Source organism: Cryptomeria japonica, chromosome 4, assembly GCF_030272615.1.
Source record: "Cryptomeria japonica chromosome 4, Sugi_1.0, whole genome shotgun sequence".
NCBI classification, from domain to species: domain Eukaryota; kingdom Viridiplantae; phylum Streptophyta; class Pinopsida; order Cupressales; family Cupressaceae; genus Cryptomeria; species Cryptomeria japonica.
The window spans coordinates 141,100,112-141,172,200 of record NC_081408.1 but is presented as its reverse complement, the minus strand read 5'-3'; the positions used below and the strand labels follow the sequence as shown (position 1 = coordinate 141,172,200).

The following is a 72,089-nucleotide window of genomic DNA, read 5'->3' as shown; positions in this document are numbered from 1 at the left end:
AGTAGAGAAGGAAATAGATTTTTGGAAAGAATCTAGAATAATGATCCTTAAGAGATGGATTTGTTCTTGACAATTTATTTAGATGATTACTTACTTCAAATTTGTTAGATCCCATCACACTTTTAGGTTCCATTTTTTCTCATTCCCAAGCTATCCAGCTATAAATTTTGTTAGTTTCCTTGGAAATACTCAATCTCTTCTTTCATACTGACTGATGAGTATTCTTTTTTTATTTTGTTGGGTTCTATTTACTCCCAACACCCTTTCTATTTTTCATCCATATTAGAGCTTAGTAACTCATCTATGAACTTCTTTTATCCTTCTTCTACCTTCTTCTCTCTTTTTCTTCCTTATGGTTGAAGTTAAATCAATAAAACCACAATGTCCCGCATCTCACCTTCATCTTCTGCATCTCCTGTAATGTCCTCATCACAAGAAACCCTATCTCCCTTGCTTCTCCCACTCGCACTCATCATTTACATTGCTTTACGTCAGCATCCTGGAAAAATGTAGTGTTTACTTAATTTAACTTCTTAAGTTTTTGCTCACACTATATAAAGAAATATATTCTTACAAGATCAATAAATCCCTATTTAAAGTCATCCAAAAAATATCCTAGGTCCACATACATGGATTCTTATGTTTGTTAATATCATTTACTTGAGGCATGCATTGGCCTAGGTCTAAAAATTTCCTTATTTTATCTTAGCATAGGGTGACATTCGAGAGTTGGGCCTTACAAAAATATTTAATATGGGTTGAGCCATCAAATTTGGTATGGGAATACATGGCCAAATCTCATCTGTACATTCTCACATTCATGAAATCCCAAGAAAATCTAACATACACAATTTTTAATTTAAATATTTGACATATGTTTCCTTAGGGTTAAGTTTAATACAAAAAATTGGCCTATACCAATTGGTAGGTTTCTTCATCCTAGTTACAAACACATTATCAATCCTAACTTATTTGAAAGATTGGATTCAAAATTTAAAGGATTTATCTTTAGAGATCCACATACCTAAGAAGCCTACTAACTTTCACTAATGTATGTACTCAAGTTTAAACTTGATAAAAATTAGCTTCCAACCCTCATTGATACAAGAACACACATAAGTGGAGATTCACTTTGGCACATCTATGGATATAGATTCAATTAGAGCATCAAGAGTTAGAAAATCCAATAGTACTTGCCACAAATGTTGGAATTTCATAAATTTAAACATACATAGGCTCTTAGTTCCAAAAATGCTATGACATTATGAATAATAGCATGGCATGGACATATGCATCCTTTAAAATTTTACTTATTAAATATCTCAATTTTAATTTTGAAATATGATGATATTTAAAAGTTCCTATAGTTAACAAAGTTAACTCACATGGATATTTTTGTCACTCAAATTGCACCCATAATGCACAAGCTAAAAGCTCAAGCAACTTGGTGACACATGGGATGGGATAATTCTCAGGCCAGTGGGTTGCCTATAGTGATAATTAACCTCCAGATGAAGGGCCAGTTCCCTATGAATAAATCTAAATTCTTTACCAAGAAAAGGGATAGGAAAGCTAAAAATGAAAATAGAATGAAAATAGAAAAGGGATAATTAACCTCCAGATGAAGGGCCAGTTCCCTATGAATAAATCTAAATTCTTTACCAAGAAAAGGGATAGGAAAGCTAAAAATGAAAATAGAATGACTTTGCAAATGCTAAACTAAGATGAAGCATCAATATGATATCTCAAAATGACAGAAATACACTCCTAAAAATGCCAATCTGTACAAATAGACTTCTGGTTCATAGCACATAAATATTTCATGCAAAGGATTTGAACTTCAAGAAATTGAAAGGAAAGGAAACTTTCACAATCAACCAAATGAACCAATTTATCACAATGCACAACCTGTGACTTACAAATGAGACAGAAAATTTAAAGGTTATCTAGACAATAACAAATAAACTAGCTCTCAACCATGAATAAGAAAATGAACTCCAAAGATATAAGGCATAAGCTGATAATTTTATTCAATATCCTATCATAAAACTGCACATGAGCTACAAGAATTTATTCTCTGCTAAGACTAGCAAGAGAATGATCAAGAACTAGTGAAGAAAGATAAAACTTTTTCACTTTATACAAAAATCTTCCAAAAGGTAGAGGAAAGATGACTCCAGAATGACTGAAGATGAACTCCCACGGAAAATATATTTTCTGAAAACTGATCCTCAAGTGGAAATAAAAATCCACCAAAATAGGCTCAAAATCATGAGAAGAACTCATGCAAACTTGCTCTCAAGCTTAAATCGGACCCCAAACTACCTGATAACTTCTCCTCATTTCGCACTGAGTCCACCTAGATGCTACCGGTTACTTGACCATTTGACTTAATTTCCTGCATTAACCATCAGCACATAATAGATTAACATTCAACCACCAGGACTACTAACGGCTTGTCACTATGTCACGAGCATTAACATTCAGGCACCTTTTCATTGCGCTATAGCGACAACCGCTAGATCTTCCTTGACATGCCCACCTATTAATTTTCCCGGGCTACTCTCTCTTCTGGCGGGCCCGCCACGTGTCACTTCCTATTCGCCTTTGGATCCAACTGGGTGCCACCTTAACTACCACGTCATCAGTCACTGATCCATGATGACTAATGGGTGATCATCTTTTCATTGAGGAATAGTGATGATCATTGGATTGGCTCAAACTTGCTCAACCCTTAACACCTGAGTCGCTCACCTTTTATGCATGTGCTTTGTCACCAAGTCATGGTGAGTATTCGACGATCATCTTCCTATCGTGACATAGTGATAGCCATCGGATCTTTCTTGATCACCATTGATCTTCCTTGATCAGTTCGACCTTTAGCATCTCTGAGTGACTCTCTCTTATGCTATGGTGTCACAACATGTCAGCCACTGGTTCTCTCATGAGATCCGCTTGTCTCGCCACTTGGACCTGCCACTGGACTTGGGCTTGCCTTGGTTTGTTCGATATTATTCTTTCAGCCAAACTTCCTCCCTCAGTGAACTGCTCACATGTCTCATCGATACCTTAGTTTCATCGATACCTTTTTATTTTATTGGCGAGATCGGTTCTGATTTCTTCGATGTACCTTATGTCGATGGAACTGATGGTTTCAGTGAATCATTTTAGAGATCCATCGATGCCAAGGCCTGTTTGATAAATCACTCTCTGGTTTGTTTGTGCATCCAACTGGCCACCATCTAGGTGCCATCTAGGCACCACCTATCTGCCACCTTGCCATTCACTAGGGTATTCATTCTAGGCACTTCACAACTATGGTACAATGATAGTCATGGATATCCCTAGAATTTCACTCCATCGTCTGATCTTTCTTGATCTACATGTCGTTTAACCACCTCTTTTTAGCACGTGCTTTGTCGCCAAGTCATGGGGAGTATTCGGCGGGCATCTTTCTATCATGGTATAGTGACAGCCGTCAGATCTTTCTTGATGACCGTTGATCTTTCCGACTTGCTTGCTAGTTAATTTGCCCTCTTCCTGAAAAATTCAAATGCCTTCAGAAGCGCGTGTACGTGGGGGACCCACCAATGCTGAGCTGCTCCTTGTCAAAAGCCCGTAAGCTTTGGTACTAAGGATATATGCGACTTTGCCTTTAAATGAGATGAATTTCTTTTGTAAACCCAACTTGGTGCCCAGGTAAAAAATTCCTTACACAGGCCAATTGCATTTATTTTGAAGTTTATTTTACCTTCCATCAGCCATGCAACGGATTTGGCGATACACTTGCCAAATGAATTTACCTAAAGGTTTTAAGCCACACCATTCTTGAAAGTGTAATGGAGCATGAATATCTCTATGATCTATTTATCTTTGTAACACCCATCTCCATCAGCATGTTGGGCTCAACCCTCTTGAGAGCCACATTTTAAGCCACATGCTGTATTTTACTTTTCCTGTATCTGCACATGAAGCAAACAAGTTAGAAAAAAAGTGCATATCTGATTTCTTGCTGATGATTTGACCTAATATTTGCTGATTTGCTTGGCACTTTTCAATATGAATGAAAGAAAGGCCTCATTAGGCCACCAAATTTAGCATGTGCAAAAATTTCGTAACAGATATACAAAACTTCGTTACAACAAAAGGAAAGTAATATAATGAAATCATACAAAACATTTTCACTTATCTTCTTATACACAAAGATTTGATAGCCATGTCAAATAATTTATATTAGATATACCTCAATATTTAGTGTTCACAATGAGAACAAAATAATACATACAAGAGTTATGTTCAAATGGCTTGGTTTGAATCAAACATTGATTTTTGGATGAGAAAATAAAGATGCAAAATGAGTGGAGAGATCAAAGGCTATTGTGGCTAGAGAAGATAAGGAGCATAAGAAGAAAACAAATTTCATTCTTGGAATTGAGAAACTATGGGAGTATCCAAGATTGAAGGGGAATCAAGGATGAGGAACATGTGTCTTGGATAGAGTAGATGGTAAGGATCTAAGAAGCAAATTTTTGGAGGGTTGTCAAAAGCTCAACAAGATTAGGGAACTTGATTAATTTGTCTTATATAGTTAATAAAAAGTGCATAAAATGAGAAAATTAAATAAACATTATTGTTTATTCAATTTTTATATGGGTTGAGATGGACTTATTTAAATAGGCATTTATATTTATTTACCTAAGGTAGACTATAGAAAAAGCATGATTAGTTGGATTAACTACTATAAATAAGATCAAATAATAATATAATTAATAAAAAACAAATGATCAATTATAAATGAAATGACAAGTGATGAGATAAAATACTGATATGTCAAACTTATTGTCTAAATATACTTTTCTAAATTTTAAAGTGAATATTTAATTTCTTAAAAAAATATTCTTAAGATCCAAAATATGAGACACACTTGAAACAATGGATGCCAATTGATGGTGCAAAAAAAAAATCAAGTCATAAATTCAATCTAATTATCTCAAATATTTTTAAGTACCACATACTAATTACAATAAAATGTTATAAAAATATGAAAAAACTAACTAAGAGTCTATTAGAATTATAAGAACATCCTCATGTGTTCATTTGGTCCAATGCTTAATATTTTCTTCTCCTTGAAAAATATTTAAAGAGAATTCAAATATTTCCTTGTCCTTGACTTGTTTAGGTGGTTTTAATAAATTTTGGTATTCTTCTATACCTTATTCTTTCCCTTATTCTCTCAATATCTCTTGAATTATAACCTTCTTTCTTTACTAGGAGTACCTCCTATGAGCTGAAGGAAATTCCTTCTTGTTCATTTATATGTACACTATTGGTAAATTATTGTATTTGTGTTACATTAATTTTGAGTTTATATGGTATTCAAAGTCAAAGAAAGCACGTGAATCACTTATTCATTAGATATAGTTCTATATTTGCATTTAGTGATTTCAATGAAAATAAAATAAAATACAAAGAATAAATTGAGTTTGATAGATTATAATTTTGTTGTCTAATATTACTAGAGCACAACTAAATCTACAAATGATTAATTGTTGGAATAAATTTTAGGAGTACATCTAAATTGGGTTTTGTATATAGATACTACTAAAATTCCTATATTAAATTCTTGTTTCTCCATAGGAATGACCATATTCTTATTTTGACTATATTGACTATCAAAAAGAACAAATATTAAAGGTGGGCACTTTTGACCATATTGAGTATGTACATATAAAAGAATTTAAGAAATAGATAAATATGAGATTTCAATTGAAAACCTTGTAATTAACTAATCAAATGCATAATTTACTGTTATATTCATAAGAGATGGTTAATAGATGATTAACTAGGAATACGTATATTAATTTTGTTATGCAAAAAAAGAAAAATATTGAATCAATTGAAATTTTGAACAATTTTATGGTCATGGGTAAAATAAATTTTAAATTCCTAATAAAAAAGATTAGATAAAAATTATGGATTTGTTTTATATTTTAAAAATATTTGCACCTATTCAAAAGTCCTTCAATTTGTAATATTAATTTAAATCACAATTTTTTTATGTTTGAATAAATTTATTTCCCAAAATAAATTGCTTGGTGAGAGTCTTCTCAAAATTCTCCTTTTTGTCTGTATTTTTCTCTCATATGAGATTTATCTTCATTCAGCTATTTTGATCTTTGATCATCTATTGCCCTGGAGTTGGATGTGATCTATGGCGGACATTAGATCCTAGCTCGGTTTGTGTTTCTTGTAGAATATAACAAACATACATGTCTTAATCTTGTGCAATCCTATGGCTCACTTGGCCAATATAACTAAGCAATCCCCTTTGTAATCAAACATACACATACCATATAATTATGTTGTATCATTTAGATCTTTGATAGAATATTGTTATTCTCTCATTATTGATCTCTTGTGTTCTTTCATGAAGTGCCTAGATCTTGAGTGGCTATAATCATAAAGCAATCATGTAATTGTATCAAGCACTCTATACCAACCCATACATGGTGTGTATGCTAAAATAGAACCTATTTGTAAATCATAGCAAGGCCAACCACTAACCCTAGATATATAAATGAATTCAACACACCATCAATAGATAAACTATAAATACAATGCAAATAACATAAAATCAATACAAATATACCTTCACATGTATAAGAGTCTTCTCTCCAATTTTCTCCTATCTTTCATGATTATGTATTTGATAGTGTTGCTTTAAGATTTGTGTTGCACTTGCACAAGAGCCTAACGAAGAATGGATGTGGTTGTGGTGATGCATGCTAACAATTTTTTGGCGTAGTGTAGGTATGCTCAATCTATGTGTTGATGTAGCATGAGAAGAGAAAGCGTCTTTTACAAGGATTATCCTAAAAATAGAGATTTTCGATTATCCTAAAAATAGAGATGTTAGATTATCCTAAAAATGGAGATTTTAGATTAAGAGTGTGAATATCCACATTGAGTAATTTGCATTGGTTGACATTTTTGGGTTGAATGGTTAATGTACTTAATTTTTTTATGTACACATTACATTTGATGCCAACATTCGAGGGTGTGTTAGTGTGTGTAGTTCATTGTAAGAAACCTTGGAAGAATTATTGTGATGTATTTAGGTCCCCTTTATCTTCTAGAGTGGACCATATTTGGTGTAGTTGTTATTTGTGGCTAATTTTGTATAATTCATGTGTACTATATCTATGGTTGACCTAGTTGAGGGTTTCAATGAATAAACTAGTATATATAGTTAAGAAGATGTGTGGATTGCGATATGGATTGATTGTGAATCATGTGCAAGTATTTGTGAAGAATAGAATTTATAAATTTCATTTTGTGTTGAGCTTTCATGATCATATCTTTTAATATGATAGAGTTTTGAGATAGTGATTGTGTGAGTTGTGTTTGCCATGATATTGTTCACTTGAGAGAGTTGTTCAAGGGTAAATTTAATGAATTAAACAAATAAAGAGGTGACATTAAATAAATAATAAGTATTTATTTAATTTAGACAATAAAAGGTTAATGAATTAATTAAATAAATAGAAATATTTATTTAATTAAGAGTAGAATATGGGAAAATAATTAAATAAATAATAAATATTTACTCAATTGGTTTAGAACAATTTGGTTGGCTACACATGATATCAAATCTTGTGGGATTTCTTCTTGTTAGTTTTATTTGAGAGATTTTGGTAAAAAATTTGGTATATTTTTGGGGATTTCACTTCATGGATTTATTTTTTAAGTAAAAATTGATGCTTGTTACTACAAAATGATTTTACAATTGGATTCAAATGTTGAAAAAATTCAATTTTCCCTTTTGTTTCATCCAAATAAGACATCAAAAGGGAGATCTATGAGGTAGTCACCAAATCAGAAAGGTACAAACCATTTCTGAGCATTTTGGGCCAAAATCAACCCTACCATCATCCTCAAAAGGCTCCAAAACCCAAAGATTGATTATCAAGTCATTGAAATTTGAATACCTGATGTCAAGGCCCCAGAGGAAAATCTCCCCCATTTATGTTATGATTGCATTTATTGTAGGTCACATCATAATTCTATGATAAAAATATTCAATCGCTAGTAAATTCAGAAAACATTCAAATAGAAAATTAGTTTTTTAATATAAATTATTTTTATTCAAAATATACGCAAAAAATTATTAGAAAAATATGAATAAATAAAATTCTTGTACCTTGTATATGTAGGGTAGTAAACATACAACACATATCAAAGCCCCTTAGAGAAGGTCATATAATATGTGATGAATGGCCTATGTGGCCCCCACTTGCTAGCCCAATTAGCACAATGATCTCCAAAATCAATGATAAGATAGAATATTTTGGTTATTATAAAAGAATATTCCATTGACTATAGCATATTTGTTTAGGTGGAGATAAAGAATATTAAAGGTGACAAGAATATGCCAATGAATATTTTCTATCGATATAAAAATTGTATTTGCAATAGTTTACAAAAAATAATCACTCCTCTATATTTGTATTTTGGTTTTTTAGGAAAAAATCAAATAGCTAAACTTAGGCTTACAACCTCATTTTCCATTTGATTTTTTATTTGGGGCATAATTTCATGCTCTTGACAATGCTGCAATTTTTTTATTTGAATTTTTGTATTATCCATAAATTTTAGATTAACATATGTGATGCTAAGTAGTCCATATTTTGAGAACTTCAGGGGCAGTTATATTTCTCCTACTATAATATTTTTGGCTTCCATATTTTTCAAATGGCATGATTTTTCTTGAAGTTCATAGTGGTATTGATCAAATTGATCCCATTCTATGGAAAACTTGTACTTTGATATTATGGCCAAATTTGGAATATGTACGTACCAAGATCAAGTCTAGTTGCTAATTTTTTGCATCTAAATACAATGAGCATAAAGTGCCAAATAATTTTTTGTTGGTGAGAATCTTGATTGAGTAATTTTGGTTGGGGATAGTCTTGTAATGGTTGATTTAATTATTTTTCATTTTTCTATGTTCAAATAATGGGGAAACATCAAATTAAAATCCTAAATCCATATAATTATGCATTATGGAAGAAATCAATATGAAATTATCGCATGGGAAATAGCTATCCTAGCTATCTAAAGGAAACAATTTATCAAGAAAATGACCCTAATACATTAACGAGATGATAGATTGAATGTGAGATGGCACTTGGATTTATAAGCTCATTAACCACTATTAATTCTCCATTTTATAATAAACCTAGGAGACTCTTGAAAAAATTATGGTAAAACTAATAAGATTATGGGATAGTAGATTGACAATAATTTGACTAACATTTATCCAAATGGTTTTTACCCCATCAAATACTTAATATCCAAAATAAAGAAGTTGAGAATGTAGCTAAAGGATTGCAATATTGAAAAAGAGGATTTATAAGTGATCCTTAATGTGTTGACGGGGTTTAGTCCTATGTATTTAGTATTTATTTATAGATTCCATATCCATCATTTTTTTGTGGAAGCATTGTATGTTGATCCTAAGTTTGATGATTTATAAATTCTCCTAATCCAAGTGAAAGCAATGTTAATTCATGTGTATTTAATAAAGTATTCTAAATACCAAGAATTAGAGCCAAGTGAGCCAAAGATACAAAAACAAACAACAAATGATAATAATAAGAAAAAGTAGGAAAAAAATCAAGCTAAACAAAGAATATAAATCATATCCCTCTCAAGGGGAATTATCTAAGAAGAAGAACCCTCAATGTGCATAATGAAAGAAAGTTGGGCATGACAAACACCCATTTTATTTAAAACAAATTTATGAGTTGAAGCATCTTCTTAACATGAATCAAATCAAACTGTCATCAATTATGTCAAGGAGTTCATATTTTTATTCAATGTCAAAGTTAGAGTGACAAATACAGAACACACTTGTTGGGTAAAAGCACAAAACTAAGTCATGTTTTAGGCTAACTTATCAGCACAAATGAATTTAAATAATTCTTACTAAAAAGTAATTTTAGTTAAATATATGGTCTACATAGAATCATTATAGCTAAGTTATATATTGGCTACAACTTTTCCAATTGGAAGTGTCTACTAAATGTATATTTAATACTACTTTTGGTCTAATTACAAAAACAAAAAACTCGATGTTTCAACAACTCCTTCTCTTATAAATAACATTTTTATTGAAATGTAAAAATACCCTTTACTAGATCTATATGTGAATTTACAAAACATATATCTTTTAATATTTTAATTAGTTTTTTATATTTTATATTTTATTTTTATTGAAAGTAAGTTATCAGCACTAAAATATAAGGTTGATTATCTTATCATGGAAAATTACTAAAATTTATTAAAAAATTCAAAAAAATATGATGGAGAAGAGAAAAGAATCTATGTCAAGATGATATAATTCTTTTCTAATTTGGATAAATAATTAAGAAAAAAGGTGGTGGGAATTGGAAAGAGTTATATTTTAGCGCACACAACTTTTCAAATTTATTAAAAAATAGTAAAAAATATATCCATGCACTAAAGTTTCAAGTTATCAATATACAAAAAAAAAAAATTCAAGAAAAAAAGGTAAAATTTACTAAATAAATTGTGGTGGCTTCTGTAACTTCAATTTCAGCATTTTTTCAACAACTAAATTATAGTGTTTACTTTATAAAAAAATACATAAAAATAATTTTTAAAATTTTTGTTAAAATTACAAACATAAAATAGACATAAGAATATAAATTTTATTAGTTTACATAATTTCAAAATTCTAAACATATATTTCACTTTGTATTGATTTAATTTAAAAAGTTGAATCAGCATTGGCCATTTCCTTTGTAAAAGTGTGACACAATTTTGTACTTCTACCTTGTTGCATTTACATATTCTAATTCAAATAGGTGAATAATTGATTCTAGAGCTTCACATAAAATATATTCATCACATAGTATGTTCTCTTCATTTAAATTTTATTCATAATCACATATGACAAAGATATTCTTTATGGGCCTTAATTTTCAACCAATATCCTTTCTATCTATCAAATTAATGATGGTTAAGTAGGAAAGAGTGTTGAGTGTACACCAAATTCTATCATCATTTGGGATTAACATAAAAAATATATTATTGTACTTGGAGAGGTTGATCACTAATCTAAGTTGTGTACCTTCTCACATTTTTCTCCTATAGCTCATTTGATTGATGTACATGTGCTATGACATCTAGTGTGGACATATTTAAGGATATTTGTTATGGTTATTTGAATATTGTGGTTCTTTCATCTTCTCAGGATCTAGATATATGTGTTGATAATTCATATCCTTCACCAACTATTCATTCTAATGATGCTTGCATTGTTGATGTTTTGGCTCCTTGTCATTCAATGCAATAGGACTCACGTTGTCTCTAAGAGATTGTTTCATGGGATGATTAGTTGATAGATATTGTAGGTTTTTTGTGTACTCCTACATTTTAGATTTAGGAGACACCTTTGATCACAATAATATTCACTTTGATGGAGATGATCCTTCTTTATTTTTTGTGATGGAACACATTGACCATCTTGATAACTATCTACATGATAATTCTTCACAGTTTGACATCAATGTAGATAATTAGGAACAACATTTAGAGGAGTGAGATGCCTTGTTGTTGTACTTTACTATCTAGTAGCTCCTAGATTTTCATCTTATAGTAGTCTACATTAGAACACTTTATTGGACTGTGTCATCTTCGAACATCAACATGGATCTATCCTTGAACATACTTTAGATACATCACACTCTATCCTTGTTCTATCATTTTCCTATTAGGAATGGGAATACATTCTAAATGAGACATTTTTTTTTTTTTACCACAGGGGAAGAACATTGTTTAACAATATTATATTATCTTCAACATTTAATCTCAAGCATCTACCATCATTGTAGGATAGCCTAATTTGAGAGGGTTTTCATAGTCTCTCTCACTCTACTCTCTTGTGGGGGTGATTTTTTCCTCACATGGTGTTTTGTCTATATAATTCATCACTAAGAGAATATTTTTTCATTTATCTTTTGGAGAAGATTTTTTCACACTTGATTTTATCCTTTTCTCTATTTGTGAGATATTTTAGTATATTTTTACAGGGGTTCTTGATACAACTTTGTAGCCAAGATCATCTTGAAATTTTTGCATTTGTGTACATTCTCCCTAAGTTGCACTTAAGTGGGGTGTTGGTGTGGAAGGGGTATTGTACCTATTTTTATGCCTAGAAATTTGGATGCTTATGTCATAATAATACATGTTACTTAAGTTCACATAGGGAAAAAAATAGGATACTTCACACTTTTAATGGATAGTTATCACTTTTCCACCATAAGTAGATGATAACTTATCACTTTAAGTCTCAACTCATAAGATTATGACACATGTCCTAATCTTATGTAATCATATATTCACCTTGACCTACATAACTAAAGGGTCCCCTTTCTAATCAAACACACGTATATCATGTATTTATGTTTTATAATTTTCATCTTGGGTAGAATATCATTATTCTCTCATAGTTGATCTCTCAGTTTCTTCAATGAAGTACCTAAACCTTAGGTGGCTATAATCTTTTGCCAATCCTACATTGTATAGAGCATTCTATACCAACTCTTACATTATATCAAGATTTTATTAAATACAGCAACAATATAAAACATAATAATAAACATGTGTGTAAAATTGGATATAATTATTATTTAATTAAACAACATAATAAAATTTCTTGACAACTACAACAATGAATAGATTGATAAATATATGAAAAAATATAATATAATTAAACACCTTATAAAAAGGGCCCAATTAGATAGAATAAATAATTTTCAATATATGCATATTAAATTAAATGCCAACTTGATCCAACTAAAACTGTGTTTTAGTAAATAAAATCACTATCTATCTAACATGCTACATGAATTAGTGAATTTCATGATAACACGAGTACATAATTTCTTATAAAATAAACTACAAGTTTAATTCAAGACAACATAATATTTTGTCAACTATTTTTTTCATGGCTTCCCACTCGTCTTCCCAATCCCCAGAGTCGAACCTTTCTCTCATATCCATGGTGACTAGGAGAAATGATTCCCCTATTAACAAAACCCTTACTAATGGCTCTCTTGTCTACAAACCATTTTTCAACAATTTCAAACTTAGATCCATCCACTTTGCAGATTTTGTAGTGTTTTCCTTTCATTGTAAACATCTCTATTATCTCTCTTCTTCAAAATACCCTTGCAAACCTACTCCATAAACCCTTAAAGGAATCTTCTACACAGATGACTATATATCTCTCCTCCACCTCCTATATTTTGAAGGTTGTGTTGAGGAAGGAGGTAATAGAATACATCTCATACTTTAAGGAGCTAGCACTTATTGATAGATTTTAACATTTGTGGCCATATTTTTCAGCATAATATTCCTAAATTTTTTAGAATTGGAACCCATTGGTATCAATTGAACTGGAGATTGGTCCTTGTGTTTGTGCCTTCTTTATGATTCTATTTGACACTACAGGTGATATGGATGTTCTATCACTAGGTATCTTGAAATGCAATTCCCATGCTTCATTCATTGTCATTCTATACCTTTTTATAATCCCTAGTGGGATCCTATTGATTTTTCCCTACCTGGGCTAAGTTGCACCAACCCCTACAATTTTTGTGTTTTGATACCTATGAATCTATTGTCAAAAATTTTGACAACTTCATCAAAGTTTACCCTAATAAAACCTTTTTTCTAGCACCTCCTTTGTGAGAATTCTTGTGGATTTCGACCTCTCTAAACAACTTTTTGCTAAGATGACTCTTATTGTCAGAGAGTTACATTTCAGATAGATCATGGAGTATGAAAGGACCTCATTCAAGTTTAGACACTATTTTCCAATTGAGCATTTAGACTCATGTTCTCCAAGTAATTCTTGGCTTCACTCTTCTCTTATCTAGTGAAAATATGGTGAAAGGTGTCATCTTATGGTCCCCCTTTTGGATTTTGATTCTACTTTAGGTTCTCCTTCAAACTCTGCACTCCCCTCTTTGATTATATTTCCCACTTTGTTGGCTTATGTATTATTGTCCCTTGTGGCCCCTTGTTAGGTGTCTCTTACCTATTTTGTGGGTGTTGTTCTTATTATGGTGGCCCCTACTCTTAAAACTCCCTTTATGTTAGATCATGCTACTAGTGCTCCTCTAGCTCATCCTAGTACTCTTTCAAGAATTGACCTTATCACATCCATTGTTCCCAACTCCCTTTCTCTATACTACCAAGTTCCTCTTCTCAATTTTCCAACTCGCATTTTTGACCTATCTGCTTCTTCTCATGGTTCTACTAATATAATTCCCCTAGTTTCTCCTAACAAGGATATTTCTTCTAGGATAGTTCTTTGAAAAATATAAAAATGGTCATTCCTTCTTGACCCTTAAGTCTAAAATTATTCCATTGGAACCACTCCTTGGTTTTAAGTTTGAATTTCATTACTTAGTGGTTTATGTTTAATTCTGCTTTACAATATTGGATTTATGTTGGCTAGTGGTAACTCCACTATTTGGTTCTACAAGTGCATGTTGTTCTAATGGTTTATGTATGATCTATCACACATTGGGACATTTACCCTCTTACTTTTATAATAAATATGATGTTTTTTCATAAAAAAAAGAAATGTAATTTAAATATAAAGGAAATCTAACTATCTAACATAACACGCTTTGAACAAGAAAATGATAGCATACAATTTTGAAAAGAAAGAGAATGATAAAAGAATATTAAGCATAATATCTACATAAATGCATAGTATTGATGGGTTCCATGACATGACTACCGTATATTGCAACTAATTTATATCCTATTGGTCTATAGACTTCAGTGATGATGTTGAAAATGTCATTCTCTATAAGAATTGTCATCAAGGATGCCCTTGAGAAAAACTTGCAATGAAGGAATTTCTAACTCTAACATATAATTTCATCAACATTATAAACACCGTTATGGGGCATAATACCCATAGTTGTATAAATACTTGTTTGATAAGCTCGTATTAAATAGGAAAAAAGAATGTGCCAAAACATACCATGTTTATTAATACTTTTTGAAAGGATAATATGGTGTAGAAAAGTGAAGTTGAAGTGATGTACCATTATCACAAATAAAATGGGAACGTAAATCAAATAAATAAATGATATTATCAAGAAGAAACTCACAAATTACTTTAGCAAATATAGATCGAAGTGGAATGGTTTTGAACCATTTTGTAAATTAATTAGTGGCTAAAACATATGTTCCTAAAATTAAGGAGGATATATTATCTCACTAATGTTTAAACCCCACACAAAAAAAGGCCAAGGAAATACCTGGGATTGGAGTTCCTAAGAAAGAGCATGGATAAAATTTCTATGTTGTTGATATTATGGGATGTTTTGGTAAAGGAAAAAAGTATTTTCCCATAAGTTACAAATATTAACACATGTGAAGAAATTTTTGAATCAAATATTTACCACCAAAATTCCCCTCACAAGAACCTAAATGGGATTCCTCAAAATAAATAAGGATCAATAATTTTTTGAGACAATAAAGGAGCACAACATTATATTATTACTCAGGATTTAGAAAGGTATCATTACACAAGTATTGAATTATTACTCAGGTAAAATTATAATGTTTATTGATCAATTGTAAACAATATTTATGCAAGAGGAAATCAGTTTGCTTGATAACTATTCAATAATTGCTTAATAAATAGCGACAAATTTTTTTCCTAATATTCGACAATGTAACTCAATAAAATTTACCCCTTGTTACACTTCTCCAACAAATATATCCTTGAAATAAAAAATTGCACCTTTCCAAGGAACCCCCCTAAAGGATTACACAACAAAAATATTTTATTACAATACATACACATTTTTTAGAAGATATTTATTTGAAGAAACAAATCTAGAATTAGGTGGAGATCCATCAATATTCCTCATGACCCTCAAAAGGTTGTAGCATCAATCTAAATTCTTAATTTTTCACTCCTAAACTCTTGAATCACAAACACTAAACAATTCAACAAAAATTTATATTGAGTTGTTATAGAGCTCCATCAAGTTATTTGATGACCCTCATAATGGTATATTTTTTTACCACAGTCTAGTAAACTATAAAGAAAGAAGAAAAATTGTAATGATGGAAATATTTCATCCTTTAGTGCCACCAACCTCCAAATTTACTGAATTACACTTTATCCATTTAGTGTCTCGTGTGATTTTTTGGAGGCGTCGTCAATTGTAGCAATGTTATTCTTTTAGGTCAAAGAGTAATTATTTGAAGATCCATTTGAACCTTTCACGGTTCTCTCTTGTGTAGCATGGATGGCTCTAAGAGCACAAAATGTTAGAATGATCATTATTGTTGCCTTTTCATACAAATTATGAACTCATGCAAAATCCTTTAGCCTAGTAAGAACTAAAGATATTTTCAAGAGAAATAAATGCAAGAAGGAATAATATGCTCCTTTTATATTTTCTTTTTTAGTCTATAGCCTTAGACATTCTTTTATGCATTTTCTAAACTCATGAACAAACCCCTCTTCTAGAATTCAACGTCTCAAGTATGACTTAGAATATAACCTTTTGATTTTAATAGAAATGGTTTTTCTTTGATGTCTTGAATAATATAATATGTTGAATAACCTTTCTCAAATATTTTCTCAACACATCTCCTCAAATATATTATGCATTACTAAAATCCTTACCTATGTACTTATTTTAATTTTGAAACTAAAAACTTTACTTGACCATGACTTCCCCTTTTTACAACTTTTAGAAACCAATCATGAGTAAATTTTAACAAGAATGAATAGAAGGGAACTTCAATAACTACTTCTAACCACTATAATCATGTGCACTATGGTATTAATATGTTAAATTCTCTTTCATATAATTAAAAAACATATAGAATAAGTGATACCTTCCAATTTTAGATTCCTTTCATATACCTTTATTTAAGTGTGCATGGCTTATCAAAAACACTCACTTCTAGTTATTATTTGAACCCTTCAAATGGGTGTTTTAAATGTAGCTACTCATACTAAATATGGAATATGTAACGTCTAAAATATATTTGCATTGTATTTAGATACTCTCCAACAATGAAATATGAAACATCTATTTTAGTTTACACATTTTTCTTATATAGTATTGTATTTAAAAGTGGTCTCAACCAATAATTTTTTAACTCTATAGAAAAAAACTTCAATGCAATAGAAAAAAGATATAGTAGTGGAATTTCTTTTTGAAACCATGCCACAAAAATCATGTCATGCCTCTCTATATGCAAGCAGACTATGAAGCATACCTCTCAACACAACAACTACACAAATGATATACCTATATGCATAGGGGTTAGTGCAGGATCATGGGGGGCCAAAAAGTGGCAATGTGAAAAAAATAGCCTTCTCCACTCGCCTAAAAACGTGAAAATCCATGTTGAGTTTTTGCTTGGCCTGGGTGTCAGTACACCTTGGCATGGTAAACACCTAAGAAAATTAGATATCGGATAAAATTGGATATCCGATTTTTATAGGTAATTTAAAATTAAAAAATAAATTATATAATATATAATGTAATATAATAATATATTATATATTACATATTATATAATATATAATACATTATTATATTATATTATATATTATCTAATACATAATATATAATATAATATTAGATTATAAAATTTTATATTATATTATATAATATAATAATATATTATATATTATATTATTATATTATATAATATATTGTTATTTTAAAATAATTTAAGTATAAAAATTAGATTTTCTGAGACAATATAACTAGACTGTGACACCTTGTGAGTTATTTTTAACCCATGAGCTACGCGATATTTTTTGAATCCGATATCCGATTAGACCTGATATCCGGTTATTAGACCCAAATTTGCTAAAAAATACATTAGAAGGTGGGATTTTTATTGTTTTCAATCATTTTCATTCAATTTTTGTATTTTTTTAATGTTTATTTGTTTTTTCAGTGAAAATATGGTCTTTTTTCCATGAAAACTAGGTTTTTTTAAATCAAATACAAAATTGTTCAAATTTGTTAACTAAATTCATTTGTTTACATTCAATTAGGTTAAAAATGGGGGATAACAATGAAAACATTGATCAACCACAACCGCAACAACCAAACCCTCTTTTTCCAAACCCCCCCTCAATTCAAGATTTACTTGCACAAAATTTGAACTAATTGAGAGGGATTGCAGATGTCTATCATTTGATCCCTCGCCTAAACCCAATGTTTGATCCCCTCACGTCAATCATAAAGCGTATGGAAACCATCACTGAGAAGCACAATGCCACTCTTTTGTGGCAAGATTCTATGAGGGAACAATATGCGGATGGCTTGTCCTATAAGGAGATCAAGGATCTCAAGATACCTAAAGTCGTTATCGCCACATTGTTTATGAATCCCTGCACTGGTCAACCCGTAGACCCCCCAAAAAAAAAACTTTCTATTACAAGGTGCACAAATGATGGTATTGTGAAAAACTTTTGGGATCATTGGTGGATGGTTTTTGACAAACCAACCAAAAATAATCTTGATGTCCCCTTCTACTTCATAAAAAAATTGTATGCTGAGTTTGTTTTAGGAGAACATGTGAACTACTTTGACATCGAACCTTTCTAGGATGTGGGTTTAGGTATGCCCCAAATAGACCTAGGGTAGTCAGAGTAGTCCAAGGCCCATATGTCCCCCCTCCTCCTGTTGATCCCCCACCTCCAGTGCAGCATCCAGATATCATTTGTGAGGAGGCATCATGGATCATATCAGCTATTCACTCTTTGAAAATCCTTTTGGTTTCTTAGGATAGTTCAGTAGCTTAGCCTACTTTTGATGGTAGCGATGCATCTGGTGGCACTGACATGTCCTCCTTGGCTTCACACATTTGTGTGCCCCATAGTTGTGTCATGTGTGGGCACGTATGCTTGGGTCCAGTTGGACAACTTATTGATCCTCCTGCACATAGTGCAGATTATGAGGTGCATGAGATGCATGATGCACCGGATGTTATGACATAGATTGGAGGATATCCTTGGGAGTCCTTGCATGCTAGAGGTAAGGAGGAATCTTCATCATACTTTGATGATGTAGTGGTAAGATTTGTATTTTCATAGTTCATTCTATATTTTAAATGAATATTTATAATCTAGAAAATATTCAGTACTAATTTTTATTTACATGGTCTATTTAACACTTGATGATCGAGGAGGAGTTGACACAAATCCAGGAGGGCACCTTGACGACCATTTCATTTGGCCTTGATATCTTGATGATACATATATTATTGCACCTATTTGTTTGTATTTTATTTTACATACATGCTCATCATTTATATTGGTATTAATTATATTATGTAGTAACTTGCACGTATATCTTATTTTACTCTTGTAGGGCACAAGCAGCATGAGTGCGAGGCTGTGTGATTTAGGATCTAGTAATGTAGTTAGAGACAAGGGAAAGGTAATTGAATGCAAATATGATTGAATGAATAGTTTAAATAACATAGTGATTATACACGTCTAGACATAGATTGATAGTTTAATATACTTGTTGTGTATATGTATAGAGAATTCTTGGCTTCACATCCTTGTTGACTACACCCAGTATACCTGATGATGAAGAATAAGAAGAGATGCCTCGAGTACATGTGTGTTTGTTTTATTTTGTGTTTAGTAGATATAATTTGTTATTATCAATGACAATTATATGCTAACTTGTATCAATGTCATGTTTGTAAACATATGTAGGTTGTTTATGAAAATATTGAAAACATACCTCCTCTATCGAAGACATACATCAAGAGTCCTGCAAAGCTAAAGAGAAAACATGGAGATGAGGTAAACAAGAATAGTTCAATTATAGTTCATTTTTATGTTAACTTTTTGAAAGTGAGTTATATAATATAACTAATCTTAATCGTGGTTTGTTTTTTCTTGTGTAGGATCCTTTAGTGCCAAGCAGTGCTGTGAAGAGGATTGATTTTGATGATCCATCAGCAGCTTAGGATGTTATAGATAGTTTTGGGATGCTTACATGTCTAGTTGGCATGTATATTTTGTATATGGACATACATTCACGTATATAGACATATATTTTGTTTGAGTTGGCGTTTTTGCCATATTTGTGTATGGACGTACACTTGTAATCATTTGACATTTTCATCTATACAGAAGTTGATATTTGATCATATAAATGGTTGCTCATTTGTGCATGGTGTTATCATGGAAATATTTAATCTTCATTCCAATAATTAACAATGGTTAATAATGGTTATTTAATGAACAATATAACTCATTTCATTTCATCGTAACTGATGTTTGTATAATGAACAATACAATACAATTCATTTAATGAAAAATACCATTCATTTAATGAGCAATACAATACAATTAATTTAATGAAAAATACAATACAATTAATTATTACCCTATGCATGTTCCTATTCCCCCCCACCCCCACTTGGCCGAATGCTCAGGGTCATACCCTACTGACGTCGTCCCTTGAGCACCCTAAGTGCTAAAAATTGTCAAAATTTTATGGGTCATAACTCGGAATCCATAGCACCTATGAATGATTTGTTTGAACCTATGGGGCCACAAGAGGGGTTCCTACAAAAGCCTATCTTTGTTTTTCAAGTTTTCCTACGGTTTTATTAGGCCAACATTTTTTTGGTTGGTGAAAAAATCATCAGTCTCATTCAATCGAATGTTGTTGCGTGGCCAATTTCACGTTCTGCTTGTCAAGCTAATGAACCGTGGGCTCTAACATGTCCAGTTAGGCATTATTACCCTATTCATTCTCCTATTTTTCCCCTCGACTCAGTCAAACGCTTAGGGTCATACCTTACCGACGTCGTCCCTTGAGCAACCTAAATGCTAAAAATTGTCAAACTTTGATGGGCCCTAACTCATAATCTGTGGCACCTATAAATGATCTGTTTGAACCTACGGGTCCACAAGAGGGGTCCCTACAAAATCCTATCTCGGTTTTTCAATTTTCCCTATGACTTTATTAGGGAAGTATTTCTTTGGTTGGCGAACAAATTGTCAGTCTCATTCAATCAAATGTTGTTGCGTGGCCAATTTCTCATTTTTCTCATTGTGATAATGAACCGTCAGCTCTGACATGTCCAGTTAGGTATTATTACCCTATGCATTCTCCTATTTTTCCCCCCCACTCAGTCGAACACTCAGGGTCATACATGTTGGTATTATGGATGACTTCGTCATGTGCTGCATTGGTTTTGTCATTGATGTCAACACTTATCTTCTTGGAGGTCTACATTTTTGATTTGGCATTATGGTTATATTGGTTTGTGGCTTATGCATAGTCATCGGTATATGTTCACCAGCAGGTTATATGGTTCACTGATAGTGATGATCACTTGTTATCATCTGGAGATCATTTGGTTATGTCGAAGACATGGATTGGATGTTTGGATTTGGTGCTTTTCTTATTGGTCTAATTGGGTTGACAGATTTGCCTTTATCAATAGATAGGTCTAGGTTATGGAACCGTACATGATATCTATTCCATATCAACATGGCACATCTTGAAAATGGTTTATTGATTAGATAATGTGTAAATTGTATTGATCTGACATATTGTATCACATCAAGACTTATTTGTAATTGATTTAATTGTAATATCTTTAGTGAGCAGACCTTAACATTTGGTCTTAGGTTTTGTATATATAATTGTAAGATCTTATTGAATATTGAAACATGGTATGAGGGTGTGCAAATATTGAAGAGCTAAAATAAGAAAATCCTTGTGCCAATCACACACACATTATCTGAAGGTTGAAGCTGTTTGGCACTCATGTTCAAAGCTTAAACCGATACTGAATCCATCATTGCAGATGCTATATTGAAGCAGTACATTGTTATTGGATTTAACCATCCAACTGTAGTCAGTGTGACTCCTATTTTGTGATTGAGTAGTGAGCTCTAGGCGGTTGGCCTTTCTGCATGTGCAGACCCAATTTGTATACACTTACTATCTGCAGTAGTATCATCTGATTGTGGGTAGGGTTTCCCACCATGGTTTTTCCCCTTACCAGGTTTCCATGTCAAAATCTTTGTGTCATGTGTTGTGGATGTTGTTTATCTTTCTGTTACATGCATTAAGTTATACTGGTACTGCTCTAATATTTCATCTACTTTACCAGCATTAATGTTTATTTTACCGGCACTAAGTTTCAACTTGGATTAATTGGTTTTGGTTTGTAATTTATTAACATTTGGTTGACAACTGATTCACTCCCCCCCCCTCTTAGTTTTCCTTCCCGATTCCTAACAATTGGTATTAGAACTAAGTCCTCTTTTTGTAGAACCCTAACAGCTTTAGGAGATCCTATGGTAATAAATATTTTCAGGAAGGACAGTCTGAAACTTGATGGAACTGACTATCATATATGGAATATCAGAATGGAAACACATCTGAACTACATTGGAAGAGGTATATGGGATGTTACTAAGAATGGCTATGTTGGTCCCACTTTGAATCAACCTCATCCACCAACATTGGCTAAGGACTTGGAGAATGATTGCAAACCAAGAGAAGCACTTCTGAGTGCATTATCAGATCAACAAATCATGGGATTATCAGACCGATCTACTACTAAAGCTATCTTGGGTTAAATTGGAAATATTGAATGAGGGAGATACCATAGTCAAGATTGCAAAATTGGAATTTTACCCGGTCGAGTATGAAAATTTTAAAATGGAAGAAGATGAAAGAATTTCTGCATTTATGGAAAGAGTTAATGAAATTGTTTAAGGAATACAATATTGTGGAGGATCTTTAAGTGAAGATGATTTTTTTTTAAAGTTTTAAGAGCTTTGCCACCGACTTACAAAATCAAAGTGACTACTATTAATGAGTTGAGAACAATGCCTAATACATTAGTTACTAGAGATACTTTGGTTGGAAAACTTTCTGCATTTGATCTTGAAGAGTTTGGTCCTATTTCTATAGTCAAAACTGATTTACCTTTCAAAGTATCATCATCAGAATCATCATCATCATCTGACAAAATTGATTGCAAAGCACTTTATGCAAAAGAAATTGAAGATATGAGAAGAGAAAATGAACAACTTGAAGAACTTGAAGCACTATTAGCAAGGAAGATGCCTAAAGGTCCAACAGGAAGTAAGTATGAAGGTAAAGCACCTTTCAAATGTTTTAATTGCAATAAAGTTGGTTATATGGCTTGTAGATGTCCTGATAGACATGCAAGATTAAGGGAGGAAGCAAAAAGAACATATAAACCTAACCCTGAATATCAAAGATACAGATTTAAGAAAAACAAATATAAGTCATGTTACTATGCAGATCAAGGTGTTATAGATGATTTAGATGAAGATCCAACAGATAGTGGATGGGATTTTTTTGCAAGAAAAGAAGATCAACCGGCACCTATTGTCAAACTGGTAGAGTAGGCATTGGCAGAAAAAATTGAAGAAAAGAATGAATGGATTATAGATAGTGGATGCTCGCATCATATGACTGGTGATAAAAAAAATTCTTACCATTACAAGAAATTCATGGAGGTCTAGTAAGATTTGGAGATGACAAAGCTTGTTTAATCAAAGGAAGAGGAACTATATCCCTGGATGGTAAGCATAATACTGACAATGTTTATTATGTCAAAGATTTAAAGCATAATCTTTTAAGTGTTGGTCAGTTAGTGGAAAAAGAATTTCAGTTACAATTCAAGAATGGAAAATGCAAAATCATGAATAGAACTGGATTGGAGATTGCAACTGGTAATCAGACTAAAGGTAATATCTTTCAATTGAATACCAGCAATAAGACATGTTTGATTGCTCACATTGATGAAAATTGGTTATGGCATAAAAGACTCTATCATGTGAATTTTGATTGTATTGTAAAGATTAGTTCAACTAAGGCAGTAAGGGATTTACCTAAGATTGTGAAACCTCATAATCTGGTATGTAAGGAATGTCAAATGGGAAATCAAGTTAGAACAACATTTAAGAGCATTTATGAGAAATCCAATAATATTCTTGATTTAATTCATTTTGATTTATGTGGTCTAGCAAGAACAAGAAGTCTTCAAGAAGATAGATACTTTATGCTAATAATTGATGATTATTCTAGAATGTGCTTGGTTACATTTCTCAGGGATAAATCAAAAGCTTTTGGAAGATTCAAGATATACAAGTCAATGATAGAGAATGAAACCAGCAAGAAAATCAAATGTTTGAGATCATATCAAGGAGGAGAATTTACATCTAGAGAATTCAATGCATTTTGTGAAATGAATGGAATCAAAAGATAATTATCAGCACCCCGGACACCCTAGCAGAATGGAGTTGTGGAAAGGAAGAAAAAAACTATTCTACATGCAGCAAGAACCATGATGATAGAAGCAAATCTACCTCATGTGTACTGGAGAGAAGCAGTGAATACAACAATTTACACTTTCAACAGAGTTCACATCAAAAGTGAAACCGATAAGACCCCTTATGAACTATGGTTTGGTCATACTCGTACTCTTAAATATTTCAGAATATTTGGAAGCAAATGCTATATTAGAAGAGATGAGTATATTGGCAAATTTGATCCTAGAAGTGATGAAGGTATATTTCTTGGTTATTCATCTACAAGCAAGGCATATAGATGAAATAATAAAAGATTGTAGAAAATAATTGAGAGTCCTAATATGAAGATAGATGAACATTTTAGAGGAGATTCAAGATCTGTGGAACCAGTAGTTGAAATGATTATTAATGAACCGATATAGATTGCACCAGTACAGAGTGAAGAACTAGTCACACCGACATCATCTAAAAACTCAACTGTGACTAAAGAACAACAACATGTGAATGTAAATCAGAATATACCCAGGTATGTAAGATTGAATCATTTAGAGAATCAGATAATTGGAAATAAGAATCAAGGTGTTATGAATAGAGGAAGATTTGCAAATGAAGAGGTATGTTTAATTTATCAAGTTGAACCAACATCAATTGTGGAAGCATGTCAAGATGAACATTGGATAAAAGGAATGGAAGATGAATTAGAACAGATTGAAAAGAATAATACTTGGACATCAGTTCCCTAGCCTAAAGACAAAAATGTAGTTGGAACTAAATGGGTATATAAAAATAAAATTAATGAGGATGGTGAAGTAATCAAAAACAAAGAAAGATTAGTTTGTAAAGGTTATTCACAGAAAGAAGGAATTGATTATAATGAAACTTTCCACTGATAGCCAGAATTGAGGCAGTTAGACTATTTCTTGCATTTACAGCTCATAAGAACTATAAAGTTTATCAAATAGATGTAAAATGTGCATTTTTGAATGGAGATCTTGAGGAAGAAGTTTACATTGAACAACTTGATGTTTTTTAATTGACAGATGATAAGGATATGGTTTGCAGGTTAAGGAAAGCTTTATATGGATTGAAGCAAGCCCCTAGAGCTTGGTATGCTAGATTGGATAAATATCTTTTAAAGCTTGGATACACAAAAGGTAATGCTGACAACAATTTGTATTATAAAGTTACCAATGATGATATTTTGGTTATTGAAGTATTTGTGGATGATATCATTTTTGGAGGTGAAGAAGGATTATGTAAAGACTTTGCTAAACAAATGCAAAAAGAATTTGAAATGTCTATGATTGGAGAGATAAAAAAATTTCTAGGTTTACAAATTTCACAAACAGATAGAGGTATATTCATATGTCAACCAAAATACTTGAAGGAAATTTTGAAGAAATTTGGTATGGAAAACTCCAAACCGGTAAGCACCCCTATGACTAAAACTAATAAATTGACATTGAAGGATGATTCAACTCCTATTAATCCGACAAGGTACAAATCTATGATTGGAGGATTAATGTATTTGACACAAATCAGACCTGATATAGTGAATGCAATATGTATTATATCTATATTTCAAAGCAATCCTAAAGAAAATCATGAATCAACGATAAAAAGGATTTCTGGTACCTACAAGGCACACCAAATCTTAGTTTATGGTATCCTAAGAATGACAATTTTGAGTTATGTGCATATACAAATGCTAATTGGGTAGGAGATGTAGATGACAGAAAGAGTACCACTGGCAATGCATTATTTCTTGGCAGAAGGTTCATTTCATGGATCAACAAGAAGCAGACTTGTACATCATTATCTATAGCAAAATCATAATATGTTGCAGCATAAACTAATTGTACTCAGGTATTATGGACCAAGCAAATGTTGAAGGATATCAAATTAAAATGCAAAGAACCGGTAATTATTTATTGTGACAATTAAGAAATAATTGATATATCAAAGAATCTGGTATTTCACTCTAAAACAAAGCATGTTTCTATTAAGTACAATTTTCTGAAAGAGAATGTTGAAGCAAATGAAGTGAGATTGGTTTATGTGAATACTAAAGAGAAAATTGTAGATATTTTTAAAAAGCCTTTTCCTAAGGAGACATTTGAATATCTCAGAGAGCAGGTTGGGGTAATTTCCCCACCGACAGAGACTTGAATGATGAAGATTGGCATCAAACCGATAGAAAATAATAGAAAAATCTTTTTTCGACTTTGATGAAGGAGAGCTACTACTCAAGGGGAGTAGTTAGCTATATGTTAAGTTATGTTTTGATTCTTAACTTCTTTGCCATTTGATGTCAAAGGGGGAGAGATATCTATGGAAAATCATTGTACTTTGGAGAGAGATGTATTTTTGGTTTTTCGCATTCTATTTTTGGCACTTAGATGTTTTTCCATCTAGTGTTGCCACCAATGCCAAAGGGGGAGATTGTTGCTATTATGGATGACTTCATCATGTGTTGCATTGGTTTTTTCATTGATGTCAACACTTATCTTCTTGGAGGTCTACATTGTTGATTTGGAACTATGGTTATATTGGTTTGTTGTTAAACTCGCACATTGTGGTCCTGACATGGTTAGTGGCTTATACACAGTCACCGGTATATGTTCACAAGCAGGTTATATGGTTCACTGGTAGTGATCATGACTTGCTATCATTTGGAGATCATTTGGTTATGGCGAAGACATGGATTGGATGTTTGGATTTGGCGTTTTTCTTATTAGTCTAATCGGGTTGAAGGAAAGGTTATGAAGGTGTTTGGCACTCATGTTCAAAGCTTAAACTGGTACTAAATCCAGCATTGCATATGTTATATTGAAGCAGTACATTGTTATTGGATTTAACCATCCAATTGTAATCAGTGTGACTCCTATTTTGTGATTGAGCAGTGAGCTCTAGGTAGTTGGCCTTTTTGCATGTGCAGACCCCATTTGTATACACTTACTATCTGTAGTAGTATTATCTGATTGTGGGTAAGGTTTCCCACCATGGTATTTCCCCTTATAGGGTTTCCATGTCAAAATATCTGTGTCATGTGTTGTGGATGTTTTTTCTCTTTCTATTTCATGCATTAAGTTATACCAGTACTGCTATAACAGTTAATCTACTTTACCGACATTAATCTTTTTTTTACCAGCATGAAGTTTCAAGTAGGATTAATTGGTTTTGGTTTGTAATTTACTAACAATTGGTTGACAACTGATTCACCCCCCCCCCCCTCTCATTTGTCCTTCCCAATTCCTAACAATACCCTACCGACATCATCCCTTGAGCACCGTAAGTGCTAAAAATTTTCAAACTTTGACGGGCCCTAACTCAAAATTTGTGGCACCTGTGAATGATCCATTTGAACCTATGGGTCCATGAGAGGGATCCCTACGAAATGCTATCTCGGTTTTTCAATTTTCCCTATGGTTTTATTAGGGTAGCATTTTTTCAGTTGGCAAAAAATTCGTCAGTCTCATTCAATCGAATGTTTTCGCGTGGCCAATTTCTCATTTTGCTCATTGTGATAACAAACCATTAGCTCTGAAATGTCTAGTTAGGTATTTATTACCCTCTCCATCCTCCTATTTTTCCCCACCACTGGGTCAAACTCTCAGGGTCATACCCTACCGACGACGTCCCTTGAGCACCCTAAGTGCTAAAAATTATCAAAATTTGACGGGCCCTAACTTGGAATATGTGAAACCTGCAAATGATCCATTTGAACCTATGAGTCCATGAGAGGGGTCCCTACAAAATCCTATCTTGGTTTTTCAAGTTTCTCTACGGTTCTATTAGGGAAACATTTTTTCGATTGGCGAAAAATTGTCAGTCTCATTCAATTGAATGTTGTCACGTGGCCAATTTCTCATTCTTTTTGTCATGATAATGAACCGTCAGATCAGAAATGTCTAGTTAGGAATTATTACCCTATGCATGGTCCTATTTCCCCCCCCACTCAGTCGAACGCTCGGGGTCATGCCCTACCGACGTCGTCCCTTGAGCACCCTAAGTGCTAAAAATTTTCAAACTTTGACAGGCCCTAACTTGAAATCTGTGGCACCTGAGAATAATCCATTTGAACCTACGGGTCCACAAGAAGGGTCCCTAAAAAAGCCTATCACTGTTTTTGAAGTTTCCCTACGATTTTATTAGGGCAGCATTTTTTCAATTGGCAAAAATATCACAAATCTCATTCAATCGAATGTTGTCGTGTGGCCAATTTCTCATTCTGCTTATCATGATAAAAAACTGTTGGCTTAGACATGTCCAGTTATGCATTATTACCCTATGTGTGCTCCTATTTTTCCCCCCCACTTGGTCGAACGCTCGGGGTCATACCCTACCGGCGTTGTCCCTTGAGCACCCGAAATGCTAAAAATTGTCAAACTTTCACGGGCCCTAACTTAGAATTTGTGGCACCTATGAACAATCTGTTTGAACCTACGGGTCCATGAGAGGGGTCCCTACAAAATCCTATCTCATTTTTTCAATTTTCCCTATGGTTTTATTAGAGAAGCATTTTTTCAGTTGGCAAAAAAATTGCTAGTCTCATTCAATGAAAAATATAGATAAACAAGCATTACATTGTAGACACATAATGATCATCAATATTTCCATGTATTGTATACACATCATTACCATTACACTTGCATGTGACATCCATGAAGGGATATGCAAACATGATTTTTTTCATTATCAATACAACTACACCAATGTACTCATGTAGAGATACATTGAAAATCATCAATATAACTAAACCAATTTGCTCATGGAAAATGTATATCATCATAACAAAGTTACATCAATTCACATCCATATACAAATACAACATCCCACTTCATTTGCATCAGACATCCTCATGTCCTAAGAGAAAAGCTTACGTACAGCAATGCCTGCATATAAATGAAGAGCAAAATAAGAAACCTTTTTATGCGGAATGAATGTGCTACAAGAAAAAAATTATAACACTTAATACAAATTATTTTGTCAAATTATAAATAGATCATTTGAAACATTTTGAATACATACAAGATTGTATAATTACGAAACTTGCTAGTTTCTCTACAAAGTATACAAGCATAACTTTGAAGAATGATGCATGTTGATTAAAGCCCTTCTCACTGTATTTCTCTGCATGGCTGAAGATGATGATAGATATGGCCATTGATAAATAGAAATACATTCACTTGACTTAGTGTTTATGCACAAAGGAATATGTACCATCACCAAGAGTAAATTAGTCAATGGTGAATGATCTAGCATGAACCTGTATTTTTAAGAATTGTTAGTCTACGCATAAAATACATGGATGAACATAAAGGCTTTACGATAATCACTTCACTAGAAATGGTGATAATAAATGAAAATGTGGGATTATAAACCATAAATATACATCCCTTTGAATCATATCAAGAGAACCCACTATGTTGATGCAAAAATCATAATGTGACACTGTTGTATGTCATCAAAAAAGACCTACATGAGCATAAAGGTTTTATGATAATTATATCATCACAAATTGTCAAATAGTGTTGTCTAATAAAAAAAATTGTAAAGCTCATGAAATGCATGATAATAAGTCATGTCACAAAAATAAATCCCTTCCAATTATATCGAGTGTACCCGCTATGTGAATGCAAAACCATGTTGCCAAAAATAAAGGTTCATCAATAGACCTGCATTTTGAACACATCCTTAATATACACTTAACAAAATTGAACATTAAGGTTTAATGATCATTGTTTGAAATGAAATGCATGATAAAAAAATAAGGCACCATTAAAGACCTACTACTCAAGTATTCCTGAAGGGTCATCTCTTTGCTTAAGAGTATACAGTATTGCTTCATGATCAACTATAGTCACTGTCCATAGCTCTTTGGTCTTTGGTTTTTCTTGATGCTTCATAAACTTGACATTTGTAGCTATAATAAGGTGTGAATACATTGGAATGGTTTTGTGTCTCTCATAGTCTTCAAATGCAGGTATGCCATTCTTTCTGATCATGTATGTTCCCAACCAAGTTCCCACAACAACAACTGAACATGTAGGATATGTAAACCCGTCATCATCTATCACCGGTTATGTTAGCTTCTATTTTCCTTGTACACATCATGCCAACCAATATTCTAATCTCTCTTCATTCCCTTGTGGTGCAACAACTACAAAAACATGTCCTGGCTGTACAAGATCTGATAGACGGTCATACTCAAGTGAAATTTCCATGTCATAGTTTGATAAGGATATTGTTTGAGATAAAGGAGTTAGATATTGGGGAACCCATGTATCAACCCATTCACTTGCCTCACATTGATCCCAATCACACTGAACACAACTCTGACAAAAACAAGCCAACACTCATGTCTAAATGGTCCATGAACTTGCATCTAAGCTAAGAAATGAATGCATCTTTGAATAACCTTTAATTGTTTGACAATCCAATTTGTATCCCACTATGCTCTCCTCAACCAACCATAAGAATCTGGCCACTAGTGAATCAAGAGTACCTCCATGTGATAATGTTGAGCTACACCAATCAACAATAGAATGTGCATCGGATAAATTTGCACCTAAAATCCTCAATTTCTCCTTAACTAGAGCTCTCTTTGAACATGTACCTGCTCCATCATGCTCACCCTTCCCATGCCCTGCCTCAAAAAAACACCAAATATGAGGTATACGCCTCTCTACATGCATTCTACTCAACCAAAAAAACATATGGGCATTCTTGAATTGACCTGTATAGTTATCTCACCATATGATATGTCGATCAATTGCAATATCTTTCTCATGCAAGAACTCAAAAAAATTCTCAAAAGAATGTTGCACATACTCGGAGGAGTGTGATCTATTGTCACTCATATAAAAATGATACTCCCTGATTATCTTCCTATCCTCTTTTGTACTATTAGGAGCATGTCTATATGAAATGTGAACAAAAATAGCAATCTGGATTGAATTGTAGTACTGAGACTTTACCTCATTCTGTGGTTGCAATGTATAGTTCTCTGCAAAATCAACCAGAGATACAATAGTGCCAATTAGGAAAGAGTTCTTACACATCCTAAACTATTGATCCAACCATTGAGACCTATGGGTGTTCCTTGCATACTTGTAGAAAACATTTTCCTTAAGATCCAAAATAAAATCAGCAACACTCACTTCTCTTGAGACTAATTCGCATCTAGAACCTTCACCTCCACTCTTCAAAGTATATTTCACTATCTCATATCTTTTTTCTCAACATAATTCTTTCCAAACTCATGTTCATTGCCCTCATGAAAACATGAAACAAACTTTGACAACCCACCACATTCTGAGCACTTCTCATTCAAACAATCATTTCTATAGAAATAGCAGCCATCATCTCTAGGGCATAAAAATAGATCTTGGAAATACCATTGCACCACACTCCTGCAACATCTCATTAGTATGCATCGTAGAACGAATATGGCATAAAAGTTCATGGTACATTGAAAACTCCACATGGTACTTGCAACAACAAGTATTACGAATCTTAAGAGGAACACAATAAAATGTCTTCAAAGATTCAAAGGCCCTTTGTGATATTTGCAAAGTTGGATGTTCATCACAAAATAATTTGTACAACATTGTTTGGCTTGGTTCCAAGAAATGTTTAGGATGCGTTGGGCAGTCTTGGTTGCCGATTCTTAATTTCAAAATGTTCTTTACATTAGGTGACACTCTAAAATTAGAGTGCCAAAATTGTTGAATCTCCTCCTTCACATTGTCAGTCAACTTTCTATCAGCACGTGGAAGCCTCCCACCAAAAGCCCATGTATCAAGTTGAAGTGGATCATCAAGTCTTTGTCTTCGTGCAAGTGCTCTATCCAAAGTTTTATGTTTTATGTTAAAATCAACACAAATTTGTTTCATTTGACGAGTCTTCCTCAATTGATGGCTTACTAAGGAGGTTATAATCACTCTTCGAGTGGCTCTCTTATCTCTTTCTTTGGTATTATTTCCCATAGAATTGAGAGTGTCAAATAGATTTCTAGCAATAATAAAATTTCTCTCCATCTTCTTGTTCATACGAATCATCAATTTGTTTAGCAATGGTCTCATCTTTGTCATCTTTAGTAATTGAACAAAGAGTTTGCATTTCTCGATCAATGTCTTATTGCTAAAATTTTGGTTGAAAATTTGTGTAGCCCACAACTGAACGGTTCATGTTGACCTCTTGCCTTCAAGATTCGCAATAATGTTCTCTTCAATTTCAAGTAACCATTTTGGAGTTCTTTAAGGTCTATTGGATTTCAAATTTGTCTTTCATCTATGAGAGGTTCTTCATTTTTAAAGTAATTAGGTATTACATAATGTTCACTTGGTTGAGAAATTCCACCTTCAATGTCAAAGTTTTCCATATTTTAACCTCCAATGTCAAAATTTTCCACATGTTCACCTCCTATGTCAAATTTTCTACATTTTCACCTTCATTGTCAACTCCCAAATTTTCACTCCATTCTCACATCATGTTGAGCATTTTCATTATCACTTTTAACATTTTCAATATATTCAAAATTTTCACTTTCAAAATCTACATTTTTATTTTCAATAACTTGTTCAACATTTTTAAATTCAATTTCCTCTTCACTTGAAGTAACATTAGCAATATTTAACATACCTTGTCTTCTCCTCCTATGACCTCTATCTCTCTCTCTATACACTTTAATTTGGTCATTTGAAAGTTTTTTTTTTGAGTTTAGACTTCCAACAACTACTACTCCACATTTACCTCCACAAAGCTCCTCCTAAATGATTGACAATGTAAGATTTGAATTTAAGAATCTCTCAAAAGCACAAATTTGTCTCAACCTATCTGAAAACCCGTGATCATTGATAGAAAACAGAATTTGAAGACTGTGGGTTGTTGGAATCCATGAAATGGCGCACAAGGCTCTTTTTTATTTACAAAAATCAAATATCTGATAAAATTGGATATTGGATTATATCGGATATCCGATTTTAATGTATAAATTTGTGGTCCCCAAAAAATTTTGTGTTGCCACCATTTTTTTTTTACTGTTGCCACATTAATGGCAATGACAGAAATCGAATATCTGATAAAATCGGATATCCGATTTTAGTACTCATATTTTAGAGAGAGAGAGAGATTATGGGGGAGAGAGAGAGGGGGGGGGAGAGGGAGAGAGGGGGGAGAGAAAGAGAGAGAGATAGACATCAGACATCAGGGGAGGAGGAGAGAGGGGGGAGAGAAAGAGAGACAGATAGACATCAGACATCAGGGGAGGGGGAGAGAGAGAGATTAGGGGAGAGGGGGAGAGAGAGAGATTAGGGGAGAGAGGGGGAGGGGAGAGAGATAGAGAGAGAGGGGTAGAGAGAGATTAGGGGAGAGAGAGAGAGAGAGAGGAGAGAGATTAGGGGAGAGAGGGGTGAGGGGGGAGAGAGAGAAAGAGTGAGAGAGATAGAGAGATAGAGAGAGGGGGTGAGAGAGAGAGATTAGAGAGAGAGGGAGAGAGAGAGAGAGAGGAGAGGGAGAGAATATGACCCCTTAGGACACAATATGACCTATAACAATAGAATTTGGTGTGTTAAGGGGTCATATGAACCTTAACAATACCATATGACCCCTTAAGACACCATATGACCTCTAACAAAACCATATGACCCTTTAGAACACTATATGATCCCTCAGTACACCATATGACCCCTTAGAACACCATATGACTCCTTAAGTAACTATATGATATCTTAGGATACCATATGACCCATTTTAACATTAGTACATGACATGACCCCTTAAAACACCATATGAACCATTAGGACACCATATGACCATTTATGACAATATGATGTCCTAAGGGGTCATATAGTGTCTAAAGGGGTCATATGGTGCTATAACACATGTGTGGCCCCTTACGACCCTATATGAAACCTAACGACACCATATGGCCCCTTAGGACCCAATATGATGTGTAACAACACCACATTACCCCTTAGGACACTATATGACTCCTCAGGACACCATATGACCCCTTTTAATATCCTAGTACATGGCATGACCCTTTAGGACATTGTATGACCCCTTAAATCACCTAAAAGGTCATATGGTGTGTCAAGGGTCATATACATTGGTCCTAAGGGGCCACACATGTGTTAGAACACTATATGACCCCTTTAGACACCATATGACCCCTTTAGACACCATATGACCCCTTAGGACATCATATTGTCCTAAGGGATCATATGGTGTCCTAAAGGGTCACCTGGTATCCTAAGGGGTCATATCGTGTCCTAAGGGGTCATATCGTGTCGTTAGGGATCATATGGGGTCCTAAGGGACCACGTGTGCTATAAAACCATATGACTTGCTAGGGCACCATATGACCTGTTAGGACATCATATTGTCATAAGGGGTCATATGGTATCATAAGGGGTCATATGGTATCATAAGGGGTCATATTGTGTCATTAGGGATCATATGGTATCATAAGGTATCATATGGTGTCATATGGTGTCGTTAGGGATCATATGGTATCATAAGGGGCCATATGTTGTCGTTAGGGATCATATGGGGTCATAAGGGGCCATACATATGTTAGAACACCATATGACCCCTTAGGATACCATATAACCCATTATGATATCATATGGTGTCCTAAGGGGTCATATGACATCGTTAGGGGTCATATGGGGTCCTAAGGGGCCACACATGTGTTAGAATACCATATGACCCCTTAGGATACCATATGACCCATTGGACATCATATTGTAGTAACGAGTCATATGGTGTGCAAACAGATGTGTGGCCCCTTAGTTATTATTATGACCCCTAATGACACTATATAACACCATATGACTTCTCTAAACACCATATGAATGTCCTAAGGGATCATATGGTGTCCTAAGAGGTCACGTTGTGTACTAGGATGTTAAAAGGGATCATATGGTGTCCTAAGAGGTCATGTTGTGTACTAGGATGTTAAAAGGGATCATATGGTGCCTTGAGAGGTCATATGGTGTCCAAAGGGGTCATATGGTGTATGAGGATATTCAAAGGGGCCATATGGTGTCCTAAGGGATCATATAATGTTCTAAGGGGTTATATGGTGTCCTAAAGGGTCATATAGTGTCCTAAGGGGTCATATAGTGTCCTAAGGGGTCATATAGTATTCTAAGGGGCATACCATATCTTGAGTGGCCATATGGTGTCATTAGGGGTCATATGGGGTCCTAAGGGTTCACACATGTGTTAGAACACTATGTGACCCATTAGGACATCATATTGTCCTAAGGGGTTATATGGTGTCCTAAGGGGTCATGTCATCTATTGGGATGTTAAAAGGGTTCATATGGTGTTCTAAGGGGTCATATGGTGTCCGAAGGGGTCATATGGTGTTATTATGGGTCATATGGGTTCTTAAGGGGCCACAAATGTGTTAGAACACCATATGATCCCTTAGGACACCATATGACCCCTTAGTATGGGGTCATATGGTATCTTAAGGGGTCATATCATGTAATAGGATGTTAAAATGGGTCATATGGTGTCCTAAGGGGTTATATGGTGTCGTTAGGGGTTATATGGGGTCCTAAGGGTTAACACGTGTTAGAACACCATATGACCCCTTTGGACACCATATGACCCCTTAGTAGATCATATTATCCTAAGGGGTCATATGGTATCCTAAAGGGTCATATGGTGTCCTAAGGGGTCATGTTGTGGACTATGATGTTAAAATGGGTCATATGGTGTCTTAAGGGGCCATGTCGTGTACTATGATGTCAAAAGCAGTCATATGGTGTTCTAAGGGGTCATATGGTGTTGTTAGGGGTTATATGGGCTCCTATGGGGCCACATATGTGTTAGAACACTATATCGCCCCTTAGGACACCATATGATTATTTAGGATTTGTCATATTGTACTAAGGGGTCATACGGTGTCCTAAGGGATCATGTTTATACTAGGATGTTAAAAGGGGTCATATGGTATCCTGAAGGGTTTCCTAAGGGGCTATGTGGTGTCATTAGGGGTCATATGAGGTCTTAAGGTGCGACACATATGTTAGAACATCATATGACCCATTAGGACATCATATTTTCCTAAGAGGTCATATGGTGTCCTAAGGGGTCATGTCATGTACTAGGATGTTAAGAGGGTTCACATGGTGTCATAAGAGGTCATGACATGTACTAGGATGTTAAAAGGGGTCATATGGTATCCTGAGGGGTCATATGGTGTTGTTAGGGGTCATATGGGTTCCCAAGATTCCACACGTGTTATAACACCATATTACCACTTAGGACACCATAAGAGAGCAAGAATATTAAAAAGTCTATAAGGGGAAAAAGGGAGAGAGGTCCTAAAATGACTAAAGTGGAGAGATAGAGAGAGAGAGAGAGATGTATTAGGATGTCTTAAGGGGCCTGAGATGTACTAATGGCCCATCTTATGTAATAGGATGTATTAAGGGGCCTAGGATGTACTAAGAGGTCATATGATTTGTCTTAATAGGTCCTAGGATGTACTAAGGTGTACTAGGTGTCTTAAGGGGTCAATATATGTCCTATGATGTACTAAGGGGTCCCATGAGTCTTAATAGCTCTTAGGATGTACCAAGGGGTCATATGATGTCTTAAGATGTCTTAGGATGTATTAAGGTGTCCTAGGTGTCTTAAAGGGTCAAAAGATGTCCTAGCATGTACTAAGGAGTCCTATAATGTCTTGCTAGGTCCTAGGATATACTAAGTGGTCCTAAGTGTCTTAAGGGGCTAGATAGGTGTCTTAAGAGGTCCTAGGATGTGCTAATGGGTCCTAGGATAACATTTTAACATCTAACTATACATTTATAACATTTATACATAACATTGAAAACATCCAAAACATATACATAACATTTAAATGTATCAGAAATAAATTTAAACATTGAAACATATAAATAAGTAGGTAGGTAGAGAGAGATAGAGAGGTATATAGAGAGAAATAGAGGCAGGGAGGGATTGAGGGGAGGTGCATAGAAAGAGAGAGGAGACAAAGAGTAGAGAGTTAAGGATGTGAGAGAGAGGTGGATAGATAGGTCTAGATTTTGGGAGAGAGAGAGAGAGGAGAGAGATAGAGAGAGGTAGAGAGGGATAGAGGAAGAGTAATATGGAGATAGATAGGTCTAGAGCTTGACGGAAATAAAGAGAGTGATATAGAGAGAGAAAGAAAATATTGATAGGAGCCTGTTGATTGCTGGAATTATACTAAGTCTGAAAATTTATAAGATCTTTTAAATTTTAGGATTCACATTATAACTCCTAGAGATCTGAAACTAGTCTCAAATATCCTGGCAATATATACATGAAATTTAACTTAAAGTATAAGAAACACTTAAATGTTATATTTCATGTATATATAGCTTATTTTTAATAATAAAAAAATAACAAAAAAAAGAAACGGGATCCCGTTTTATTTCCCCTTTTCAAAATGGGATCTTGTATCCTAAAAGGTAAATGGGATCCCATTTCAAAAATATTTGAATTTTGGCCCAATTGTTCCTTCAGATTTTGGCTTGGGAAATGGCTTAGAGTGACGACCCTTTGTCTTGGACTTGGTTTGACCTGCAACTTGAAGGCCAAATCAATCTTCATACAAAATAATGACTTCAAAAATATATCTAAACACCAATTTTTAAGAATTTTTTTAAACAATTAAACCCATTATAGTAGGGACTATCTAGATTCCAAATATATAATTTTTTAAAAAATAGATCAATTTTTTAATTTTAAAAATAATTTCTAATGAAAGAGGTTCATAAACTTGAAATAATAGGGTTTTTTAGTTTCTTAATAACTTTTTTGTCTTTAAGTTTTTTGAAAAAAATTATATGGCATCAACTTAGAGACAACTCTATATAGTTTTTAAAAAAATAAAAAATGTTAAGTTTAGGTCGAATTATGCTTGCCGTACATGACGATTTTTCAAAAAAATGATTATGCCCAATAGAAAATTAACAAAATAAAAATATAGAAAAAAATTACAAAAAATATCCTCATCAAAGGGGAGTGAGTTATAGATGTTTTCCCCAAAGGATTCAAAAAAATACTTTCATTTAAGTCAATTTATGCTTGTTGTACACGAGTATAGTATGGTCTTGAAAAGTGACTTTTAAACTATAGGTTTTAGTGATGCCTATTCAAAGTTAATTTTAAAGATCTGTGTATTAAAATAAATTACATATTTAGAAAGTATACTTCGAGCACTACATTATCTATTCTTGACTTTTTCCAGGACTCACTCTTTAAGTGCTTCAAATTTTTAGGTCAAACAGGACGAAATCTTAAAAATAGAGAAAACACTTCCACTTTTTAACGAAAAAGTGTACTCAACTTCTTGCAGGTACCTAAATTCTAATTGTAAGATGGGATGATTGGATAAATAATGTTTTAAATCATCAAAGGATTTTTGACAAGCCAAGTTTCATTTAAAAGTAATATCCTTTTTCAGAAGATAAATAAAAGGGTAAGTTTGAACTACTAGTTATGAAAAAATTTATGAATAGCCTGAGTCTTTCCTTCTAAGCTACGAAGTTGAGAAATATTTTGAGGTGGCATCTTAACTATAGAATAAATTTTCTTTATATCTATCTCAATGCCATGATCCAAAACACTAAATTCTAATAGTTTTCAACTACCAATTCAAAAGATACATTCACAATGATTCAAGTGCATGTTATATTTACAAGTGCATTCAAATATTTGTTGAAATTTCTTGACATAATCTCAGTTTAAAATGAATTTGGCCAAGATATCATTGACATAGTCCTCCAATATTTTATAGATGTAATAATAAAAGATAAGAGTCATAGCATATTGATATGTTGCGCCAATGTTGTTTGATCCAAAAAGTATGACTACCCAACAAAATATTTCTCATGGTGTTAAATAAAATTATTTTTAAGTTGTTCTTAGAGATTAATAAATATTTAGTTGTATCTAGAGAAGCCTTTAATAAATGATAATAAGGAATGTCTTGCTTGGGAATCAATGATCATGTCAATGTTACGAAGTGGAAATTCATATTTTAAAGAATCTTTATTAATATCTCTAAATTAAATATACATTTCAATATTTTAATCTAATTCAACAACAAGAACAATCTTCAAATTCCAAGGAGAATAGCCAATAGGGTGAATGAAGCTACCTTCTCGGAGCTTCTCATTCTTATAATTAACCATCAAATCTATCTTAGGGTTACCTCACCATACTAGATTACATAGAACACTTCAATATAAATCATCAAGTCCATATTGGGCTCAGGCTCTCACTAGGCACCAAAATACTAAAATTTTATGTCAAGGAACAACACTATCTTCTAAATGCCACAATAACTTCCAAATTTACATTAAAACCCCTTTTTAGCCTCTACAACCTTGTAGATATTATTTTCCCAACATAAATAATAAGTTAGCATCATGGGTGTATTCTCATGTAAAGTTTCTAATAATGAATGATGTGAAATCATGGAAATTATCATTTATAGGGTGGGTAGATTTGAAATGTAGATTTTTATGTAGATTTACATATGTTCTTGTGGGCATAAGGATTAGATAGTATAAATATGAGTAATTCAAGTGGTCGTTATTTTCTCTTTTTATTTAACATGCTGCTAAAATGGTCTATGAATTCAATTCACACCAATCTACTTCATTTGTAAGGAGATTAAAGTTTTTAGTTTTTTTTATTAATGTAAGTTGATTTTTTGGTAGGGCCTAATCCTTGTTATGAAGAAAAAGAGTTACCCAAGTGGTAACCAAACCAAGAATAGAAAAGGATCATCAAAAGAGAAAACCAAGAAAACTATAGTGTTATGACAAGACAAAGAATAGTTAATAGAATAGAACAAAATAACAAATCTGACAGTTACATAAAATCAGAGTGGGGGCTTGAAATGATCATAATGGGACAATTTGTATATAAGGAGCATTGAGATACTAGCCTTGTTTGTTGCAAAAAACAATAATCAAATAAGCATCATGTTTTTTAGTAGAACCATTTGGGATAGGGGAGGAGGCAACCTCTAAAAAAATAGATGAACTAACTAGATGGGCAATTGGAAATGAAGAGGGAACCAAGTAGTTTGATGAGACAAAGTTAGGAGCAATCCAAGGAATAGAATCCAAATCTATAGCAGAGGAACCAACAAAAATTGGAGTCTGAATAATGAGACTAGACAACCTAGTAGGACAATGTGGCACCAAATCAACAAAGGACTTTGAGTTACCTTTCAAAGTAGAAGGGAAGAAAGTGAGATGACAATGATTACCATTCTTCCACTGGGTGGTGGAAACATCCAAATGAGACCAACATGAGAAAGACGAAGCCATAAGACCCATAAAAAAATAGCTTTTGCAATGGAACAAGATCCCTTCATAGTCAAGCATTTGGGTCCTAGGTTGCCTACACACCTTTAGGATTATCTTGATAGATAGTAGCTTTGATAGGTCAACATCCTCTAGGAAAGAAAAGGAAGTATGGGAGAAGTTGTTGGTATTAGGGTCAGCATTGAGGAATCGACCCAACATGTTGCCAATAGCCTCATAGGTTGAGTTTCACCAAAACTAGAGAAGGTAGGGAAATCAAACCAATACAAGAGACACATAAGATAAATTTGATGAATGTGACAATAGTTTAGTGCATTACATTCCTTGTAGTGGTATATTCCATACCATTTATGGATTTATGTTGCTCTATTGTAAATTATTAAGCATGATTTTCTATGCATATGATATATTTGGTGTATGTAAATGCATGGTTTATTATTCCTTATGGTTTTAGTTTGATTCTCCTTTAATATATTATAATTTGATTGCCTAGTGGATAGGCACCAACCTACAAAAATAATGATTCAATCACACTCCTTAAAATGAATAAATCTTCAATAAAAATATTAGAGTTAGTAAGTAGGTTTCTTTGCAATTCATAACTCATTCAAACTTTGAAATTTTTTCTTAAGAGATTCATTTCATTTATATTTGTTATCAACTATTTGACAGTTGTTATGTAGCTAGTTTTTTATTACAGGAAAAACAGGTTTTGAAGGGACCCTGAAACCCTTTACAAAGGAACCATTAAAGATAAAAGCATTAAGAAACTAAACGTGTCAGACAATGAAAAAACAAGCAAAGTACTGGACAAAAGCCAGCACACAAGTCCAACACTACTAGCAACAACCAATAAAAATTGAAAAAAGATAAATTACATTATGTTTTTAAGGGCATTAGCCAATTTCTTGCTAATCCCTTGCATTTCTTTGATATTCTCCCTAAGAATTGGGATTTCCTTTGAAGAAACCAAGCCAGTCTTTTTCAAGCTTGCCCTGGTCCTTTTAGTCGCACCTCTAGGAGCACTATCGACATTCCCAGCCTCTTCAGCATCAAGGTCCACAATAGACTTGGTAGGGCTGGGACCATCAAGGTATTTGGCAATTTCCTCCATGTTCCTGGTCACAAAGTTGAGGATCTCCGAAATAAAAATCAAGAAGTTCTTCATGGTAGCCTTCCCTTCCTCCAGCTTGCTGATCTAAACTTCCAATTTCTCCACCTTTTCATCCATTTTCTTTTTCCATTGCTCCAGGTTGCTCTCACCTTTCTATCCCCGCTCTTCCTGATGTTTATCCTTTTTTCCATTTTATTAATTCTTTCATAAACCCATCTATCGAAACCCAGATGAGCATAAGACTGTTTCTTAAGCTTATTCAGGATAAGTGTACCAGTATTCATCTCATCACCAACTCTATCCTTTTCTATTCTCATGTCCTCCTTATCCTTGTTCGGCTCTGTTTCCATTCCCTTGTCCTCCTGATTTTTCTGGTTATCTGGCTCCTCCATGGGCTGGTTGTTGAGATCACCAGGGCTCGCATTATGGGTAGGTTCCTCCTTATTATCCTCATCCTCTTCCTGATTTTCCTTCTCATTACCACTGTCCATTCTAGATGTTTCCTCGACCGAGCTTTTCTGATCAGAATCTTCCTCTTCTCCTCCTTCCTCTTCCCCACTTCCTCATCTTTCCATCTCTCCACCCTATCAGTATCATCAGTCTCCATAACACTACCTTATTTTCCCATATACTCAGGATCAGCCTCCACATCCTTATGTTTATGGCTCAATTCCGTGTCCTCCACATTTTTCTCCACAAAACCTTTTTTAGCCTTTTTACTCTGTTTCTGCTCATCCTTGCTTGGCCCAGAATCCTCACTTTTCCTCTTACCTTTGCTCGGGGACACCGACAGCCTTTTGTTTTCCTGAATCGCCAAAATCCTACAATGCTCATAAATGAGCAAAATAAGACCATAATGTAGCACAAGAGAAGAGGGATTCTTACTATGCTTGTTCAACGAGCGTGACAGGGATGTGAAAAGCTAATAAGAAAGAGACACCCTTTTCTCATGCCTAAAGTGTTTCAGAAGCACAAAGTGATAGGTATGGACCCTAGTGAAGTGAGCCTCCATAGTGATATACTCCATAATGGCATTAAGCACAAAACCCCAAAAAAATTTAATTTTAGATGCATCATAATAACCCCCAGATGCTTTGCCTAATTTATCTCTCTCCTTATCTTTGTGCGGAAAGAGCTTCACAATATTATTGGAGACTTTCAGGTTCCTAAAGAAATTGAGACTAGTATGGGGCATACCTGTGACCATAGAGATGAGGTTTGCGTCCAACTTGAATTTGACACCATGGATTTTAAGTGCCATTTTTCTAGTTTTCAGTCACTCTAGTAACCGCTAAGTTAACTCTGCTTTTGTCATAATCCACCAGTTTTTTCATGAACAACGTCATAAAACCCTTTTCCAGCTTCATCCAAACCTTGGGCATCTCCTGCCATCTAGAAAGGTTATCAGGTTCCTCTCTTCTAAGGTCACCTCCCATTCTTGAATTCATTCTGCAATTTTTCTGCTTCAGCAAATTCAAAGCGAGCTTCTAGATGACACCCGGACACTTGAAAATAAGCACCCACAAAGCATGCAAGTTTTTAATATTCTTATTTAAAACTCTGGCCTTCTGACAAGCTATCATTTCCTTGTTAAATTTTTTATGTTTAATCATTAATACAACCATGATTAAAATCCAATCTTTCTTTCCCCATAATTTTGTCCTTTCTAGTGAGGTCTTTAATATTGAGCTCAATATTATCTTCGCGATTCTATATGCTTTGTTTTTCGGATATAAATCCAAGGTTAGCAAGACCATCCGCGATGGTATTCTTTTCCCTAAAGGCATGCTCAATAATAACAGATTTAAAACTAGTAATAATGTCTCCGACCTTAAAAATGATATTTTTGATGGACCATGAAGGCTCAGCTTCACCCTTTAGGCATTTAATAATATTAAGAGAATCTCTCTCCAACCATAATTTGTCATGATTGAGATTTTTAGCAATAATCAGAGTATTAAGGGCAGTGGAAGCTTCAGCATAGTGTCTCGTTTGGTTACCCAAAGGACCAGCAACAGCCACAAGACAACCTCCAGCAAAATTCTTGACAATTCCTCCATATCCAGCATTGCTAAAATTTCTCTTAGATGCCCCATCGAAATTGGCCTTGATCCATCCCTGGGGAGGAAAGCTCTCGAAAAGACCTTCTCTGCCTTTATCCTTGCTAATTCTGCTATTGGAAAGGTTCCATCTTTCATTAAAATCTTCTTTCATAGATAATCTAGTATCAATGTCATATAAGCAATCACGGATCCCTCTATAAATTTTATCCACCACCACTTCATGGTTCACACTTTTCTCCCTAAAAATCTTGTTGTTACGCTCCTTCCAGATGTTCCAGGTGACAATGGGGAGAATAAGTTTCCAAAGCTCAACATTCTTAGAATTAGAGCTAGGGCAAAACCATTGCTGTCAGAACTCTTCCAAAGAGTTCAGGAAAACCCAGCTCAACTTCCACTTATTAAGAATTATATTCCAAATATCTTGACCGAAAGTGCACTGGTAGAGGATATAGCTAGCATACTCCTCCTCCCTGCAGCAAAGAGAGCACCTGTTAGGAAAAAAAATCCACGTTTATGGAGATTATCAAGGGTTAGCACCTTATTTTGGATAAAGATCCAAAATAAGATATTAATTTTGAGAGTCAAATTCTTCCTCTACACTTTCGCCCACAGAGGAGTCTGATCCGGAACTTTGTAATGAATAGAGATAGCTGAAGAAACAGAATATCGCCCATCAGAAGTTTCCTTCCAAATCATACAATCCTCAGAATGCTCCATGAAGATTTGGGAAGAGAGTGAGGTCTCCAAAAATCTTAGGCCCGGACAAACGTGGCTAAACTCAATCCACATACCATTTCTCCAGTAGTCCCTAACAAGCTCTCCATACCTGCTTAATATTTGACCTAATGATAATAATAGGGGTCAAACATATATTAAGTATTGCTAATGTTGTTATAGTCATGTTAGATTTTAGCTGGCTTAAAACTTTATTAAAGATACGTCTAGACATACTCTCCAAAGCCTAAAATAAGCTCAAAATGTAGAAAGGATTACCCACTCTCATCAATGTTCCTTAAAACCTCTATAGTTTGTTGATAAAGCCCTATTTTACCCTCGTGAAACTGACATTGTCTTCTAAGATTTTGCAATATCTTTGTACTCATTTCCATAAGCCAACCTTTCATACTCATAAATTTGCATTGTCCTCCACATACTGCCCCACTATTCCAATGACCTCGACTATACATTAATATAAACATACTAGAGATTATTATATTTGTTTCGGTCTAATTTAAAATAAAAGTAAACAAAAATCTTCAAACCGTTTTCTTAAAGTGTGTGGTATTGAAATACCAGTAAAGGAAGATCCAACCCACACGGTCCTATTTCTCAACTTGGATATAACCGAATAATAAACAACGTATATTCATTAAAGTCAATGAATTTAATGTGTATTGTAGGAGCCTCTATAATTGATATAGAATTGATTCAATAATTTCACCGAGAGGCGACCTACAATGGCATTCATATTGTCCGTAAACAAAATGCCAGTTTAAACAAATTTTGACGTTTGCATGCATGTCTTCCAAAGCCTGGTAGTGTGGTTGGCAGTGGCGGCACGACAGATGCAACCGGTGGTTACTACAATTTAACGCCTTCGATTGAAACATCTCCCTTAATGCACCCTCACAACCATAATCTGCAGTAGATGCCAATCATCAATGCTGACTGAAACGCGTCAAAGAGTGGACGATTTTAAGAGGAATGGAAAAAATTTAATGAGATGTTCACGACAGTGGTGGAATAGTGGGCTTAGATCTATAAAAGCAAACAAAACGATAGTAAAAAATTCATTTTGCTCATTATCTCTCTGAATCTTAGCCACACCACCTACCAGCTGCTTATTGATGGCTCTGAATCTTTTGTTTCATAGTTTCTTGAGGATGTATGTTTGCCTCTTGTAATTTACAGGAAAGGAGGCCAATTGAGGTGAAAGAACGAAAAGGGACGCTGAAAAGGTTGTGGTTGCATCCTCTGTTTTTGTACCCTATTTTTTTCCTTTTCTTTCTGCACTTTCCTAGCAACAGTTCTGGTTTTTTATGATTTTTCCTTTGAAACGTTCGCTGAAATGAATAAATAGGATTAACGATTCTGGAAAATGTTAAGATGATTAATAAATATCTAAGTTGTTGCATGGTCGTTAATTTTATAGGATTAACTAGTCTGAAAAATACTGAGATGATTAATTAATATCTAAGTTGCTGCACAGTCATTAATTTTATAAGTTATGTTTATCATCAGAAGTTTACAAAAGCAACGAAAGTGTGGAAAAATTAGGTACAAAATACAATTAATTGCATGCACAGAAATTACATATTGATTTTAAGATTTGAAGAAGAGCCAATAAACCAGATGATTTGATCTTTAAAATCTACAAATGTGCATCCAAGATCATGAGATTTGTAGTTTCACAATTTAAATACCATTTTCACCAAATTTTGCTGCCTAAGCAATGATGGGCAAAATAAAATTTTCGTAATTGCTTCAATTTCCACTACAAACTGAAAGTAAATTGAGTGCAGAAGATTGTGGTTTTAGTCTCGTAGATATGGTAAATGTGGAATGGTTTGGTGGCTTTAAATCCCTTTGATTTCATTTGTTTTAAAGTATTATTGTTATAAAATTAAATAATAATTTTAATTTTAATCTATTAGACTTAAAGGTGTAAAATTGATTAAATGGGTGCCTCAGAAAGATATGTCTTGATGAATTTTATATAGATTAAATTAAACTTTAAGATATATATACTAGTATAAACCCTTCCCCTATTTAACATTTATAATTTACATGCTGTATTATTACTTTGGCATCATGCATATAAAAGCAATGATTTTATTGGATCTGAAATTTGCCGCAACAGAAGAAACACAAACTTATTGAAACAAATAAACAGCTTATTTATCACCAACAACATTACGTACATTTTCTTTTACATAAACTGTATTATTCACTGAGAGGCGATCTACAATGAGATCAAAGTTGTCCGTAAACACAAAATGCTTTCGAGAAAAATTTGACGATCTCATGCCTGTTTAAATAATCTTTATTAAATCATAGTCTTTTACACGTCCAACAACTCGTGCAAACAAAATATAATGGTTAAGGCGGCTCTACTTCAATAGCTGTCAGCTACGTTGGTGGATTTGAGTAACGGTGTACAGGAGAAAAATGCCACTTAATCCAATTTTGTAGCACATTGCAGATCACCCTCTGGCATTACATTTTGTAGCCCATTACATACCACCATGGGGTGTTACATATTTTTGCATGAAAAAGATGACTTATAGTAGTTAGTATTGCAAATGTTGCCACATTTCTTCACTCATTTACAGTGGTTACAAATGTAACGGCTCTGTTGTGTTAGTGGAATTGAATAATGAGCAAACCATTCTGGGGCATTACATTTGCATGGCAACATAATGGAAGAGTGGTGTCCTCTTCTCTCCCTATATTTTATCTCTTTAGGAGTTGGTGTTCTTAACGGTGAGTCTTTTTCAGAAAATCTACAATAGTGTTGTGGTAAAAGCATAGTAATTTCTCTCCTGAAAAGATATAATGATTCATAGAAAGGTTTGTAGACTCCGTGGGTTCCTTTTATTTCTGTTTGTCTAGCATTTGACTAAATTTTAGAATGAGATAATTCTAATGGACTCATGTAATGATTGTTCTTAGTGCAAGCTTTGCTGTATAAAATGTCTAAACAGTTCTGAAATATTTATTTTAAATGCAGCTTCAACAGAAAATGGATCTATATAACAAGTTTTGGTGTCAACTGCAGGTGTATGTAAATATTTTAAATTTCGGTAGACTTTGTATTTGGTTATCATTTTCTTGTTAAAATATGAATTTCTTGAATCGTGCAGGGAGGTGATACCAAAGGTGGGGAATTTCTTGAATTGCCTGAGGAAGGCATCGTGTCCATAAATTTGTTGCACATGTGTTTTTCTATGTCATATTTGTCATATTTTTGGCATATTTGTCATATTTTTGGCATATTGTGTCCACGAGTTGAGATGTGTATGACACTCATCTTCACCTGTATTCAAACAAAATATGAACAAAATATTTAGAGCGGTTGATAAAATTAGTGTAACATTAGTTTTCTTTTCAAACCTTGTTTCTGTTGGGAGACGAGAGAAGAACAATAGAGTTTGAGGTAGACAACATGAACGTCAGGCGTAAATATACAACAATTAGTGCTATTGAAATTCTGTTTGGCAAGTATAGGTCTTACCGGAAGGAGATGTTAGGGTATTTTGGTCAAGTGATGGAAAAATTGATGTAATTTAGGGTTTTACCTTTTGTAGTCCGAAACATTTTAGAGAATGTGACGTGCCCATTTTAAAATACCCGGTTTATTGATTCAACATTTTTGTTCTTAGCCTTGTACCGACGGAATTTTTTTTGTTTAAATATTATATTTTATTTTCTTATGTGTAACACCCATGTGACTGATAAAACGATTAATTTAGGATTAATTTGTTTTTTAATTGTGAAAATTGCAAATCTATATTCTATTAGGTTTGAGGGTCAATTATAATTAGAGTGTTTTATTTTTTTGTTTTCTTATGTGTCTTTTCTTTATTGTAATGAATAAAAGTAATTGGTTATTATTTTAATGTAGGTAAAGAATCTATTGTCTAATTTATAGATGAGTTGGGATGGCATAACTATTTAAAGTTATGTCAGTAATACTTAAACATATCTCAATGTTAATGGGTGGTGAAGGTTACTTTGTAGGGTTGACCTTCACCTCAAATTTGATTCATAGTAGGTGTAAATGTGACTAACATAGCTGAAGTTGAAGTTGAAGTTGAGTTTGATCTTTAGGATGGTTAATTAATTGATTAGTTGATTTTAAGTTTTGTTAGCAAAATCTATAGAAGTGTAGTCAAATTTGAGTTTTTGCATATATATAGGGTAAGGATTATTGCTCAATTAGGATTAGGATTCATTTAGATTTATGTTTAGTGTTAGAGTTAACTAAGAATTCAAAATATTGTGCTCCTTAAAACAGATATCTCTCGGCGTATTTTACATATATTTTTTAAAATATAGGTATACTAATATTACTCAGAGGCATACGTTGTTTAATTTGGTCAGTAATTTTCTCCACGCGTTTTTGCAGTCTTCAAAAGTCACTTGAGTATCCTCACACAACTCTACAGCTAGCCCCCTTTGAGCGACAGGGGAATTCAATTATTGAATCCGTAAAAACTCTTAAACAAAAGGATTGAAACACCAAAACTTATACTAAATATATGACGCTTTCAAAGCTGCCCTCAGCACATAGTATTTTTATGCACAGGCTTTCCCTTGACAGCGTCCAACACTCTGACTAAGTAATTACGGATATATCTTCTGACTAAGTATTTTTATGCACAGGCTTTCCCTTGACAGCGTCCAACACTCTGACTAAGTATTTTTATGCACAGGCTTTCCCTTGACAGCGTCCAACACTCTGACTAAGTAATTACGGATATATCTTCTGCATTATCCAAATGGCATTTATCTGCAGATTTCACGTGGTATGGAGTGAACTGACGTATTACAAAAATCTCTAAATATGTATATTCTAATGTTTAAGCATATATGGTAATGTTGAATGACATAATGCAGATAACCACCTAAATTAGAATTGGAATTATTCAATCCATTTGTTTTAATATGTGATTGTTGCTTCCCAATTAAGGAGGGAAAAAATATATGTTTAATCAACTTTTGTTGAACAATTCTCTGGGATTTTCAATAAATACACCATTTCAGGAGTTAAATCTTACAAAATACATTTGAGTAATTTGCATAGATTAGAGCAGATAACAATGAAGAAATCTATTACTTTTTCGGTTTTGGCAATGCTATGGATAGTTTCTGCAACTGCCGATAATTATTATGGACTGGAGGTGGGCTATTATGGCTATGCGTGCCCTCAAGCTGAATCCATTGTCAGGTGGACAGTCTTTAAAGCTCTAGAAAGGGATCCTACTTTAGCTCCGGCCATTATAAGGATGCATTTCCATGATTGCTTTGTTAGGGTTAGTATTTCACTTCAATTCACTTCCAGTATGAGATAAAACTCGGTAAACTATGATAATATAATGTTTTATTGTTTACAGGGTTGTGATGGATCGGTTCTTATAGATTCCACACCAGGAAACACTGCAGAGAAAGACTCACCTGCAAATAATCCAAGTCTTCAAGGCTTTGAACTGATCGACGAAGTAAAAGCAGCATTAGAATCAGTTTGTCCTGAAGTAGTGTCATGCGCAGACATAATTGCATTTGCTGCAAGAGATTGCTCATATCAGGTATTATTAAATTATGAAGTAGCCTGTAGTGGTGCTGTGTATTTCAGTTATGTGAATTCAATGTTATGTGTTTTCAAATGTATGATTTTATGTATATAATAATTTACATAGATATCTTAAATATATTTATTTAATATTTTGATATATAACTGATTGTCAACTCTTAAACTAAAAGTTTTTGTTAACACTCTTATCTCATTACATTCCATCTCAAAAAAAAAAATATCTATTTTAATAATTTTTTGCCATTACATTCCACCCATTGTTATCACTGTTGTAAAATGCCTGTCCACATTAAAAAAATATAAAAACTTTTTTACGTATGACTCCTATTTTATTTTTCAGGCAGGCAATATTTTTTGGGAAGTCCCCGCGGGACGCAGAGACGGAAGAATTTCTTCAAATAACTCAATCCCAGGGAACTTACCTCCTCCTTCCTTCAATGTCAAACAGTTGACAGATATATTTATGCAAAAGGGCCTCTCTCAAGAAGAAATGGTAATTCTATCAGGCAAGTGTAGCAATATCTAAGATGATAACCAGAAACTATTACATATGCTCAAAAAATTCTTATGTTAATGTTAGTTTTCTGATTCACAGGTGCTCATTCGATTGGTGTATCCCACTGTTCCTCATTTAGCGACAGGCTTTACAACTTTGCCAACACGGGTGCTGGAGATCCTACTCTGGACGCTCAACTAGCCCAGCAACTGAAGCTTACCTGTCCAGTTACCCCGCCTCCTGACCCAATTGTACCTATGGAAACCGTTTCACCATCCACGCTAGACAATGTATATTACACCGAGCTTCTCAAAAACAGGGGACTATTTACCTCTGATCATACCCTACTAACGAATCCTCCAACTCTAAAAGTTGTTGAGATTAGTTCAAGCTATCCATCAATATGGAAGACCAAGTTTGCCAAAGCAATGGTGAAGATGGGCACCACAGAGGTACTCACCGGATCTCAAGGCGAAATTAGAAAAAACTGCCGAATCGTAAATTGACATGAAGAGCAGCTTTTTACTTGTTGATGAGTGTGGTCATGTCTTCTGTAAACGGGCTTTCTGTTAGAGTTTTTTTCAATAATGTCTCTTTACACTTCTTGCCAAATAAGCGAGGTGTGAAACATGGGGGATTTTAATAATCTAATTTTAGATTTTTTTCAATAATTTCTCTGTACACTCCTCGCTAAATTTGCGAGGTGTGAAACACGGGGGATTGTAGTAATGTACTAGCTCAAGTTCCTAAATAGGGAGGAGTGAGGAGTGAATCTAAAGATCGTGCAAGATTGGCCAATTTGATAGAATAAGCTGCACTCCCTATTATAGATTTGGCTTGTTGGATTGTCCTGAAGTGCGTATTTCCTTGCCGTGAGGAGCCAGATGGGACAAAGAATTGGTGTGTTTGACGAACCAAAAGGAAGAATTGGCAAAAATTTGAATATAAAAATGTTTTTATTTTTAAACTATTTAGTATTTGAAGGGAATAAGTCAATCCTGATACGTAGCATTTGTGACTCTATTATGGGTGGCGTAGCCCATCTCTTTGAAAAAGATTTTTGAAGGGCAAGAAGTTTTCCCTTCATTAATAAATTCTAATTGTTTTTTATTTTAATCTAAAATGTTTATTAATATTTTTAACGTAAATAAAGTGAATGGTTCAACAAGAAACTTTTAATATAAAAGCAATCAATCATAAGTTTAAATTAAGTTTGTGATAAGTAATATGGAAAGTTAATGAGCATTGTATTGAGTGACAAATTCAATTATATGCAATGTAAAGAGACATGTTAAAAAAGAGTCTACAATTGCATAATATTATCTCACCAAAGGAGAAATGAAAAAGAATCACTCTTAAACTCTTTCTTAGATTGTTTTTTATTAAGGGAAAACAGGTTTCGAGGGTACACCAGGTTTTGAAGGGACCCGAAACCCTCAAATTTTGCCAGGATTTGGAACTTACAATGAAAATTTTGCTAGTAAAGATAGGCAAATAAAATCAATAGACCATATCAACAAATCTGACAAATGTCAGCCAAAAGCCAACACAACCAAGATCAGAATAAAGCCAACCAAACTAAAAGAAAATCATTACAAAATCTGTTGGCAAACACAACCTAAGCCTTTAAATGAAGTTGATGAACTCCCTCATCCAAACATCAGGGATTTTCAAGTTACCCCTCCCCATATTCATAAAAATCGAGCAGCAAAAGGCTAACCTATCCCTTAACCAAAAACCATCACAATCTAAGTCAGGCCTTTCAAAACTGTCAGCATCTAGCCAAACATAAACAAGGGGGTTTTGAAAGGCTCCCCTAACCTTCAATTTGGGTTTTTAAATGTCTCCTAAAACAACCAAACTGAACAAAGAAAACCACAAAAAATCCTTCAGAAACCCCATTTCAATAATGGAAAGAGAAAGAAAGGCAGACAACCTACCATCCTTGGTTCTCCCGCAAAGACAAAACCGAGCAATGACAGCCCTACACCAGTCCAATTCATCAACAACAAAACTAGCTAGTTGACCAAAAAGCCCCTTAACCACCCAATCACAATGCAGCCACTCCACCTCCATTGGAGGGCACAACACCTAAAGATAGGCACTCCACCTCCATTGGAGGGCACAACACCTAAAGAGGAGAACCATGGGAATGAGCAGCAATAGAACAAACCCTCAAAAAGATACCAGCAGGGGAAGCATCGAGGGTGCACACCGAAGAAATAGGTCTACCGCAAGTGTAAAGCTCCATCTCCAAGGGAACAACCTCCACCTCAATAGGCTGAAAAAGTTCATCAGAAGGAGAAGCCACACCAACTGCAACCCAAGATCCAAACAACCTCTGTCAAGCAAAAATGGCTCAGAAAAGGAACATCCAACTCTAACCCTAGAGAATATCTCCACCTCAATAGGAGATAACACCAACACTACAAGCATAGAGGGAAAAAAAGGATGCCAAGAAGCCACTGAAACTGTAGGAAAATCCACCTGAGTCCATTCCACCTCCATAGAAAAGGAGAACACCTCATAAAGAGAAGCAGGGGTAAATATCCAGAAGAAGACAGTGACAGAGAGGCGGACCAGAGGACCTAAGAAAGGCTCACACCGCACAAAACAAACTCCAACCCAGTAGGCACTAGCACGAGACAAAGCCGCTAGCGTAGGGTTTTTGAAGACAAAACACGCTCTACTACAGCCCCTATAGGCGCCCGAGACAATAGAAGGGAAGGAAAGAAGGGGCCCCGTGTACCAAAGAACCTCTGACAGACACCACCCACTGCAGACACCCTGCCATTTCCAAGCATTGCCATCCTCATCATCACTTTCCCCACCTTCATCTGCGCCCTCTATAACATTGTGGCCCCCCTAAACACTAACAGAATTTCCTATCGCTCTCCCGCCCATCCAAATGTTGTAGCGGTTATTGTTACCAATCTTTCTTAGATTGTTACTTTATAATTGTCAATTTGATTGAGTTCAGCTTTGTAGAATAAATTATTTAGGCTCTATATCCAACCCAATTATTGAAATGATGTTAAGGAGAAAGAAAATATCTTCCCATAAAATTAAAAACAATATTTTATCAATCTATAAGTTATCTATATGGCTATATACATCTTAAATACGCTCTCACAATTTCCTAAGGAATAAGATCTAGACAAAATTTGAGAGTTTCATTGGCCAATATAGTTGTGAGCACTATAATTCTACATTCTTAAAGAGATAACGATAAGGTGTGGTTTGAATAAATCATAAGAAACCTAAATTTATTCTTTACAAATCAAAACTTAACATAGACCTATGCCACACTCACATAGGGTATATATGTTGGTGATAAAGTTATGGTTCCACGAATCCAACAACATGATGAGTATACAAAGTAGTGGCTTATTGAGGCAATCTAGTACCTTATTTTGTGACATCTTCTTGTTCTTGATCATTAAAAGGAACTACTAAAGTTTTTTAACCACATCATATGTTACACATCATCTAACTAACTTATATATGTTTTAATTAGAGTTTCTTATGATTGGAATGAATAACTATATCCCCACCTAGACTATAGTCTCATCACTACTTGATAGGTTGTATAATATTATAAAAAAAATCTTATAGGTGGAATAAAATTACATAGTATCATTAAATATCTTTGAATTTGTAGGCGATTTGATGGCCATTTTGAATGAGCACTACATAAAATGCATAGTTAGATACACTAGCTTGAATCTCAAAATAGCGCATAGTATTATGTATTGTTAGAATAAGCATTATGTATATTTTCTACTTAAAACTACTCTAAAGAATGTTACCATGTAGGTATAGTCTGAATGAATGTTCTTTTCATGCATATTATTTGACTGAGTGACCAAGTGATGTTTCAAAATTTAAGAATAAACATATTAGAAAAATTTGTATGTATAATAATCTACATCATTTAGTTACATTTCTCTAAATGTTAGTGTGGGTTTTTATTTGCATGGTCATAGTTTTTTCTATAATTTTATATAATCTTTCTCAAGCTAATAAATTGCATATTAATGTGATTGAGGTGAGATTTTAAAATCTTCCATGAGAGTTTTACTTTCATACCTTTTAAATACTTTTCATGTACTCTTCATATTTCTTGTGTTTTTTCACCTCCTTCTCTCACATACTTTGTAAATATTTGCATTCCTATATTTTATTTCATTCTTATGAACTCTCTTGATGTTATTTTACTCTTTTATTCATTGATTTTTTCTCATCAATTTCTAATTCTATAATGTTATTTCAATCTTTGATTATTTATATTTGAAAATGAGAAGTTTCTATTTCTAGCAGTAATTTCTAGGTCTTCATTTTTCGATAGATTTTAACATGTTATCAACATATATGGTGTATGAATAGATCTTAGCTTTCATGATTTAGAGAGATAATCACTTAGTATGCATTTTTCCTAAAAACCTTATATGTTATTTTCTTTAACCTTTTCATGATTTAGGAAATTAGAAAAGTTTGACAAAAATAAATTAACCATTAAGACTAAAAACCTTATTTTCTAAAATATTGTTCTTTTAGCCTTTTTGTTCACTAAATAATATTTTTAACTATTTTATAATGTTTAAAAAGATCAATAATTTCAACTTTTGTGTCACAAATAAGTAGAGTTCAAAAACTTCAATTTGCCAGTAGGGTTTATTCATAACATTAAGGAAACAACCATTTTTATGGATATTCTCATGTCAAATGAAATTTATTGTTTTAAAAGGCCCAAAATCCTTATTCCAATATTAAAATTTCCTAGATTCAATTCCAAAATGACAAAATAAATTGAAAATTTTTCCTATAGAATTGTCATATGGTCCTATGTAAGCCATACTATATTGATAAAAAAATAGAAAATTAAAATTTTGTACTGTTGCCAACTGGATTATGGTGATGTTTAGTTGTATTCCCCACCACCATGGGAAGTACCATCACAAGTAGCACAATATTCAAAGCCAATACCACAATTCGACCACCTATAGCCCCTCTCATTCCTCCACTTAGTAGGTAATCCTTGTATATAGTGCTACTACCTACAACAATCTTTGCATTTCTCTATAGGGTAAACACTAATTATCGACCCAAACTTTATTTTTCCACCTTTTGAAAGTGGTTTCAATTTTTAAAATGGTGATTTTGGAATTCAAAAGAAATTTGAAGAAAACTTGAAGGTATTTTTAGTTGATAGGCTTTCTTATGGCAGGAGTTCCCACCAAAAGTGTCTCTTTCAAATTTGATGTCAATCATTTTCTTTGTTATTTCTAGTTGTACATTTATTGTTGTTGGAATAAATAAGATCTACTGACCAAATTAACAAGATGTGCATGACATTACCTACATTATTTGGTAAGACAAAAATTCCTGGTCCTCATTGAAAAACTACTAATAGATGGTCATAAACTCATATCTCATTCTTGCTCTAAATTGAGAAAAAAAGACCTTGTTCATGAATTCAAAAATAAGTCATTGAAAAAAGCGTAAAGGAAACCTAGTACAAGGGATCTACGTTATATATTCATGTTAATTTTAGAGGAATTAATTGTGAGTCTGAGTTGTATGCTTTTGAATTTTGATTATTGAGATAGTTTAAGTATTTCATTATAAATTATTTAGGTTGATTAATTACTTCGTTTATGAATTTTAATTATTTATAATGTCGATTTTAATGAATTTTGTTAATTTTCAAGTTAGATTTTTATTTTTTATTTTTTGCCTAAAGGCTGAAAGCCTATATATATTTAAATTAAAAGATATAAAAGTTTTACAAAAAATTACTTACAATAAGACTCTTCAATAACCAAATGAAATACTTAAACATATATACTTAGAACATGATTCTACTACAACTCCATATCATTGAACTAGAACCTACTAAGACTGCTAAATACCCCTGATTAACATTTAGAAAAGGCAAATAAACTTTAACCTGTATGAGCAAAATTTACTAGAAACTTAGAACACTGGAGAAATCATTCCTCCATTTCACCACCACCTTGTACATCATTTTCTCCCTTCTCATCTTGAAAATCAACCGGTGTATTCTCAGAAGACAATGGGTTATTCAAGTTTTGAAGTCGTACCTACATATGATGATGATAGGCTCCTAGTGTTCATGTTCAATCAGAGCCAGCATGGCAACGACCTTCAAATTAATTAATATTAATTTATTTGAATTTTATTTCGCTATTTAATTTTATTTTTTTATGGAAAGCAAATTAACATTTTTAGTTTTCAATCTACATATTTTCCAACAAGCTGAAATTTAAATTTTCTCTTTTTTTTTTTAACATGTCAAATTATAAATTTTAAACATACATTTGACAAAATTCATTTATTATGCTAATTATTTAACTATTTTACTCTAATTATTTGGTTAATTATATTTAACTATTTTACTAAAACTTTAAAGATATGGGTTATTCAACTTTAAGAATGCATTTTCATTAACAATTTATTTTCAATCTTTAATCGTTTTTATTTAATTTGAATTTACATAGATTTAAGTTACATTTTGTCTTTTCTTTTTTAACTTTATAGTAAATACATAAGAAAACAATTTTAGTTTTTTTTTTCAACATGTCTAATTATGAATTTTTAAATACATATTTGACAACATTCATTAATTATAATAATTGTAATAAATTATACTAATATTAAGATTTATATTAATTAATTATTTTCTTTACAAATTACACTTATTATAGTTGTTTTTTTATGAATTCTATTAACTTTACCAATTAGTTTCATCAACATCATAGACCTTTATTGGACTACTTTATATTACAAAAAAATAGTGCTATCTTTCTTTACATTTAGTAAGTCATTCACAACTTTTTGCAAATTTTAAAAATATTTTTTTTAACATAATGATTCCATCATAATCTTTTATTTTCTTAAATTGATCTAATTTCCTTGCATTAATTCAATATATATAAAAAAAACATCTGATATGTTTATATACTTTGAAAAGTATTAAGAAAAAAATAATAGAACCAATTTATAGAGTATGAAATGGTAAATTTATTTTACTTTTAAATTGTATATAATAAATAAATTAAACTCTTAAAATTTTATATGAAATGATCTAAATAAAGAATAAAGAAGATATCCCAACAATCAAGAATAAATGTATTTAAAATAATTAGCTTCTTAAGTTAATCATTATCATATATTGTAAAAATATTTTATATTGTGAAAACATTTTGTACAAATTTAATCTCTAAATTAATTTGTATTTATTTGCATTTATATTTTTTTTAATTTTAAAACCATTTCTTCTATATTAAAAATACCAATGTATGCATAGTATACATACATTTTTTAATTTTATAAAATCAAAAGTATATTTTAGTATCACATAACCATTGCACCTTCTTTTTGTGCAAGTGCTAGTAGAATATTTTGGGAGGATCTTGAAATATTTAATCAATTGGACATCAGGTCATCATGACATCCATATTTACTCACCTTTTATCTGATCTGGAATCTGCAAATTAAAGATAATGAAGACACCTTTAGTCTAGGATGCCTCACTTGATAGACCAACACTTTTTAGTCCCAAATTTCAGTGACAAATTTATTTCTACATCTCATTTCCAAATTTGAACACATATTTGAATTACAATTTTTTATCTTTCTATTTATGTTGATTCCTATCAATTTCCTATCACATTACCTATTTGTTGCATCATTTATTGTCTTCATTATATCCAATCATATAAAATCAAAAATAAAATAAACAATCCAAGAGCCCAACTCTCCTAAGGGATTGAAGTTAGGCCTAATTGGTTGCTTGCCAAACAATTTGACATGGATTGGAAATGATTCTTAGTTTGCATGTTTAGACTAGTTAATACTAAAATCCTTGCCTTTTTAGACATTTGAAAGTTCATAGTATTTTGGCTAGTCTATTTCTACATGATTATTTTAGTAGGGAAAAATAATTGTAAACATCCATCAATAAGTTTTATAACTGTACTTGGGTTTACTTTTCCAGTGCCAATTTCTAAGATCTCTAAACAATTTGAGAACTTCAAATATTTTCATAAGAAATTGTTAAGGAAAATAATGAGGGTCTTCTTATGCCCTGCATATCTAGTCCCATCATTTTCATTTCCATGAAAATACGGGTCCCCCTTTTATCTTTTTCTATTATTTTTCCCTTTGCTTTTTGGCTTTTGCCTTAACACCCTGGAACCTTAGAGTTCTGAGGTGTTCTTTGCTTCATTTTAAGTTCAACACCAGAACCCAGGAGTCTCGAGGTACTCCCTTTGTTTCTTATCTTTGGTATAGACCCTGGAACCCCAAAATCCTGAGGTCTTACCTTTTTCTTTTTTGTTGAAGCCTCAGAATCTTGGAATCCCAGAACTCCAAGTTCTTCATGTTTTGTTGTCTGTTTGTTTGTGAACTTCGGAATTATGGAACCCCAGAATCCCAAAGTTGTTTTGTATTTCCACCTCAGAACCTTGGAGTGCCGATGTGACCTGCTTGTTGTTGAAACACACCCTTTGTACCTTGAAGTTCCGAGGTGTGTTTGTAGTTCTTGTTTTTTTGTTTGTCTAGCCCCAAAGGTTTGGGTTTCCGAAGTTCTGGGTTGTTTGTATGTTTCCTTATTCAAAAGTTCAAGTTCCCAAACTTCCGAGTTCTCTTTGTGTCGGTTTCGAGCATCACTTTGGAACTCTGGATTCTCAGACTCCCAAAGTGTTTGTTCGTCTATTGGTTTTCACTCTGGAAGTTTGGATTCCCGAACTCCTGGGTTGTTCTTCTGGTCTGTTCTTTGGAAACTCACATTCTCATGGTTCTGAGTTCATTGCATGTGTCCCACTTCGGAAACCTAGGTTCCCAAGTTTCCGAAATGGTGGTCGTTTGTTTGTTTGGACTACTTCGGAAACCCGGGTTCCCGAGTTACCAAAGTGGTGGTTTATTTTTTTTGGGTCTTTGTTTGAAGCACTTCGGAAACTCAGGTTCTTGAGTTCCCAGATTGCTTTCTCTTTTTCCTGTCTTTTTGGTTTGAAACCTTACAGTCATGAAACCCTGAACTTTCCTTTCAGCTTCGTCTTTCAGTCCTTCCCCAAAACTTCAGAACCCTAAAGTCCCAAGTTTTTTCCCTATCTGTTGTTGGACCACTTCAGAATCCGAGTTCCTGAGTTCTCAAAGTGGTCCCTTTTGTGTTGTTGTCAAAGCTCAGGACCTCAGGTTCCCAAACTCGTGGCTTTCCTTTGTTGTTTTCTTTGTTTCCTCACCTCGGGACCCCGACATCCTGAAGTCCAAAAGTGAGCTGGTTTTGTAGTGTTATATCTTTGAGTAGATTTTTTATGCTCGTTTGGTTGGTTTTGCAGGTTTAGTTGTGTTCCTTGGAATCTTACCGAAAGATAAAGGATCTTGAAAAGTTGTCGGTCGTGATGAAGTACCAATATCAAGGGAGAACATACGCCTCAAAGCTAGAAGATGCAATTTAGTGAGTAACAGACATAGAGATTAGGCATATTGAGCTCAAAGATATTGAAAAGAAAATTTTGAATAAGTCTAAGTTCCAGATTTCATATGTTGTTGATCCTCCTAAAGACACAATTGTTTTCCATTTGGTGGAATTGATTATGTGTTGCAATGATGTTTTTTCATTGATGCCAACACTAGTTGTTTGGATCCTTTACTGGCACCCTTCTAGTCCTGGTAGGTTGAGTGGTTTCTGGTTGATTTAGATCTGGCATGATCTGGTAGGCTCCAGTATAGTTTGGTTATGGAATTAGCTTAATCACGATACTCATGTTCATATTTAGTAAGTTAGTTTTGGTCTGGTCATCGAATGCTATCCTATTTGCTTAAAAGCTTGGTTTCTCATTCCGGTGAGGGTTTCACCGGCAGAGCTTTTGATGAAGATATTTGATGAATTATCTAAGTGGTGTTGGTGCAGCTTCTGGTGGAGTTTCGGGATGCTATTGATGATCATGTTCGAGACTTAGTAGATGGAGATCATTGTTGTAGCGTATGGACCTATACTGGGTCCTCATTGATCTAGGTTATGGATTGGCTTTAATGTAACGTGTGGATTGGAGCTCTCAATGTGTTTCTAGGATATCTTGTGTGTTGTATATTATTTGTTTCGTCTAAGGCCAACATGGTTTGTAATTATGTAATTGGTTTATTATCTCATGGCCGACCTAATTGTTTATGGTCGAGGGTTTGTATATATAGATATAAGATCTCATTGTAGATCATATGTATGGTAGAGATCATAGGAATGGGAAATGGATATGTAATGTGGGAATAATGTAATATCACTCAGGCAGAGGACTTGGTCAATCATTAGAGATTGAACTGGGTTTATGTAAGAGGATTTAGTCCTCCAGTATTGAGCTTAACTGGAACTATACTCAAGCATAGGAGATGCTATCTTTTGGAGCTCAACACTTCTTCGGATTGTAGTCTAGATTTCTATGTAGTCAGTGAGGCTCCTTTTGGGATGAGTAGTGTGCTCTAGGTTGTTGGGCTTCCTACAAGGATAGGCCCCTCAATTGTAATTCACATACTTACTGCAGAAGTATTATCTAACTGTGGGTAGGCATCCCACCATGGTTTTTCCCTTTACCGAGTTTTCCATGTATAAATCTTGGTGTCATGAGGATGGTATTTATTCTCTGATTATTTTTTATGCTTAATTGGTTTAACTGCTATTGCGGTATAATATTTTGGGTTCCAGTATTAAAGTTTTAATTGCTAATGGTTCTAGTAATGTGTGACAACTGATTCACCCCCCCCCCCCCTCCCCCTCTTAGTTATCTTCTAGTTATTTGAACTGTCTAACAACAGTTGCATGCTTCATTAGTAACTAAAAGAGATATAAAAAGAAATAAAAGATAAACATACAGTTGCTAATGGTAGCATGATATTTTTTAGAAATTTTCATGTCACTAGTACTGGGACTTCAACTACTAATCCAACACGTACTTTAATTATTGACCAGGTTTTGCATGATTATGAAGTGTTGGCTCATGTAGCATCATTTTTCGTAAGCTCACCCAGTTATAGTTTCGTAGTAGTTAACTAGAGTTCAAGGCAGAGACTTGCATGTCAACTATGACTCCTTTCTTTTTTAGTGATTAATTTAAATAGGTGTATTTCCTAGAAAGTAGGATGAGAAACTTTATAAATTAGAGATTTTGATTCTTTTTAAGGGTCCGCAAATTGATGATGTGAGGCCCAATTAGAGATTCTTTTAGAGATTTTTAGGCAGATTTTATGAGTTTGAGTAGATGTTATAATTTATTCTTTGGAGTTAATACAAGAAGCAGCTTATAGATTGAATGATCTATGCATATGTGCTATGAATTTGTTCTTTGCAATCTGTTAATGTCTATTTTTTGAAATCAGTGACTTGTTTTGATCTTATATTTTATTGCTTTATGAATCATATTGCACACATAAGTGGTGTATGAGAATTGATGTGATAAAAATAATATTGTGGTGGTATTCATTTTCATGAATTTGTGAGGTTTCATGACTTTGCATGTTCATTGGAAGTCCATTATTGAATGTTGGTTTGAATGTTATTGATGATATACAGATTGCAGGGTGCTAATTGCATAGTTCACTAAGTTGTTATTGTATTGGTTTCATTGTTATCTTCTTCTTTCCCTGATCTATCTTTTGTTATTTATTTTGGAAGAAAATATAAATCATAAAGTACAAAAACAATAAGGGAAGTCATCGGAAGTTGTTTCAACTAGCAGGCCCCTTGATAGGTACAATCACATCAACCATTGACCTGCCCATCACCGTCGAGACCTGGCTGTACAAACCTTGGAGTAGTTAATTTCCCGAAACTTATTTCTTTTCAGGAGAGGTGGTGAGTGTTCACATAAACTACCTAACTATTGGTGAGTGTGTCAAAACAACCGTCAATAGCAACTAGCGCTAGAAGGAGGGCCACAATGATTTCGGAATAATTTTTTTAAGTTAGAGTGAGTTAGACCTTGGTAAAGTTTGACTCCAATGGGTAGTCCATTGTGCACACACGAGATTTTTCATACAATTCCTTATCATGTTTATACTGGGCTTCCCATGTTCTTTCCTGAAAATGGACAAAGTGCTTTGAACCATGTAAATGTTTTTAAACATCAAGTGTTCTTTCTCCAAAGCACACTTGAGGATGTTGCTTGCAACTTGTTTGTTCAAACTCTTTATGGTTTAGGATCACAGTGGTATGCATGTCTTTCTCCTAACCTGATTTTTTTATGGCATGAACTTGAATTCCTTTTCTTAAGTCAATTTAATCCTTTCACAAGATTGGAAGATGCACTAATTCCATTCACGAATATGAAAAGAGTATCAGGTGAATCAATTCCTTAATTCAATCATAGATTCTTGCCTATGAATCAAATAGTTCAATTTACAAGCAGAGTAATAGATGCAAGATTCTTGAAAGGTCATTACTTTTGGGGTATTGCTACTATGTTTGCAGAGAAGATTAAAATTTTTGGTGAAGTCAGTGATGTACATCAGGTACTTGGAATAGCCTTAACCCTATCATAATCTAGGTATGATGTTGTGAATAATATTTTTAACCATTTTAATGAAACTGTGTGAGGAGTTTGTTCATATGTACAAACTTGTGCTCAAGCATACACCACACTTATCCAACAAAAAGCATTCAAATGCTACAACTTCTCAAATGTGTCTACTATGACTTCAACTAACATGATAGATCAACCTAGTTGTAATAAACAAATACAACTTTCAAATCTGAATGAAAATGCTACATCTACTAATAAATTTTGTATGGCTGCAACTTCTTTCTTTGGTCATGATTCAGGAAGAAGATCAGTAGATTATAATGAAGTTGTGGCTATGAAAGTCAATGATCAGTCATGTGGCATGAACTGGTTGTTTGAAAATAAAGAAGAAGTGGCTGCAAATTCTAATTAGAAATAGAAAATCAGATTTGGAGGTGATTCAACAACCACATTTGGCAGAGATTTGGGAGAAGTTGAAGTTGCCACAACACTGCCCAACACTTTTATAATGAAGAATCAATAAGTGGAAGGTTTCATATGCATTGTCAAGGTTAATTCCATGATGATCAACCGATGTGCAGAATTATGGTTTATGGTTCGGTACTAAATCTACGAATAAACATTTGGATGAAAGGTTGAGAGAGTTGGGTGTCTCTAAGTCTTTGGGGAATTTTGCATGGGTAGATGGATGTAGAATACACAACACAAACAAACATTATGAGATAAACTGTTGTGTTTTCCTTGAGAGATTGGATAGATATTTGAAACACATGATTAAACTTGAGGATGTATACACTCTCCTGGAAGATCATTGGGACCTCGAGTTGACAAATGAGTTAAGAGAACAACTCCTAATACTTAAGGAACAAGAGGATTCATAACCATTCACTCATTAAGGCAATTTGCTTGATGAAATCCAATATGATGGAGAACTTATAATAACTACAAATGAAGCTAGTAAGGTGGTTTTTATGCCTTCCTCTATCAATGAACATGAGAGAGATGTTGAATTGAATTCACCATGTAAAAAGAATGTTGATTGGTGTTCAGATTTGTTGAATAAAGAAAGTGATTTGATGATTAATCTTGATGTGATTGGAGTAAGGAATAACAGTCCCACTGGGTTTGAAAGTGACAACGCTGATTTATGTATTGATTTTGTGAGTAATGAGATTGATCTTGCAAAAGATTGTGAAATTAAAAAGGTGAATGATAACTGAATTTATGTTGATAAGGGTAATAAGTTTGAAATCAGCTACATAAATGGTGATAGTGAAAGTTTCCCACTTAAATTCCAAGGCCAAGATGATTCAAGTAAGTGGAATTACAATGGTTATAAGGAAGACAACATATTCCTTGATGAGGTTGTAGATGATCTTTTCTTGCATTTTGGTGATGAGTTGGTGGATGATCTTTTAACACAAACAAAGAGATGAATCTAAATAAGAAATTCCTTGAAATGAATGCCTAAATCATATTTACCTTGACCATGAAAACAAACTAGCTAATGTGATGAATGTTGATGAAATTTATTTTTTGTATTAAACTAACCATTTGTCGCAGCAAAATGTTCATGATGAGGCTGAGGATGGTGAAGGTCAAGCTGACCGAGAGCATACTTCCAAAGGAAAATCAGAAGTTGAGCTACCTGTACAAATCCAACAATGGGAAATCAAGGAGTGTTTCCACCAATTTGATTTTATGCATTTAAATGGACTTTCAAGAGAAATTTCATATCCTTAATTTGCTAACGTTTATGAATTTAAAGATAAAATGCCTATTTGTTGATTTCTCTACTTTTGTTGATACCATCTTGGAAATTGATGAATTTGATGTTGTGCAAGAAGACAAGAATCCCCAACCCTTCCAAGTTCAAGGTCAAGGTTATATTCAACTCACTACAAAAGATGAAGTGCAAAGAACGATGAACCTTGTGGAAGAGCTAACTATTGAAATGGAAAACCCAAGATACTCCAATAATATAATTGATTTTATAGTATGTGATTCATGTAGAATCCATCTTACGAGTTCGCACCCGGAGGTATGTTGTCCTAATTTTATACTTGCTTGGGAGATTGCTGCAAATTTTAAGATGGATACTGAAGAAGGTCATTGGAAGAAGAAAGAACCTCATATTTCTTATTTATTAGAAAACAGCTTTGAAGTAAATAGTCCAATGGTAGTTGAATGTCTTAGTTCACTGCTTTGGATTGCTATTCACGATAATGATGTATTAGAAATTGAAGCTAATCTTGTTGTCAATCGGCATAACATGTCACTGACAAATGTTGCTTTTATTAACATGTATGAACCTAAGTAGGACACCAAGTTCTACCTTGAGTTGGAACTTCATAGCGAAAAAGTAACTATGAGGGAGCATGCTCCTACAATGCAATCAAATCAGGTGGCCTTCTTTGTTTTCTCTCCATGTGCTGATTACTTTGTATTTGAATACAAGGTAGAGGGAATACCAACATGTTTGTGGGTAGATTGTGGTCAAAATGAAAACCCACAATTACTAATCTTTAAAGTTTTATGCTCTCAAAATGAATTGAAATTGTTAAAGCTTTACATTTCTGAGTACAAAAATAAATTTATTAGACTTAGGACTTGGCCAACTAAGTTGTTACTGCTAAATATAATGAAAAATCAGTGAAGAAGTGGTCATAATTTTTATTGTCCCATTTTATTAACATTGAGTCTTAAGTCATCTCAGTGTTAGTTTAGGCTAGCTAGGTGGGTTTAGTTTAGTTTCCTTTTGTTTTGGTTTCTTTTCCTTGTTGTTTGATCTTTCCTGTCTTTTGGTCTTCTTGTGTGTCAATGTTGTGTTTTGTTTTGGCTGCTTGTTTATTTTCCTTTTTGGTTTGTTGTTTTGTTCTGTGCTTTTCATTTCATTGTGTCGGGCGCATGTTTATTTTCAAGGATTCTAGGAAAAGATGTTCTTTGTATAACAAATTGGGAAAATATTGAGACACTTTGACTCTTTGCTCTTTATAAATTCATTATTGTTTGGTTAATCTTGAAATATTTGTCTACATTCATCCAGGGTGATATATAGTGGTTTAATCATGATTTGAGTTCTTGAATCTCAATTGGAAAAAGGCTAACCTAATTACTCAACACCACCATCACACTAAGTCACATTAGAAAATTTTGTAAGATATCAGATGAACTTGTTTCCAAGTGAAAAATTAGAAGTTACGATGTTTCACATTGTCCACCATGGCTCCCAACCCAGTAATCGGACTTCAATATTTGAAATTTACTTAATGGTTACAAAGAAATAATCCTTCTATATTCTATGATGTGAAAAATGATCTTAAAAAAACAAAAAAAAATGAAAGAGAAAAGAAATGATTCACTTGTAGAAACTAAACTTGGGTGCTTCAAGTAATCTCCACTAGGGCTATGGACGCCTAGCTGGCGATGGAGCGCTTCTTGACAGGAGCTAGAGCTATCTCTGTCAGGGCTATGGACGTCCGGCTAGCAGCAGAGCTATGCCCGTGATGACCTTGCATAAAACACATTTATTGGCTTCACCTACATAGTTGGGGCCCAATTGCCTTTGTTTATCTTCCTCATCAAGAAAGATGGAGAAATTAATCACACGCACATAGTTAAGAGTTCATCATGTTCATTTCTAGATTCGATTGCTTGTTCATTAGTTCAATCATCTTTTCGCTCTTATACTTTGTTTTGAATGATAGTAGCCTTAGATGTCGCATAAACCAGAGATTTTGAAGTTCTAAAATGCCTAAAGTCATTTTTCCCAGACAGTCGCATTATGCCCTGTATATCTAGTCCCATCATTTTCATTTCCATGAAAATACCGGTCTCCCTTCTGTCTTTTTCTGTTATTTTTTCCTTTGCTTTTTGGCTTTTTCCTTAAAAACCCGAAACCCTAGAGTTCTGAGGTGTTCTTTTCTTTGTTTTGAGTTTAACCCTGGAACCATGAAGTCCTAAGCTACCCCCATTGTTTCCTGTCTTTGGTCTAGACCTTGAAACCCTGGAATCTTGAGGTCTTGCCTTGTTTTTTTTGTTGAAGCCTCTGAATCCCGAAACTCCAAGTTCTTTGTGTTTTGTTTCTAGTTTTTTTGTGAACTTCGGAATTCCAAAATCCCAGAATCTCAAAGTTTTTTTGTGTTTCCACCTTAGAACCTTGCAACCCTAGAGTCCCGAGGTGCCCTACGTGTTGTTGAAATACACCTCAGAACCCCGAAGCTCTGAGGTGTGTTTGTGGTTTTTGTTTGTTTGTTTGTCTAGCCCCAGAGGTTTCGGTTTTCAAAGTTATGAGTTGTTTGTTTGTTTCCTTATTCAGAAGTTCGGTTTCTGAACTCCTGAGTTTACTTTGTGTTAGTTTGGAGAATCATTTCAGAACTTCGGGTTCCCAGACTTTGGAAGTGTCTGTTTGTCTTTTGGTTTTCATCCCGGTAGTTTGGATTCCCCAACTCCTAGGTTGTTCTTCTGGTTTTTTCTTCAGAAATTTGAGTTCTCAGGGTTCTAAGTTCATTGCCTGTGTCCCACTTCCAAAATGGGGGTATTTTGTTTGTTTGCACTACTTCGAAAACCAAGGGTTCCCAAATTCTCAAAGTGGTGGTTTTGTGTTTTTTTGGTCTTTGTTTGAAGCACTTCAGAAACTTGGGTTCCCAAGTTCCTGGATTGCTTTCTCTTTTTCTTGTCTATTTGGTTTGGAACCTCGTAGTCCCGAGATCCTGAACTCTCCTTTTGGCTTCTTCTTTGAGTCCTTTCTCATATTTTCAGAACCCTGAAGTCCCAAGTTTGTTTCCTGTCCATTGTTGGACCAGTTAGGAAGTTTGGGTTCTCGAGCTCCTAAAGTGGTCCCTTTTGTGTTGTCATCAAATCTTGGAACCTCGGGTTCCCAAACACCTATGTTTCCTTTTTTGTGTTCTTTGTTTTCTCACCTCGAGACCCCGGGATCCCAAAGTCCCGAAGTGAGCTATTTTTGTAGTGTTATTTCTTTGAGTTGTTTTTTGATGCTTGTTTGGTTGGTTTCATAGGTTTAGGTGTGTTTCATGGAATCTTCCCAAAAGATAAAGGATCTTGAAAAGTTGCCAATCATGATGAAGTACCAATATCAAGGGCGAACATATTCCTCAAAGCTGGAAGATGCAATTCAATGGGTAACAAACATAGAGATTGGGCATAGTGTGCTCAAAGATATTGAAAAGAAAATTTTGAAGAATTCTAAGTTTCGGATTTCGTATGTTGTTGATCTTCCTGAAGACACAGTTGCATGCTTCATTAGTAACTACAAGGCTATAAAAAGAAGTAAACGATAAACATATAGTTGCTCATGGTAGCATGATATTTTTTAGAATTTTGCATGTCACTAGTACTGGGACTTCAACTACTACTCCAGCACGTACTTTAATTATTGAGAATTTTTTGCATGATTATGAAGTGTTGGCTCATGCGGAACCATTTTCATAATGCTCACCCAGTCATAGTTTCATAGTAGTTAACGAGAGTTCAAGGAAGAGACTTGCATGTCAACAATGACTCCTTTCTTTTTTAGTGCTTAATTTACATAGATTTATTTCTTATAAAGTAGGACAGGAAACTCTATAAATTAGATATTTTGATTCATTGGAAGGGTCTGCAAATTGATGATTTCAGGCCCAATTAGAGATTCTATTAGAGATTTTTATGCAGATTTATGAGTTTGAGTAGATGTTATAATTTATTCTTTGGAGTTAATACAAGAAGCAACTTATATATTTCTTAATCTATGTGTATGTGCTATGAATTTTTTCTTTGCAATCTGGTAATGTCTATTATTTTAAATCAACTACTTGATTTGATCTTATGTTTTATTGCTTTATGAACCATATTGTGCACGTAAGTGTTGTATGAGAATTGATGTGATAAAAACAATATTATGGTGGTACTCGTTTCCATGAATTTGTCAGGTTGCATTACTTTTCATGTTCATTGGAAGTCTGTTATTGAATGTTGGTTTGAATATATTGATGATATATAGACTATAGGGTGCTAATTGTGTAGTTTATCAAGTTTTTATTGTATTGGTTTTATTGTTATCTTCTTGTTTCCCTGATCTATCTTTTGATGTTTATTTTGGAAGAGAATCTAAATCATAAAATAAAATAAAAATAAGTTAAGTGATCGAAAGTCGTTTCATCCAGTAGCCCCCTTGATAGGTACAATCACATCAATCATTGAGATTCCCATCACCGTTGAGAGCCGACTATAGAGATCTTGGAGTAATTACTTTCCCAAAACTTATTGCTTTCAAGGAGAGGTGGTGAGTGTTCACATAAAGTACCTAACTATTGGTGAGTGTGTCAAAACACCCGTCAACATATCTTGCACATAGATAATAATGGTGAGTATTTCAACAATTTTTTTGATTAATTTTTAACTATATGAGGGGTTTATTTGTAATTCATATCTCCATAAAATCTTTTGCATAATGGTGTGGTAGAACAAAAAAAAATCCTTAATGGAAATAAAAAAATTGCATGCTATAGTTTAGATATTTTGCACCTGAGCAGTAATCGATGGAGGCCATAATTTATTTTGTTATATATATCTAGAACCATATTTTTCAAAAATCCTTGAAGGGGTTTGCTGATATTGAGTCTTGAAATGTTTAAAAACTAATAGTTAATGAATTTAGAATTATTAAAATATCACATGGGCCCACATTCTTTCATATACATGTAAGGTCATGGATCCATAGAGAATTAATTTCATACTTTTCGGTTATTTAGATGTTGTTATGGTTATCAATCACCACACTCTATCTACTAATGATTTGTTAATTTAAAGGAGTGATCACATTAAGAAGGGATATCCAAGTTCTACTCTTGCACACCACTTCTCAATCGCCTCCTACATTCATAAAAATATCTCTTGGGATAGATGATTGTTCCATTTGTTAACAAAAAGTACTCACATGAACCATCTAAAGTAAATTATATATTCTTAATTATTAATTGTTGCAAGCATTTACGCATTGATCCTTTAAAGATATTGATACATAGATTGATGTACAATATTTTTAGTATCATTCTAGTATGTTAACAACACAAAGAAAATAATGAGAGGGAACAATACAAATAAACAAGAAGTATAATAAAAGCGTAGATGCCTTGGTAAAACTATTTCAATAAATATAGCATCCAAAATAACAAATAAATATATTATTCAACAAAAAAAAATAAGCTACAATATAATAATAAGTTATTTCCTCCATGGAGATCATTATCATCTCTCTCTAGTACACATTTGATAACATAAACCTTCAAAAAATTCCTCTTTTATATCCATCCCAAACCTTCAATATATAGATTCATGGAGACCCAAAAAACCACCATAAGGCATTACAATTGGTCTAAACAAGGTTCCAAAATAAATTATAAAAATTCATATGGACCATACTTATTGGTTATCATTAAAAACCTTTGGTAAGATTCAAAATTACATGTCATATCACGTGTTCAAGTGATTTAAGGTTCCTAGTTCATTTTGTAACCCCTTCTTATCATTCTCTTATCCCTCATAGTATATTTCTCATCATATCTTTATCATAAATATTTTATATACCTTTCATGACAAGATATTCTTTTTAACATATATTTACACACAAATAAATAAAATAAAATAATTACAAATGGAATAATGTCTAATCTATAAAGTGGATTCCCTAGTTCATTCAAATAAATTAAATTAAATAATAGAATACTCCAAACGTTAGGACTTGTAAGGTGTATGACACATCTATTCCTAACATTCCCCCACTCGTCATGTACTTTCTAAGAGAAAATGGGATCACAAACAAATAGTGAACAAACCACTAAGGTTAACCATTTCACACTGAATAACTCTTATCTACCCATAAGCTCAATCAAAGAATCTATAACATCCATCACATGTGAATCATTTCAACTAGAGAAATCTTATCTCTCATCACACTAGGAAATGAAGGTAAGCAAACAAGACCAACATCACTATCTTTAAATTATGTTTCTACTTAAACACACATATTTAATATGATATCTTTAAATTTGAAGCACTTAGAGATTGAATATTGAAAAAATTTAGTAATACAAAATGTACTACTTAGAGTCTAGTTTCCAAATATGTAATTTATTTTAATACCTAGATAATATTAATTTAATTTCAAAATGAATTTCTAAAAACCACTTATTAAAAATGTATCTTTTAGGACCATGCCATGCACGTGTACGACCACCACTTTTTGACACAAATATGAGTTTTTTTTAGACCCTTGTGGGAAAATATTTGTAACACACTAAAGATTTATGAGGATATTATCTTGTAATTTTTTTTGAATATTTTCTTAATTAATTTTCTATTCTCTATATTTGTTGTTTTAAAAACCCCTCATGTAGAACCACCATAATTTGACCTAAACTAATCATTATTTGAATATTTTTTTATTAATATTGAAAACAATTTTGTGTATATCGATGTCGTATAATTTATTTTTCAAAAAAATTTAAAAACCAAAAAGGTTATTAAATAAATAAGAAATGATATTTTAAGTCTATGGACTAAATCTAGTACAAATAATTAAAAAATGGATCAAATAATCAATTCTTAAAATAAATTATATATTTCAAATCCACACAATGTAATATATAATTAAATTTAATTTCATTTGCTAATTTTATAAACATAGGATCAAACATATGCCAAAAGTCAGTATTTTGTTACTCACATAGTCCAACCTTGTACTTGTAGTTCCAAGGCTTAGGTTTCGGCATTCTAGGCCTTACCCAACTCA

At 33.5% G+C, this 72,089-nt stretch overlaps 1 protein-coding gene across 1 annotated transcript; it reads left to right on the top strand.

Annotated features, from left to right (window-relative positions):
* The first annotated feature begins 49,775 nt into the window (after positions 1–49,775).
* On the top strand, positions 49,776–51,268 carry LOC131074059 (peroxidase 5-like). Its single transcript, XM_058010606.2, has 4 exons — positions 49,776–49,988; positions 50,070–50,261; positions 50,607–50,772; positions 50,862–51,268. Exons 1-4 carry the CDS (start codon positions 49,776–49,778, stop codon positions 51,266–51,268), a joined length of 978 nt encoding a protein of 325 aa, XP_057866589.2.
* The last annotated feature ends 20,821 nt before the right edge of the window (positions 51,269–72,089 follow it).

Bases quoted from the DNA above. Each gene is read 5' to 3' on its own strand.
- LOC131074059 (XM_058010606.2), top strand. From the start codon at position 49,776: ATGAAGAAATCTATTACTTTTTCGGTTTTGGCAATGCTATGGATAGTT. The intron at 50,262-50,606 runs GTATTATTAAAT...TTTATTTTTCAG, and splicing joins CAAGAGATTGCTCATATCAG to GCAGGCAATATTTTTTGGGA. The intron at 50,773-50,861 runs GCAAGTGTAGCA...TCTGATTCACAG, and splicing joins AGAAATGGTAATTCTATCAG to GTGCTCATTCGATTGGTGTA.